Genomic DNA, 72089 nt, shown 5'->3' with positions numbered 1-72089 from the left:
TGTATCCCGCTTCACCCGGCTATGTTTCTTGGCAAAGAACCGTATTTTAACGCTAAAGCAGTCCCCAGTTTCTTCAGTGATGTTTTCCTACATGTTATTAGTCCCATACATTCGTAGCGCTTCCTTTCTTCAGAGAATGCCGCTGTGATAGCAGTATTGTATAACACATGCCTCCAGGACCTTGTGTCTCAAGGGCTCTGGTGAGGCCATAGTGCTGTGGCCAGTCTTTGATTCTGACATGCTTTGTATATCATTATTTTCGTAATGTACTTTAAGGCTCATAGTACACGTCATTAGCCATCGCCATAATCTTACTACACGTAGATTTTACGGACTTTAGAGCGACTATCTTTTAGGCCCCTTTACAGCCACGTCACACCAACTTCATAGAATGTATCACTCCACTGCGAAATCACTAACACTGGCATGACACTCTTTGGCCATACCTGGCCCTTGCACCAATAAAACCACACATTAATTCATTCATTTCCCTCTTGCACCACAGACACGCTGTATACATTATGGTACTAGCAGTGCGCCCAGTAATAGTAAGGCCAGCATTTTATGCTTTAATAATATTATTTATATTTTATTTATACATACTGCAGACCACATAACGTGGTCCAAGCAGGACGGGCATTTTTAACAAATCGCATAGTATAAATCACAGTGTATCACAGTATATGGGTGCACATACATTGTTTTACATCCAGATACAAATAAATAAAAATGAACACAATGGCTGAATGTATACAATGCTATACGATGGCAAGACGATCGCGCTCTGGTAGAGAATTCCATTGAGACACTGTGTGCGGGAAAAAGGAAAATTTATAAGCATCTGTTTTTGCGAAATATGGCGTTAAAGATCTTGGCTGTTGATGTCGTGTAGGTCTTGTGGATAGGGGGGATAAATACAAGGAAGGATCAATAGCGAATTGCTGGTTAAGTAGAGAATTCAGGAAGCCCAAGCGAAATTGCCTTCTTCTGTACTGAAGGGGGGGTATGTTATTGGCTGTCATTAGTTCCGACGGAGAGTCCACACGACGAAATTTAGAAAAGATAAATCGAACAGCCTTTCTTTGGATTCTTTCGAGTTTATCAATGTTATGTTTTGTGTAGGGGTCCCATACTATGCTTGCATATTCTAGCTTTGGTCTGATGTATGATTGATAGCATAGAAGTTTTACATTTGGTGGTGAATTACGAAGCTTGTGTCTTAGGAAACACAACTTTCTGAAAGCAGAGGAACAAATGTTATCAACGTGTGAATTCCAGGAGAGGTTAGCCGTGAACGTTCCACCTAAATATGTGTAGTTATCGACATGATTAACTGTAGATGAACCTATGGAGTAAGCATACTGAAATGGGGATTTTCTTTTAGTTATAGAAATGGAAACTGTTTTTTGTGCATTTATGACCATGCCCCACTGGTTGCACCATTGGTATACGTAATCTAGATTTTTGTTTAGTTCTTTTTGATCATGTATGCTGCAAACTTCACGGAATAATATACAGTCATCTGCGAACAATCGAATTTGAACCGTTGGATCAATTATATCTACGATATCATTTATATAGCACAAAAATAGCAACGGCCCTAGCACACTGCCTTGGGGCACACCCGACGTGACTGGTAGAAGGCGCGAATTTTGATCCTCGACTGTGACAAACTGCACCCGATTTCTCAAATATTCAGCCACCCAAGCGACCAACACCTTCGGAAGACCAATGTTGTTTAGTTTATAGATTAGTTTGTCATGAGGAACTTTATCAAAGGCCTTACAGAAATCTAAAAAAATTGTGTCTATCTGAATATTATTATCAAGACCTTTGGCAAACTCATGCGTAACAGTGACGAGTTGCGTTACTGTCGAATACTTCTTTCTAAAACCGTGCTGAAAACTTGTTAATATGGAGTGTTTGTCAAGAAATTCTGTAATTTGAGTGGCTATAATATGTTCTATAAGTTTACAACATGAGGAAGTTAAAGATATCGGTCTGTAGTTAGATAGTAATAATCTGTCGCCTTTTTTGAAGATAGGGATTACTCGGGCCGTCTTCCAGTCACGCGGCAAGGTTGCTGTTGACAAGGAACTATTAAAAATAATAAAAAGGAACTTGGCAACGCATTCGGCATATCGTCGAAGAAACACATTTGGAAGATCGTCAGGACCGCAACATTTTTTCGTGTTTAAGTTTAAAAGCATAGAAACCAAACCAGGATATGAAATAAAATTGACTTCGTATGGTTGAAAGGACATCGTGGTAAGCGTACATGGTCCGGATACTGAAAACACGCTATGAAAATAGGCATTAAAATGATTTGCTATATCTTCATAATTTGTGACTATGCTACCGTCAACTGATATCTTTGAAACTGCTTTCTTGGTTTCACTAAGATAATTCCAGAATTTTGAAGGATCATTCTTTATAAAATTGGGCATTACAGTTTTAAAGTAGTAATCCTTTGCGTGATGCATCGCTTGTGCAAGGATTCTTTGGTGATCGCCGATAATACTGCAGTGCGCATGCTGCTTTTTTAGCCGTTTAACTTTTCTCTTCAATTTAATGATTTCACGAGTCATCCAGGGTGTACGCCTATGTGTTTGTTTGCGTTTGCTGGGTATAAAGTTGCTCATACAATAATGACACGTCTCAACAAATTTGTCCCAAAGAGCGCCCGTGTCCGGGGCGCCGTCATCAAAGTCAGCAAGTACGGTTTCCATGTATTCAAGCACACGAGCATCGTCAGCTCGGGAATAGTCCTTAAAATACCGAATGGGAGATTTTTGGTAGCTACTGCATTTAAGAAAAGGAATTGACACGCTTACAAGTTCATGATCGGACAGCCCTTGTTCCACTAGAATGGTATGTTCTGAAAAAGCCCTATTTACAAAAACCAAATCTAGAACCGAGCTTGCATGTGCTTGTACGCGTGTGGGTTGTTTGATTATTTGAGTTAGGTCGTGAGCGAGCATGATATCAAACATGATGTTAGCGTTTTTACTGGCCTGGGAACAGGACAGTCCCTCCCAGTCCACACTTGGCAAATTGACTGACTGATGACTGATTGGATGCCGCCAACTGCCTACTTAACACATTCCTAATGCTTTCTGTCAGCACTAGCAGAAATAATAATCATCAAGTGTGGCCACATTGGTAATGATGGTAGTTTTTAAACACACAATTGGTGTATGTCATATAACTGTCCCCTTGCCTATAAAAGTATTGTGACACCTATATGGTCATACTGTTTGTAGTATGTACAATTCAGCAAAGCTGCATTAGTCCAGTGAATACTGCATGTCTGAAATTCAAGTGAAAAGCCAATTTTCAGCACTGCTCTACTGCAGTTAGTGCCAGTACTGCCTGATGTTACAGAATTCCTAAATGCACACTCAGGCAATATTAAATTTTGCATTTTAAGAGCTTCCTGCAAATGCAATGGGCACCTGCCATGGGACCGTGCATGGCAACAGCAGCAGCAACAGACCATTGCCACCTGCTGCCCCAGTACTATCGAGCCCTCGTGTACGAAGGACGCCACTGAGAGGTAAATAAGTTTCTTCACAAAGAACCTGGTGTCACAAGCGCTTGTCTGGCTTACTGACCAAATCTGGCAGTGGGGCGCAGTGGAATGCAGTGGGGGGCTTCATGTTACGCTCATGTATGTTTTGCGCACTGTTGTTACCGCAGTCTTCGGTTCTGGTGGCCTCTGCAAACTCGTCAGTTGGATTGGCGCATAGCGTAGGCTCGTGAATTCCGCAGTTCGGCACTTGTTTGCAGATAGTTGCATATTCCGACCATGGTCGAGCTTGTGGTTCTGCAGTGTTACACCGGGTGCGAACTGCGTGGTGCTTCCTTTACTTTCATTGCAGCAAGTGTGAAGTGTGAAGGAGGAGGGTGGTGGGGGTTTGTACACACAGATCAGGCTGTTCTATTATTTTTTTCGATACGGCCATTTATTTGTTTTTAATTGTACCGTCAACAATGTTGCACGTTGACCCCTTAACGATCTGTACACGAGGCATCAATGCATCTGTTGTGCAGGTGCCAGTATGTCGTGAATATGTGGCACGGGGTACCTGTCGGGCAATGTGACACTGTTCAGCGCTCGATAGCCCCCGCAAGGACGCCAGTCACCGGATGATTGCTTAGGAACCATGTGAAGGGGAGACGCCCAAGGACTGTAAGATGATTGGATGATACCCAACTCCAACATATGGGCGAATTCCTGTCGTGCCAGCACCAGTTTCTCGGGCGACAATCGACGTAGTCGAGCGTGAACCGGTGGTCCAGTAGTGGTGATGTGGTGAAACACGTCGTGTTTTACTGGGGGTGCCACTTGGCGCTTGTGTGTCTGGTCAGAAAATTTGCTCAGTATGGAAGTGAAACGAAGAGGGCCTGCTGGCTTGATCAGTATAGGGCTGAGCAGCGTATGTCTTCGAGGCTTGCTTTTAGATCGCTTTGTGACACAGGGTCCTGTAACTTCCGGTTATGCACGTCGACTAACAGTCCGAAGTGGCGCAGAAAATCCGCCCTGAGAATGGCGAATTTCACGTCGGCTACTATGAAAATCCATTGCAGCCTTCTCTGCAGACCCAGACTGACGGTTAGGGAGCGGTTTCCATATGTGGCGATAGCCGTGTTGTTGACTGCTTGCAGAGGCGATGTGTTCGGGCGCTTGCGGTCTGCGGGCAATGCTGGGAGTACGCTCACTTCAGCGCCTGTGTCGACGAGGAAGCGGAAACCGCTGTTGCGGTCGGTTAGGAAAAAGAATGGTGAGCGATGTTCTTGCATGGCAGAAGCCCTGGTCGCCCTCAGCGCCTGCCCGGGGCATTTCCCGAGAGCTTGCAGGGTGGTACGCATTTGCGTGCAGCATTGCCACTTGCAATGGTACCAACATAGCTTTTGGCGTTTCATAGGCGACTGCAGAGCACTCTGACTGGTTGACCATGACGCAGTATGGAAGGCGGCCACGGAATACACGCGACGCGAGATTTCGTTCTTCATCTCGTGAAGCTGCTCATGTTGAAACTGTTAGCTTGTGACGGCCGCGACAGATGTGGGAGCTACCGCCATGAGCTTGTCGGCTAACTCGGCCAGCTTGGATAGATCGTTCTCATTTGAGGTAGTCTTAAATTATGGGGTTTTACGTGCCAAAACCACTCTCTTATTATGAGGCACGCCGTAGTGGAGGGCTCCGGAAATTTCGACAACCTAGGGTTCTTTAACATGCACCTAAATCTAAGTACACGGGTGTTGTCGCATTTCGCCCCCATCGAAATGCGGCCGCCGTGGCCGGGATTCGATCCCGCGACCTCGTGCTCAGGAGCCTAACACCATAGCCACTGAGCAACCACGGCGGGTGCATTTGAGGTACTCATGACCATTCTGACGTTCGGGGGATTTTCTGGATAAATATTGCTCGGAGCAGCGGGCTGTCAAAACCATCCACTTTGCTGCCCAATAATTGCTGCATATGACGCAGCAGCTAACTTGGTGTTGTGTTGCTGAGGTTGGCTTCATGGAGAAGCTGTTGTAGCCCTTGGCTTTCGGAGGGCGTGATCCTGTGAATGAGTGTTGCCTTCAACGCCTCGTAAGCGTTGTCTGCTGGTGGGGAAAGCAACAGGTCTCAAATTTCGCTAGTGGTTGATGTAGGCAGACTGCTCACCACATAATGGTATTTAGTGGAATCTACTGTGATGCGCCGTGCAGCTAATTGTGATTCTACCTGAGTGCACCACAACGCAGGATCCACAGTTCAAAACGGAGGCAGATTGATGTCGACGCCTGAGAATGTCGGAATTTCGGTGCCTTGAGGTGTGTCCATAGCACTTGCTGCATCACGTCCGGGTCACCAATGTTGTGCGGGACGCGAGCGCGGCTGCAAATCAGCAGATAGAAGTGAGTAGTGCGTCCCTGAAGAACAAGCAAAAACTGACTTTATTTTGTGATCGTCCAGCCTCTACGGCTCGGTTGCGCACCCTCGCACCACTTCTCTTCCCCGCACACCATGCGATAAGATTTTACAGAGTCAAAAAGGGGAAGTCATATTGGCAGCAAGAAGCACAGTTATCCTTTGCTTGAACTTCTTGCCACCTATGTGCGGGTCCCCTTTGAAAGTCACTGTCTTGTCGGGCAGGGCTCTGAAAAATAGAGCAGATTCGTCTGTATAACTCCTCACTCGTGTTCATATGCAGCAATGTTCTCAAGCAGCTTCACATTTTTCCACTAGGTGGTCACGCTTTCGTCAATGCTGGCCTTTTCGCCACACACCCTTCTGAAGCCCTGAACGGTTCAATGTTCATCATTGCAGCGTACTTGTTACCTTTTGCCATGATGAGAAGTCCGCTCAAAGGCAGATGCGCGTTGCAGCAGTCAGTAACCTACTGGAGCAAAGCTTCTTCGAGCTGGGGATGAGCTGCGGTTCGCAACCGCTTCTTGATGCTTGAAACTCTTCGCTTTCGAAGGCTTGAAGAATCTGTTCATTTTCACGTACGTTCCCAACGTGCTCTGCTTCACGTTGTACTTGGTCATTATGTGCTGTCGCAATTCGCCGTTCTTCAAAGCTTGCAAAATTTCCACCTTAGTCGCCAAGTTCTTGGCTTCGTACTTCTCCCGCTTTGCCGGCGTTGCCATCACTGTAGCGCAGGATGGTGGTGGCATGCAAAACATGGTCACAACGAAAAGAGACAACTCCGCAAGAAGAGATGATGCCGACTCGACAACACAAGGAAAAATGGCATCGAAGGCACAGTGGAGCGAAGAAAGAAGACACTGACATTCGGCGACGCTGCGCTGCTTCACCACACTTTCGTGTAGCGGCAACCGTCAGCATTTGTCTGAATTAAGCGGTGCGGGGCCGAATTCTGACAAATTAACGAAGGTTTGGGCCCATAGACTACCATGCACTTTGGCCGAGACCAATAGGGCCATCCGAATTATCCAAATTTCCAAATTAACGGGTGTCGCATTAATGAGCTTTTACTGTAGTGTCCCTGAGTACAAGACACGCATGTGTGTCCTTGCACTTAATGCTGCGTTTGTCGCCTTCAAAAAAGCGCTGCTTGTGCTTCAAAGCATGAAGTTCTGAAATGCTTCAGAACATTTCTCATGTTCCTTGTTTGATTTGTGCAGGCACACGAGGGCATAATGAAGCCACCCTGGCGTATCTGGAGGCCCGGTCAGACCAAGAAATGCAGATGCGCATGCTCGGTCATGAACTTGACCAGGAGAAACTGGCCCTCCAGATACGCTAGCACGACGACAAGATGCAGCTCCACATCCGCCAGCACGACGACAACGTGAGGCTGAGGAAGCAGGAGCTTGAGCTGCGAAAGACTGAGCTGGCCGCACTTCTTGAGGAAAGGCGGAGCAGCCAAGTGTACCAGACTGTCCAGCTGGAGCTGATCAAAGCTTTAACGGAAAAGCTCCAAAAATAGTGTTAATCGTGCCTGATGCTCCAGTTTCTTCTTCAGGTCACATGCATGATGCTCCCATTTCTTGTTCAATGCTCTTTTTCTTTCTTTTCTTAATCTCGGTACATACAGATCATGGTGCACTATTTTAAAACAATTACATTATGGGGTTTTACGTGCCAGAACCAATATTTGATTGTGAGGCACGCCGTAGTGAGGGACTCTGGAAATTATCACCACCTGGGATTTTTTAAAGTGCACTTAAATCTAAGTACACAGTGTTTTCGCATTTGGCGCACTGTTTTAGCATGCTCTGATGGGATAGTGAAGGGTACACTACCTTGCACAAGTTGAGGTGTAGTATCTTTGCTGTGAAGTTTTTAAGCCATGAGAATGAATGCTCGGGTTTTGTGTTTAATTCATGTGTTCCTCATCAGCCACACTAATTCTGCTTATTTAGCGATGATTTATTGAGTTGCCATAAGTGTTCAATGTTTTGCTCACGCATAGAGGATGCCTTGTCTTCAGAATGCACGATGCCCCAATTTTTATTCACTATTTCTTTTCTTTTTCTTTTGTTAGATCATGGTGCACTGCTTTAACTCGTTTAGTTTTAATAGCAGTTGTTGATGCGCCACTTTGTTAGACACTTTTGCATAATCTGAGGAAATGGCATCAGTTTGTATGTTGGTGTCAAAGTTAACATGCAAATCATGAATGAAAATGGACGGTTGTGTCGCGCATAAGAAACCCCTTTTGAAAGCCGCGCTGGGTTGAATGAAAAGTATTTTTATCGAGAAATGCCACGATATGAGAACAAATGACATGCTGAATGATTTTGCACGGGACACTTAATGACAATCAGCCTATTTGATGATGTTCAATGCAGGACAAAGGCTTCTTCCTGTGATCTCGAATGACCCCTATCCTGTACCAATAGATTCCATCTAGCGCCTGCGAATTTCTTGATTTCATCACCCCACCTAGTCTTCTGCCGGCCTCGGCTGCGCTTCCTTTCTCTTGGTGCCCATTCTGTAACCCTAATAGCCACCCGATTACCTAACCAACTCATTATATGGCCTGCCCAGCTCCATTTCTTCTCTTAATGCCAATTAGAGTATTGGCTACCCGTTTGCTCTCTTCCTGTCTGCTAACGTTACACCTAACATTCTTCATTCCATAGCTCTTTGTGTGGTCCTTAACTTGTTTTTGAGCTTTTTTGTCAGTCTCCCAAGTTTCTGCCTCATATGTCAGCACTGGCAAAATGCACTGATTCTACACCTTTCTTTTTAATGATAATGGTAAGCTTCCAGTCAGTATCTGACAATGTGTGCTGAATGCGCTCCAGACCATTTTTATTCTTCTATGAATTTTTTTCTCATGATCAGTGTCCCCTGAGTAATTCACCTTGGTGACCATACTCCTTCACAGACTCGAGAGGCTGACTGGCGATCCTGAACTCTTGTTGCCTTGCCCAACTATTCATGATTATCTTTGTCTTCTGCATATTAATCTTCAGGCCCACTCTTATAGTTTCTCTGTTGAGGTCCTAAATCATTTGTTATAACTCGTCCCCAGTGTTGCTGAACGGGACAATGCCATCTACAATTCGAAGGTTGCCGAGATATCTACCGTTGATCCTTGCTTCTAAGCCTTCCTACTTTAACAGCTTGAGTACTTCTTCCAAGCACGCAGAAACTAGCAATGGAGAGATTGTGTCCGCTTGTGTGACCCCACTCTGTATAGGTATCTACCTACTTGTGTAGAATTAAGGTAGCTGTGGAATCTCGGTAGATATTTTCTAAGATATTTACGTAAGCGGTCTGTACTCCTGGATTACGTAATGCCTCTACGACTGCTGGTATCTCTACGGGATCAAACGCCTTTTCTTAATCTATGAAAGCGATATATAGAAGCTGATTGTGCTCTGCGGATTTAACCTGATTGACGACATGGATACAATCCAATGTAGAGTATCCTTTCATGGAACCTGCCTGTTCCCTTGGTTGACTGAAGTCCAGTGTTGCCCTTATTCAATTGGAGATTATCTTGGCGATTATAAAATACTGTAAGTAAGCTAATGGGCCTATAATTTTTCAATTCTTTAATGTCTTGTTTTGTGGATTAGTATAATATTGGCATTCCTCCAGTTCTCTGGGACCCTTGAAGTCCATAGACAGTTCATATAAAGGGCCACTAGTTTTTCAAGCATTATGTCTCCTTTATCATTGATTAAATCGACTGCTAGTCCATCTTCTGCTGCTTTTCCTCGTTTCATGTCTTGCAAAGGCCTTTTTAACTTCTAATGATATAGGGCAGTACTTTAGTGGGCAATCTTCTTTAGCCAGATTTGAGGATAGGATCGACCTACCACACTTTCCAATCATTTGGCATGTGACCTACAGAGAGTGAATTATAAAAGAAAATACACAGATACGTAGTAATGGTATGTCTGGTGTCCTTTAACAGCTTGGAATTAATATCATTGGCGCCTGTCGGTGAAGAAAGCTTAGTGTTATATAACAAAGATAAAATTCCATCATGAAATATTGTGATAGCAGGCATAGTAGACGCAGTTCTGGCCGGTGGCGTAGGCAAATATGTGGTAAAAACAATGTTAAAGGTGTTATCACATTTGAGATCTCCACTGGTTTCTCCGAATTCGCTAGTGACAACGGGATTCAATAGGGTTGACGACCTTCCAAAATTTCCTCGGTTTATCATTCAACAATTTTGTCAAATCGCAGTCGAAAAATTTGTGCTTAGCATTGCGCAGGGCAATCAGGCAGGAATTCTCAGCAGTATAATACCGCTGCCACGCATTAGACGAGGCTCTCAGCTTAGCAGCACAAAACAAGCGCTGTTTTTCTGCCTTCTAATCTCTTTAGTGCCTTTGCATACCATAGCTTTTGGTGGTTTTCATAGAAAATAAATTTGGGAATGAATTTGTTGGATGCTCACGTGTTCTTAAGGATGCCTAGTCTTCAGAATGCATGATGCCCCAATTTCTTGTTCAATTTTTTTTTCTGAGTCTCAATTCATACAGATCATGATGCACACTTTCAGAATGCACGGACAGAGCAGCAAAGTGTACACTACCTTGCACAGGTTGAGGTACAATATTGTTGCTGTGATGTTTTCAAGCCACGAGAATCAATAGCCACATTTTATGTTTAATTCACGTGTTCCTTGTCCAGCACGCTATTGTAATTCTGCTTATTTAAAGATTATTTATGAGTCATCGTAAGTGTTCAGTTCTTTGCTCACGTGTTGAAGATGCCTAATCGTCAGAATGCACGATGCATCAATTTTTCATTCCCTGCTTATTTTTCCCCCCTCTCTTTTCGTAATCTCAGTTCACGCAGAACATGGTGCACTGCGTTAGAATGTTAGGGCAGTTAAGTGCACAATGGTGTTGCACAGGCTCAAGTACAATATCTCTGCTGTGATTTTTTTCAAGCCATGAGAATGAATAGTCAGATTTTATGTTCAATTTTGTGTTCATCAACTGTTATTCTAGTTCTGTTTATTTAAGAATTGTTTATTGTGCCGTGTGTTCAGTGATTTGTCCATACAAATCATGGAACAATTCTTTAGAAGGCAGTGCAGTGAAGCGTACACTGCATTGCAGTTTGAAGTGCAATATTTTCACTGTTAAGTACATCTCTATTAAAATATTTGTCTGAGTATTCTTGTCTGTTGTCGTGCTGCCATGTTGCCAGAAAGCTTAGTTTTCATGATATGCGAAGTCCATCTCTTGTTCTCTGGTTCTTCCCTTTATTTTGAGTTTGTACAAATAAATGTAAAACACTCTAACTTGTAGTCCTTGCATGTCACAGATTTTACTAACATGTGGGGCACGAACGAAGTTGCTCATTAGCGAAAGTCATGTTGGAATCAGTAGTTATATTTTCCTCTGCAGATTAACATGTTACTATGCAGCCTTCCCTGTGTTAACACGCCTGTGAACCTTCATTCTAATCAATTTCTGTGGACACAGTACAAGCAACATACGGCATTCAGAACTTTCTTGCTACTTTCGTGTTGCAGATTATGAATGTTTCAGTAACTTGCCGACATTCGCTCACATAAATTCGATTTAGCTTTATTTTCATTTGAGACAAATGTTTCTGGACTAAATCTGCTTTTTAGCAGCTTCACTAGGTTCAGAAACACACAGGCAATGCACAACACAAACGTCCAAAGAAAAGCCTCAGAGTAAACAGAGTAACACAAAAAACCATAATACGCAAAGGGTCTCGTGCTATACATGCCGAAGTACATCATACACAAACAACAAAGAAAAAATTCTACATATTGTTACCGGGTTAAAAACAGTCAGACGTATATTTACAAGATATTTACAATCATAGCGGCTGACAAGATGGTAGACAGCGCGCGAAGTCCAGAGCGTCGTCTTCTTCCGACCAGGCTGACATCATCATCTTCGTCAGCGTGTCACAATATATATGGTAAAATAACGTATTCACACTTTTCATGGAGCAGTTTGTTGTAGAGAAATGAGATGGCGCACCGCACGTCTCCTCAGTGACAGTACACGAATATGAAACCATTACCGCTTCCACCTTGCTTCTGTACAATCAGCTGTTGGAGATGGAACTGAGTTTTCGCTAGTTCACTGTGCTCCAATCATGTGGATTGAAGATGTGCAGTAGTTGGCTGTAAAAGTGGTGGCTGGCATACTAAGCAATGGAATGAATCTGTGCAGCGAAATTAGTGGACTGTTGCTGCAATTGTCTGCACATGTTACCGGCACTTAAAGATGTACGGCTTTCTTCGAGGATACAGAAATTTGCTCATCCACCAGCGTTGTATCGCTAACCTTCAAAGAAAGTGCTTCAGCCCCGGGATGTCGGCGAGAGTCAGTATCGCTCGTTAAGCACTGACAAAGAGAGTAGCGCCGCTTCCTGTCATAGTACGTTCGTGCACAGTATCTACAAACATCTACCCCAACTGGCACGCAATCTTACACCCACTCTATTGCCAACGTGTTAATAAGTGAATGGGCACACACTTGAATATGCATGCCATATACGCAAAATAAATGAGGGACTGCAGTTATAACACACGAATGGTCGAAGCCTAATGCTTCGTGACGGTCCACAAGAGTAAGCGTGCTGCTAGCAATAAGACACCTTTGCTACAAGATATTACAATGTACAAAACGGCCACGTTTCAAGCCTCGCGCGCAGCAAGAACAAATGTATTGGAACTGAGCCCACCCACGAGTGTTTAGGCAGAAATATTCATATGGTGACCGCACCAAGGAAATTCGAGTCAGAAATGTGACAAGCCGCTGCTTCGAAAATTCGCCATATAAAGAACGAAGAGCAAAACACTAATCCTGATTCAATTCATGAACGGAAAGTTTGGATAGCTTGGAATATGTGTTTAGCCTTGCTTTTAAAACAAGCACCATATACGCTGTTTGGACATAGCATAATCAACTTCGAAAGCACTTTTGCATGTTCTCTGAAACTAGTCAAAGCTTCGTGTCATCCACCCAGTCACCATCTACGACACCTTCCAAAAAAGAGGTTTGCTAAGCCACACCGGCGTCATACACACCCACTGTAAACGCGGAGGGAGCGGACGAAGTTGGGGCAAGCAATGGATGTGTCGCCACATGATCAAAACATGGCAGCGGCCACGGGACTGCCATGAAAAGGGTCAATAAAGGAAAGTCGCATCATTTAACATGCGAGCAATGCAACAATGGCAGGCACGTTACGTTTTCGAATTTACAAATATACTACAGCAGTCATTCATTTGCGAAAACTATTGTGTGATCATACCCAGTCAGAATAAAGGAATATTATGTTGTAGTGACTAAAATTTGCAACTAATTCGAAAGTGGGGAATGAAACACGTTCCTTGTTTATGCGTGCATAATTTACTGCTGTGGTGTTAAATTCAATATGGAAGCTAGGAATTGCACAAACTTGAGTCGCACAATACGAGAATAGAGAGGTTTAGCTTGGCCGGTATTTGGGTAAATGCAGGTGGGCGTTGGGGCGGAGGCGTAAACGTGAGCGGCCTGGACGGTGCAGAGCTCAGACAAAAACAGCTCATATTGCCTTAACCAAGTGTATTCCACTTCGCTGCTGGTGTAAATTTTGGGCACTGGCATAATCGTGTTGCTGCCAAAACTTTACACCCGCAACAATGTAAAATACACTTGGTTGCTGCAATATTAGCCATTTTTGTCTGTTCGAGCTCTGCGCTACCAGGTGGCTACGCCATGCAGGCCGCTCCCTTTCCCGCCTCCTCGCCAACACCCCGTCCACCTGCGTTTACCCGTATACCAGACAAGCTAAACCTCTCTAATTATATAACTGTTCTGTTTTTGTAGAAAAGGAATGATTGTGCACCGACTAAACATGTGGGTTAAAAAAAGGGCGTTGTAAACGCAAGGGAAAATGGCTGGGTGTCTGACTTCTTGTGTCAGCTCAGTTTCCTTGTCAAACCTAAGAAACTTTCCGCATGTCATGTCGGGAACACAATGTAAGGCCTCCAGAAGTTGTATGATGCCACGTAACTGCATATTCATTGCCTTACTGCATCAAACCTACCAGCCCTTAGTTTTTCGGGAATGCTGGTAGACGTCATGCGGAACGCCTTGTCATGTAACATGTACTTGACCTTGTGCAAGAGAAGTGCAGAGAGAGGCCAAGGGGACTTAGCCTTGCCAACCCTCCGGGAAAGGTTTCAGGACAAATGGTGGCAGCCAAGTTGAAAGAGCTGCTCAACTTTACCAGGGTAGAATTAGAAAGCCAGGTGAAGGGATTCACATCAGCGGCATCAGGTGTACATACATCGAAAAGTCACGAGACCGCAGCGCCACTTTTGCATAATGCGCCTTCAATGAGAAGTGCATTTCTTCTGCTAATCAAATAACCATTCCACACGAACCTGTGATGCTAAGCTCTCTCTGGCTGAGAAAAAGGAACAGCTAGTTTAGGACAATTGTTGCTTCAGATGTATGTCACGAGTTCACCAGTCAAGATCTTGTCATGTAAAGCTCACTTAGTCTCGCAATAAGGTTACGACTGAAGGTTGTTGGTGAGACAAGAATCGCTTTCAACACAGGTCTGTGCGTTTCAGCACTCTATTAGGCACTGAAAGGCATAGAATCGTGAAAGTTGCTTCGCGTAACTAGTACAATGCCCAAGTCTGCACAGTGCAAGCAATCATGGTGCCATGTGCCACTACGTTTCTGCACCATCCATTCGCAACACCTTTGTGGGGCAACTAAGACTTGAAGGAAAATTTCTTGCAGATAAGCGGCGTTTCTTTGAAGCAAATGCCAAACCCGGACTTTGTTTGCTCATTGGGTCAGAACATCTCTGGAACGTATTGACTGGAGAACTTGAATGAAGCACAGATATCCAATGATTAGTCGCAGTAAATTCCACCTTTGGATGGACACTCCAAGGACCAAGTCAAAGCAAAACATTCATCGAACGCAATACGAACTTGATGGTCTATGCACTGTAACTGGCAAGTCTTTGTGATCACGAAACGTTACAGATTTTGCAGTCCTTTTGGTGACTGACTCAAAGCAATGGGTAGCGCTCAGCAAAGCGACCCAATCACTTACAAGTCTCTAGAGCGATTTGATGAGACTCACAGCAAATCTAATGGCAGGTGTATTGTCGCGCTACTGTAGGAAGAGGGCAAGCATTTATTCGGAGATAACTGTGATACAGCTCTCACTTGCCTTAGTAAACTGGTTAAAATGCTATCGCAACGTGACACAACTACAGCTTGAACAAGACCTCACATTGAAGAAAGCAGTACTTTGCGGCAATAAGTTTGAGGAAGTGCTTAAGCAGCAACTGCACATTCATGCTGCCGGCTCATCGGAAACCATCGATCCTGCCATCGATCTCTGCATACAACTAGCCCAACGCGACGTGTCGATAGGAAACGCAAAACAGTTGAGCAACCTCAGAATAGCATTCCTGTCACTGGTGCGGTAGACAAGGAACACGCCCCAAATAAGAGTCCAGCGTCAAAAGTGTGCTGCACGCAGTGCTGCAAAAAGGGTCGCTTCACCACCGTATGCTGATCATCACGCATGCTTCATCATCTGGAATTAAGCACATCTCCGGAAAGTACAAGCTTCCTGGGAGCGATCACAGACGGCGCAACAACTCCGTGGGCATAGAAGCCATCGCTAAAATGACATGAAATGATAGAGCTCAAGCACTTCCAGAGGAGGAAGATTAAAACGAAAGATTGAAAGAGCATGATTATAACTTTTCAAAAGCAGTAGCCGTACACCTTGGGATAGATTGTTGAGATTGCGGATGTCGGCCATTCTTTAAGAAATGCAAGATTGTGAGCAAAGATAGCAGCCAAATGACGCAAGAGATAATGAAAGCCGCTGAGATTGTGCGTTTGGAAAGTATGTGCGTGAGCATGCCATTAGCCTCCCTTAGTGCAAAGGAAATAGATTTCCTCAAGCGCTAATCTGAAATTTTGTGTCCCAGTTCCTTTATTGGGATGAGTGCAGAAAAAATGATCACATGACAAAGCCGGCTTGGCATTGGTAGATGGCCATGTTTGTAAAAATTTTTTTTTATTTCTGTTCTTTCGCTACCCCCCCCCCCCGAGTATCTTGCCTTATTTATTCCATTGACAAGGGAATAAAACGATAGGTGCAAGTAGAGCTCTGTAGTGTGTTTCTCTTCTGTGCGTGCCGTCAAAATGTTGCGCAATCGAACCTGTAATACACTATCTCAGGCAACTTATTGGGAGGGTACCAGATATTCTCTGAAGGAGGGTGGTGCATTGCCAAAGTATGTAGACACTTGACTGCCATACATGCAAGTACGGCAGTTGGAGAGCAGTGTTGCAACTTTATACATTCGCCCCACCCTCTGGTGAGTCATTTTTTTTTTATTTTTGTGGAAATCAATGAATGCAAAGTCCGCTGCCACCTTGCCAAACCCCCATTCTACAGCCTGCCGCACAGTTCTCATGCGCTTGTTGAAATGAGCCTCGTGGGGCTGCAATGATGCACCTCCAAAAGGCTTAAGGAGCAGGGGCCGGAGTGGATAGGCTGGGTCGCCATAGATAACGTATTCGTGGCCTTGGGCGACTTTCTCCAGGTTGCGGTAGAGGGCCGTCTTCTTCAGAATTCCTGAAACAAGGTTGCAGCTCTTGTGAGAGTAGAAGAGTAAGACTCATGCAAATGCACTTGTTTTGCACAAACAGAAGCAGTGCGTGAACTAAAGAAAAGTTAAGGGACCTTATTAGGGTATACATTTTCATCATTAAGCATGCAAGGTGCTGGTAGCTTTGAAATGGGTGAGCAGAAGGCCTCTGTTTGAAAACAATATGTTTGTGAAAAAGGTAACCTTGCAACCTCGTGAACTTCAAGCGTCGTCCATGACTGAAAAATTTAGCTGAAATGTTCAGAGGAGTGTATGATATCCGCTGAATGTTTTTTTTTCACAATGCGCGAGGGGTGGTTCACGACCCCTTTAATTCTCGGTCAGACATACCTAAGTAAGCAAGAAATTCGAACAACACAAACGTGTATAGTTTGATATTTGGTGTAAGTGGTCCTGTAAGTGTAAAGTGGTTCTGAAAATACGGAACACGCCAGGGCAGGACATGCATAGGCAGCTTGGTAGCAATTATAACATTGAATATTACCATACTAGATTAGGTATTTGAGTTATTGAAGCTAATCACCATGGCGCATTCTAGAAGCAATTAGAGGCAACTTCACGCACCAGCATCGTGGCGCCGACCATGAAATGGTCCATCCATTTGACATATCAAGCCATAGGGGCACATCACGGCTTGATATTTTTGTACGTGATGCCGTTTGTGGCCAGAGAAATAATCTTGCTGTCCAACTGATGGCCTGCAAATTCATCGCGCTGTGCCATCAACGAAACCCCAGCAGTTCTTCAATGGCGCACCTTTCATGTGAATGGCCTGATAAAAAAAGAAAAAGAAACAGCGGTAAACAGCTATCTGTAGCAAGAAACTCTAACGTATTGAGAAAAAGATCATAATAGGATTAGACCACGGTGTAAGATATACTCTTTAGGTGTGGACATCGTGCCTTGCAGGAAGAGCTAATTCTGTCCCTGTTTCGAAACCGTGCCACAAGATCTATCTCTGACCATACGTGTGTCACGTCAGAGGTGGCAGTTCTTGTATAGTAGTCCACTGTGGTGGCGTCCTTTCATGCATGCACTTGTGTGCAACAAACAAATTTACTTGACTGTTCTTTTGCCAAATCTTCGTCATCTGCACATGGTTACGTGTGAAGTACAAAAAGAACTATTTTAGAAGGTAATGAAACGACGCACTTCTTCATAGCTATTACACACAGCGTGCACTAAAAAACACGGACGAAGAATAGACAAACACGAGCGCTGACTCACGACTAAAAGTTTATTGCATTTAAACACGTAAATATCTTCTTGGCTCACCATTTTGTTTTCCACAAGTAATGAATACCACCCTGCCACTGACCAGGCAGAAATATTCACCAGTTACCATGGCAACAAGACCATTTCCTTTCATTCTTCTTTTTGCTCGTGCAATGTACCGGTTTCTCACCCGATGAGGCTTTCACCGGTATGCACAAGCGCATCATGAAGGTACATTACCTGGGAGCGCTCGCGACCACATTCCTTGTCATGTGCGCACACCTAAAGAGTGTATATATGCCTTAGAGCATGGATTAGACTTCATTGCTCAGCCAGCACTGCTGCTCAAGATGCAACAAGCATACCTCACTGCCTGCACTTTTGACCCCCCCATGACTTCAATACTCTAGCACCACTACAACAGAGTAAAGCAAAGTTCTCCCTCGCTCTCTTAAACAAAAACCCATACAAGCACACACATAGGTGAAAAAGCGTGCATATCCCACATGCTATGGCAATCAGTTGAAGCAAAGCTTCCTTTAATTCTGGCACTGCCTCACCATTAATTAGTGCCGAGTTTTTATGTTCACAGTTTTGTGAAGTACGGCAGTGTTGAAATAATAACCATTATCTTGGGTGCAAAATGTGTTTGTCTACGCAGCAGAAAGAATACACAGTGAGATATTTTATTGCGGTTTGTCCTGCACAATTTGTATCCAGTAGGAAGTTGTGTACTGTCACCACCTCACAGAGCGCACTGCATCGTGGCACAACTGTTTATGTGCTGGACTGCACCTTGCACATTAGTGTCACCTTGATGACACGGTCTGGGTGTGAGCAAGGGCTGTTTAATGGAAAAGTATGGAACATACTGTGTGAGGTTTAGCATTTAAGTACCCCTTGTGAAAACAATGATCGTTACCACCACTAGCTCTGAATGCAGGTAAAGGTGTGTTCAAGTGTCAGCGCACAATGTTTACACCAATGGCCTCGTCCATAAAATTCGGCAGCCCCGACATTTCGGCTTTCCTTAAATACAAGTTCCTTGCCGTCCATTAAGTTAAGACTGCCCAGTGCGCATCTTAAAATGAATACTCTCACAGCTCTCATTTCCGATGATATGAGAGCTGTGTCGAATTCTGAAATTCCATAAAGCACCTCCAGATGACACCCACATTCACTTGCTTTGAAGCATTCATACATTTGTAGTGTCGCCTTGCAAACTGCCATGAGCAAAGAGCAAAGAGGCTGTTCACTCATTTCATTACTACATAGTTGAAAGTGAGGACCACACTGATCGCGTGGTGTGCCTGTTCGCGCCATAGTACGACACGTGTTAGCAACGGTGACAGGACAAGCGTAAGACACACACTGTTCACCTGCAGCGGTCTCATACGTCTGGTTAAATCTTGTATGGAGGAAAAAGCTGTTGTGCAATGTTCTTTGGGATTACTACAGCGAAATTTAAAACAAGGCTTTCGTTTACATCCATAAGCTATCAGGTTCCTTTGCTGAGAAAGAACATGGTATACCTTATGAAACTGTAATCCTTCTAGTTCTATATGGCATATGGACAAGCCGCATTGTGCATTGGCACGACGACGTCGACTAGCGATGTATACAGGCATACTTCTGCTCGTCGACAGCGCATTCGTCAAACCCTAAAGCCTTCAGCCATATGTCCCCCAGTTGCTTGCTTCGAGAAGCTACCACGTTGCATTTTCCAATGTTGTTGACTAGGTCGTTTTGTTACCCGTTTTCAGAACAGTAAAAAAATGCGTCGCTAGCCTAACTGACCATGCATATTTTCCTTTTTCTGAAGAGACCCCAAACGGGGCATGCTTGCTGGCGTCGCTTTGCCCCTCTAGCCTGCTGCTCATGTGTATTCTGCACGCTCCCGGCTATCCCCGCGGGAACATCGAAGGAAGAGCAAAGGTGGCTTCGCTTAAACGAAAAAAAAAAGTGCGCACAAAGGAAAGTGGGGGTGGGGGAACAGGAAGGATGTGTGTTTTACACTTCTGCTGAAAGCGGGCTCTTACCTGGGAAAACAGCTCCAGGTTTTGTAGGTTGAGCCACCTGTGCTCCGTGAGGTCCGCTAGGAGGTGTCCAAAGTAGTATTCAACGTGAGATAAAACTTTAGACACCACACTCGATATCACCAAACTGTGGCGGCTGAAGAACACCTCAAGATCACACAGGCGGTTCGGATAGGCGAGACGCCGCAGCGTCGTGCACAGCGCCTCGCGGCCTGAAACTCGAACCTGTTGAGCGCTCTCTACCTCTTCTGGAATCAGCAGGCCGGTGAGAAGATCGTCCAGGTCCGATTTCTCGAACCTGAACAACCGGTAGAACACCGTGCTGTCCATGGCATCCAAATTAAGCAGGCCATGCTTCCGAAGATCCCGCCGTGGTTCCAGTGGGAGCAGGTGCACATCTTCTAATTCGTCCCAGTGCAGAGATCGCAGCAACAGTTCGTCGTGAAGCACGCTATACGGCATCGCTGATGAACGCAGACACTATTGTGCGCACAATTCAAAGACAAATTACCGAGAGTGCTTGCTTATAGCCTGGGTAGGTCACAAAGGAGCACTCAGCGTTCAGACGTGCTTCAGGCTTGTCTTGGCAAGGCTTCATGTTGGCTACTTTGGCGCGTAGCAAACGCAATACAAATGTTTGTTTATTGCTTCGTTCAAGTAATAAAGCAAGCAAATTACTTACTTCATAAAGAAAAAAAAAACGACTTAGCATGTTATTGAGTGTCAGTTTTTGGCAGTAAATCTGAGCTAGGAACGTAGCTACGCGGGCGTTGGGGCGTGCGGGCGCACGAAAAGCATGCTAAAACTCGGTTGCTCGCTCTCCTCCGGCAACCCAGTAAAACGGTAACCGGGAATCCGGTAATACGCCCACGGGGCGGCTTTCCGGACAAGCTAAAGCTCTCTACTGTCTATTTACGAACGCAAATAAATAGCGTTGTCGAACATAGCGGCACCCATGGCTTCCGCTTCAGCGTTAATTCTCGTCATGGCTACGCTTTCACTCGCTATTGAAATGAGCTTTCGCTTTCTGTAAACTCACCTTAAACGTTCGTTATATGCGTATATCGCGTCCAATTTCTGAGTTCGTTCGGCTATTCCGGCCTCCGTAGACGCAATTGAGACGCATCCGCATATCAACAACATAATGGTTGCTAATGGATTGTCTTGGCTTGGATACGTTTGGCAAGAGGGGCCAGACGGCGGCCTGTTTTATAACGTCTTCCTTATGTTTGCGTTCCCGTACGGCAAATAAAAGTCTTGAAAAGACGCGCACCGTAACGTCCCGCAAAGGCGCTTACGTTTAACATACGTGAGGCGACAAACGCTATTCTAAAACTGTCTATTATCTCTTTTTGTTTGTGTCCTTTCGTTACACTGTTATATGACGAAAGTAATCGTTTTCTGTTCCTGTGCAGTCAAGTTCTTCCATTGAAAAATGTCACCAGCAAGGTTGAAAACAGCAGCCTAACCAATAAATAACGTTTTTTTTTATTTTTGCTATCTATTGTCAGTTGTACTTCATACTGTAATTCATAGCGCTGTAGATCATAGCGTGTAGAGCTATGAGGTTTTTCGTAAATGCATAAGGAGTGCTGAAACACGTGTTTGTATTTATTCAATATGAGTGCAAAGTGAAACCGAACGCTTTATTCAAGTTGGCGACTTCCGCGCAGCCAGGGTAATCGGCGCAAGCTGTCTCTCTGCATCGCGATGATGGGCATGCCCCGAGTGCTGTTCCTGGATGAGCCTTACGTCAGCGTGGGATCGACAGCGCGCAAGCGAATCGTCAACTATATCAAAGCACTACAGAGAGTTTCCAAGATGTCCATCGTACTGGCGTCGCACAGGTGAGTACCATAGCAGACCCACGCGCTTAGGCGCACAGCGAGGACTCTCGGCAGCCCTTCACGCCCTCAGTGACGCCAAGGTAATAGAACCCGGATGCGCTAAGTGCAGCCGCCCATATCTGTGTTTCGGCCACTACGCATTACTACACATTATTGATAGGACTGGAATGGAGGTTGCTTGATGCTAGGGTGGTCTGGAAATTGCTACGGTAGGAATGAATATTTGGCACGCACAGAAAAGGAGCACATGACTACCGGAGTAGTTCTCTGTAGAATAAGCTCCCCAGTCAAAGAAATTTTTCCTCCTCGGAAAATCGAATCCGACGCCACCTGCCTTAACGAGGCAGTCGCCCTACCGTCTAAGCTTTCTTAGTAGGCAGGCCGCGGTGGCCCCTTCCTGATGGGGCGCGGAGTGCAGAGAAGCTCGTTTACCATGCATATAGGGTGCGCGTGAAAGGATCCCTGATGTTCAAAAAATAATCCGGAGCCCTTGCCACATGGACGTAACCCATCAATGGCTAATCAATTATGCGCCTGAATTGAAGTTAATATTATTTTACAGTGAAGGCGAGCAACTGGAAGTGAATTTTTGTTGTTCCAGCAACTACTCCCAAGAAACGGTCTTGCTGATCTTAAAACTCCTTTTAACTTAAAGTTATTCTCTTCGAGGAATCTGTAACTCTGTCTCTTGATCGGTACCGTGCTACCTTCCGGTAGATTCTAAGTTTCCTTTATATGGGTTTTCCACCATGCCGATGTCAGAATTCATTTGTTTAACACTATGATTAAATTCGTAATGTTTGTAACTTAAAAGAGGTTGCCTCTACTTTGTAACTGCCACTTGAAGTTATAATTTAGATTCATATAGCTAATTGCGTCAATTAGCCTCACTTGCAACTTGGCCGTATTCAGTTTCCATGAATAACGATAATTAAAGGACTCAGATGGTTATACTTGGCAGCGCCACTGTGACTCTCCCTGGTGCTTTTCAATTTAGTAAACTAATGCACAACTTCTTTTCGAACTGTAACAAAAATTTGTGCAAAAAGGCTTGATTCTTCTCGCATTCCGTTGATATTAAAGGCAAGTGCTGTCACAATGGATCGATGGAAACAACTTTATTTTGAATCCGGCAAATTTGACCACCCGGGCTCAGGTCTCCCATGAGGGGACTTCGAGGCCTTGCCTCGTCGCCGCCTCTCGGGCTTGCTGGACAGCCCACTCTTGTGTCTTGAGGTTGGAGCTGCGCAGAGCGGCGGCCCACTTCGACGCAAGAGCCTCTGGAGCTACTGCCATTGTAGCTGATGTAACACGACACTCCCACAACATGTGTGGCAGCGTCGCTCTAGTTTCCTGACATAATTTGCGAAGAGAAGGCGGGTATTGCGAGGGAAAAATGTGCTGCAATCGCACCCGACTGGGGAAGGTTTTTGTTTACAATTGTCGCCAGACGACTGCCTGGCAACGTTTCAGCATGGGGTGAGGTGGGGGCAGCAACCGCCTGCCTAGCTGGTAGTGCTTGGTGATGTCATTGTACCTGACCAAGCGTTCTCGTGTGTTTTGAAGCAGGAGTTCCGAACTCGAAGAGGCGGTCTCCGATTCTGCGCGGCGGGTCAGTTCTCGCGCAGAGCTGTGTGCTGCCTCGTTCAAGTTAGGGGGGCCCTCATCGGTGGGGGTGGCGACGTGCGCTGGAAACCACATGATCGCGGTGTTATCGAAGTGCTGTCGACCAGCTTTCCTTAGAATCTGGAGAGCTTCGGAGGAAATGCGCCCCCGCGCGTAGTTGCGAACTGCGGATTGTGAGTCGCTAAAAACTACCTCGCAGATGGGGTCGGTAAGCGCAAGCGAAATCGCTACCTCTTCCGCTGTTTCGGGGTATTGTCACAATCAGGCATTCCTATAGCCCCGGCGATCTGAAACCTCAATGCAGTGATGCCCGTGTTTCTTAGCACATACATCGGTCATCCCTTTCTCTCGCGTCCACCAGCCCAGTCGCATTAATCACAAATGCATTCGTTTCCATGACTATTTCTGTGACTTTGTTTGGAGGAGCGGACTTCTGAATGGGAAATATGTGTAGAGGTTGGTAGCATAGGAAAGTTCTCGACGGCCCTATTTGCACTGCGGCTGTTACAGCAGTCGTTTTTGCTGATGTGTCACGCAGTCTGTCGGACGTGCAATTTCCGTGCAACCGAATCGCCATTATGGGCGATGGACGGCTACAGTGCCTGGGCTCGTTGGCACGACTCAAGGAGAAGTTCGGCAAGGGCTACACGATCACTGTTAAGACGTACCCGGATCGAAAGGAGGATTACATCTACCAGGAGGGAATCGCCTTTGCCGTCACGGATAGCTTCCCGACCGCTGAGCTTGTGCGCACATACGAGGTAAGATGGACCATCACTGACACCCTTTTCCAATATCTCTGACAGCTTCGTTCAGCGGACAGACAGAATTGTAGTGTCTAGGCTGAGACGGCAATTCCAGACACATTAATCGCCCGCTGAAAGAGAGTGGCATAGTAGGTTGCCAAAATTTTTCAGGTAAATACCTTTCTAAAAATGCGGCACATCCAACGTGCCCTGTTGGAATCTATATACCGCGAAGCTTTTCGTAAATGCATAAGGAGTGCTGAGACCGGCGTTTGTGTTTATTCATTGTGAGTGCAAGCAAAACCGAAAGCTTCATTCATGTTGGCGAAGAAGGCAGTGCACCTTTGAGCGTGACCAGCACTACAGGCGTTGAAAAAGGCAAGCTGGTTTTCTGCACCATTTGGTTGGCGTACCTGACCTCCCCTTGGAGGCGCAGATGCGACCGTCCACGGAGTTGCCAAGCGGCGCAACGCATGCGCAATGTGAGGCATCTCCTCCGGTGCGCTCTCTGCCGTCTCACCGCGTCTATTCGCGTTGGGGCCCCCTTGCCCTCACCACCAGCAGCCAACGACCCGCATGCGCAGGCCGGCTTCGCCGTTCTACGTTCCACTGTTGCAGGCGTAGTAGTGTGAGCCATCAGCTTCTCATTAAAATCTATCATTGAAAAGATTCACTCAGGTACCACGCAGTCACATGCACTCCGCTGTCGAATGCCACTACCGATGGCAAAGCGGGAATTTTTCTGACGTGAATAAAAAGCGTTGAGAAATAGTGAATAAAATGTGTACACATACATATGAAACAAATACATGTTCAGATATTGCCATGACAAACACGCACTTGACGATCTACTTACGAAATGTTAACATTAAATAGTTTAGAGTTGAGCAAAATAACTGTGCTCGCAAGAAGTCCTGCTTCTATTGTTATTCTTTCTGGTGTTGGTACTAATGTTCATGTGTTACTTTCTTAAGTTTTCTATATTGCATAAATAATCTTGTCACTCTTTTAAATACCGCAATTTCTTTCCCTGTTAATGCGAATAGCATTCTTGGCATTGCCAGACCAGTTGTTTTTTTTTGACTATCTAACCGTTTTCGGGGGCCGATACCGAAGATAATGCACTCTAAAAATGAGGGTCCATTCTCTCTTTCTTTTAATGGGAATATCATTCTTGGCATTGTCAAACCAGTTTTTTTTTTTTTTTTTTTAGGCTATATGTCTGATCGTTTTCATGCGTCTATCCCGCAGATAGTCAAGTACAAAATTAAGATCCTATTCTCCCCTTCATTTAATGAGTATATCATTCTTGGAACTGTCGAAGCAGTTTTTTTTTTCTTATTTCCGAATGTATGTCCAACCGTTTTCATGGGCCGATCCAGCAATGTAAAACTGTGGGCCTATTCCCCTCTTCTTTTAATGCGAATGCATTTTTGGCATTGCCATCCCAAAGATAATGCAGTCTAAGAATGAGGGCCTATTTTTTCCTTCTTTTACTGCAAATATCATTCTTGGCATTGTCAAACCAGTTTCTTTTCCAGCTATAAGCCTGATCGTTTTCGTGGGCCGATGCCGAAGATCGTGCAGTCTAAAAATGTGGGCTGATTCCTTAGGTTGTGTATTCTAACAATGTGGGCCTAACCTCGTTTACGACGCTTTTCAATAACAAAACAAATCTTTGAAAATTTCTTCGAAACAATTTTCGTCTCAAAAGAATTGTATTATGATACTTCAACAGTTATCGTAGGTGAGTGCTGGCCGAATCTTTTTATACTTACCTCCTGCTTTCATTTTTCATTATTATTTTTGTGCATCAGTCAATCGCTCTACTGCATTCATGTCTCGCCATTATTTGCGGCTTATTAGCTGCGGCACTGCAGCGGTGTAGGAAATAAACACTTTTTTTAAAGCCTGCCTCGTACACGCTTCCCAGGAGAATAGCTTGAGCTCGCAGAAAAGCTGACGCTGACCCGGCCACTTCGTCTGCAGTATTGAATTTGAACGGAACAGTGCTTCTCCTGAAGAATATCCACTGTGCTCTTTTGTACCTTCGTGAGATACTTTGCGGTGGATGCCCACTTTACTGTCTTTGAGTCTTTCTGCACTTTTTGAATTTTAGGCTAATTGATTTCTTTATTAGCGGAAATAAAGTCGATTTTAAACAGTTTTTAAACTTTCTTAAACAGTTGAACAGTTTAAAACAGTTTAAACGGTTTTAAACAGTTTTAAACTTAAAACCGGAAGCCTTTCTCGTGTTTTTGTTTGCCACTTCACTTGAAGGTATAGTTTACATATTATGCCTTATCATACTAGTTACACGCAACTGCATTTTCGCTCTTTTCAGTTGCCATCCCCTTGCTCTATCTGATATGCGGAAAGGAGGGGGGGGGGAGGAGTGGAGAGATATCACATAAGAATTGACTAGCTATACCTTCTCCTTCAGAATGTGTATAGGCTTGCGCACGTAGAGTGGAGCAGTATAGCAGCATGAGACGAAGTAACAACGAAAAACCATGGTAGTTCCTTTGCACTCCAGAGTCCACGATGGAGCAGCAAGCACTGCCGTTGCGTTGAACGCGAGTCGGCATTGAAAAGGCGTTTCAATGTAACTATCGCACTGTCACCGGCATAACTGCCACGTGCATTCTGATTTGAATAATGGGTGTTTCATTGCAACTCCTGCTGATCTGTAGACAGCACTGGCTAGATAGCAGCCACTGGAACGAATAGCCGGCGTGAAGCTCAAAAAATATTTCTCAGCCTGTATTCACAAACAGTTCATACGCGCAAACTGTTCGTAAGAGCAAATTCTAGCCAGTCCAGTGGTTGACATTTTGTTAGCCAAGGCGGACAGCCAATGGCAAAGAGCGCATACCAACAAAGTGTTTTGTGAATTCGGTGCCTCTTCTTACGCGTCTTTTTTTCTAGGGGTGTGGACTGAGTGGCGTTTTACTGATCAGACCCCAATTTTCGAAATTACAACGAGACTCGCTCGTTGCTTCGTTCCCGAAAAACTAGCGCACCGGGTAAAATAATTTTGCACTAAACTTCACTTTGTGGATCTCTTCCGAATGCTGCAAAAACAGAATAGGAGTCAACAGCCATTGTGTGCGGCGCTAGCAACATGGGGTGTCGGCGGGCTTCCTTCTCGTTTTACTCAACCCAATTCAATGGTCAAGTTGACGATGCAGAGGCGACCTGACGGTGACCTGGTAACACAGATTACTGACGATGACTACGACAGCTGCCGCATCACAGAAAGCGTAACGGAAAGGGCTCATACACAAAGCAAACACGGTTTCAAGCTGTTAGCTGCTGTCGCAGTAGACTGCATGATCATGAGCCATTGCATGACAGAAGCTTAAGCAGAACTTTTGGTCATTGTGTGCTGTCAGAAAACATTCGTAATGTGCCATAGGGAGGAATTCCGCACACACATGTGCGGCTAAATGATTTGCCGAGATGCCGAGAATATCCGAAAAAAATCCTATACTTCAATCGTACAACTGCGGAGAAGTACTTGTACAAATGAACTTCTAGCCAAGTTAGTACGCACATTGAATGATAAGAAAATAGCGTTTGGGGTGGTTCAGAACAGCTTCATATGTTGTATAGTACGGGTCAGTTGGATTGTGACGGTCCACAAGAACTTATCGCGCGCACTGGGAGAATACAACGTTGTAGTGATCATAAAGATCAAGAACAATCCACATTTTGGCGGCAGTGTTCCCTCGCAAAGTGGGGTAACTGTCTTCTGAAAATTTGGCTAGAGTAAACAGCGCCAGGTATTTTTGGAGCAAGTAAGGCGTTATAAACCGAAGTAATGGTCATAAATGCGGCATATTAGGTGCGAATGTTTCTCTAATTAAATAGAGCGTATACAAGAGAAAAGCGTCAGAGAAGCTCCCTGAACACGTTTCTTTTTTTTTCTTCTTTTTTTTCCCCTGACGACGTTTATGTTGACATGCCAGGAAATTCGATGTCTGCTTTTCGCAGCATTAGCCGAGTTTACCGGAGTGCGTCAGTAGCGTATCGCATTCCCTAGAGCACCACGGTAATACTATGCTACAGCGTTTACATGCGGCCCTTCGTTCGAGGCAACCTGAGACCTGTTTCCTGGTAATGAGTTTCTCCGCTGTGTGGAAGAGACCCTATGCCCGGCAACCGGCTCACTTTTCCTCGATCCCTCGATGCGATGCGCCAGTGTTTACATGCATCGCGTGAGTCGAATTGCCCGTCTCGATTTACCCTCTCCTGGCGCACTAATGCGATTCACCTTCATAGCGCCTTACCATCTTATACACGGCAGTGGTACTCTAAAAATGCGATTACTATGCGCCTTGTTGTCGCATTCACGTTTATGCGGCTGTTGACCGCTTGTCTTCGACTTACCTGCTCATCTTGCTTTGTCTGACCACTTTCCTGCTTTCTTGTTCCTTTTTGTAATATAGAAACCATAAACATTGCAAAGGAGTGAATGCTTCTAACATTGTACGAGCTCTCCTTTGAAAGCGCCCATTTCTAATAACGAAGTTGGCGATTTTATTCCCTTGATGTCAAATCTTTTATAGACGATGTGGTCATTTCCATCAGTGTTTTAGCGGTTACTTTGAATAATCTGAATCTTTCAAGAGTACGTCAGCCGGAAAGGTCGGCGTGCTGAAACCGAGGGTGCTCATTATAGGCATTCTCTAATACCGTCACATTGTCATATTCCCTGTTCTGTCATCTCTCACTGGCCCACGCGGTATTCGATCTTGCCGTTGCGTGAGGGAGTTGGCCGACGTTGACGAGAACTTAGAGAAATGAAGGTTTATTTACGTATTGTACAAGACTAGAAATAGGTAAAATAATAGTAAAAAGTCATCGACGGCCGGCAGCCAACGTACGCTGCAGACCGTGGCAAGAAGAACGTCTCTCTCTTCCGATGGTTCTCGGGCTTATAACCCCTTCAGTCCGACGGCGTCACATTATTTTCAGCCAATCGTCGAGCCCGTGCGGTTATCATTTTTATCCATTCGTAGGGCCCGTGTAAGTGGCGTCGTGTTCGGTCAATGGGCTCCATTCTCCTGTGGCTGCTTCTGTCCAGCGTGTCCTCCTCGCCTGGTAGGCGCTCAGCAGGAGGGGACTGGTCGTCCTTGAACGACCTTCCAGTGCTGCAAAGCAGCTTTTCTGGCGACTAGGGTCAACTACCTCGAACCGTGCCGACCTCCAGTTGCACTTTCGGGAAGCGTCACACAGGGTGGAGACAAAACCTCCACGCGCGGCACACAAGGGCGGGATAGCCAACTTGTTGACGGGTCCGGTACCATGGTCGACGAGCACCTGTGCACCACATTTGGAATGTGACGGCGAGTGGTTGCTTTCGTAAAACTTGACCGATGCTAGTTAGTGGTCCTTATCTAAGATCTCCTCATCGCCCCGGAAGTTCGGAATGGCCGGTGAACTCAATTCGGTGGCCACGAAGAACGCCGATGAAGCCCGTAATGCACTGGTGATGACCTTCGTGTGACGAATTCGTGCATCCCGTGTGGTGGAACACGTACGTCAAACAAACGAAACAACATAGCGCTACCCCACGTGCAATCACAGGCTCTTTACCCTTGACTCGCCAGGCTGTTACTATATCAAACTCAAACCTTTGATTTCTTTTTTTTTCACAGTTTTAAAAATGTAGATCCAGCGACTTTTCTAAACAGCTTTCCATATCTCTTCGAATGCCGACATAGCAGAGTGATATTGCCGTTGCAAAATAATCGTGAGAAAACTCAACAAGTAATGAATACGGATTATAACCATACACAAGCAAACTTTAGAAGCTACGAGGACGACTCCCAACGCATAATAAAACTACATACATCGTTATTCAAAGGAAGGAAGGTAATACGTCGGTTTACTGAAACAACCGGCTTAATATAACCAGTGCTTCAAAACACTTTAGGCAGCCTCACTACATGAACACCCTGTTCATAGCATATAACAGTGGGCTACTTATCGCCTCCACTGGTACCACTCAACATCCGTGCGAATTTCGCAGCGCTTACTTGCATTTCACGCCGATGTTTTCTAACTCTTGTCCATACGCGACACACCTTAAATGAACAACAAAGTTAACGTGCGTAACTTACGCCCTCATAAGAACCTGAAAAGAAACGCGTCTACTATTAATTCCACGCACGCTTAATGCAAAACTCAGAACGCTTGCCGTCATCAACACACACGAGCAACCCAGTCACATTTTGCTTCTTTCCACACGCACGGGGCACGCTCTAAAGGAACTAACGCTCTTCTAAGTGCAATTTACGCGATCACTTAAAGGCAACAAGCTTAACCCTCATTAAAAAGGTTACAATTTTAACAAATTTTAACTAATACATGCGCCCGTTACTATACACTTTGAACAAAATGACCTTGACGTTTCAAGACGATGAGCAAGGCGAGCACAAGGTAAAAGTGGGAGCCAACGTTTCGACAAGACGGCTTGTCTTCTTCAAGGCAACATATGCTTTCCTCGGCACAGCATATACGGGTGGGGTTCTCCTAAATGGGAGGCGGGGTAAGGCGGGTGGATGAGGCAACAACCGAAGTTGTGTTAGCGGCGAGAGTGTAGAGTTGTAAATAAAAAGGTACTTAAGGTTTATAGATAAGGTTTCCGTAGAAGAAATCCCAGTTTGGCCTATGGTATCTAATAGCGACACACCTACCTAGTCCCCATCTAAATTATTAAATCACCATTTGTGAAACATCACCACAACCCTCCCATCTTTTGTTCGAGACACGCCGCACTTCCTTCGAATTATCGACGCTATTAACGCACTAGCACTAGCACTATTTAGTTATTTAGTCATTAGCTATTAGCACTATTTTAGTCACTTTGGATGTTTCTGCCCTTTACAACCCGCCGTGGTTGCTCAGTGGCTATGGTGCTAGGCTGCTGAGCACGAGGTCACGGGATCAAATCCCGGCCACGGCGGCCGCATTTCAATGGAGGCGAAATGCGAAAACACCCGTGGTACTTAGATTTAGGTGCGCGTTAAAGATGCCCAGGTAGTCGAAATACCGGAGTCCTCCACTATGACGTGTCTCCTAATCAGCAAGTGCTTTTGGCACGTACAAAACCCATAACTTAATTTCTGCCCTTTACACCTCGAGCTTACCGGAATCTTGGAAGAACGCTAACATAGTCCTAATCCATAATAAAGGGGACGCCAAAGACGTGAAAAATTAGAGACCGATCAGCTTACTGTCCGTTGCCTACAAAGTATTTACTAAGGTAATCGCAAATAGAATCAGGAACACCTTAGACTTCTGTCAACCAATGGACCAGGCAGGATTCCGTAAAGCCTACTCAACAATAGGCTATTTTCACACTATCAATCAGGTGATAGAGAAATGTGCGGAATATAACCAACCCTTACATATAGCTTTCATTGATTACGAGAAAGCGTTTGATTCTGTCGAAACCTCAGCAGTCATGGAGGCATTACGGAATCAGGGTGTAGACGAGCCGTATGTAAAAATACTGAAAGATATCTATAGCGGCTCCACAGCCACCGTATCCTCCATAAAGAAAGCAACACAATCCCAATAAAGAAAGGCGTCAGGCAGGGAGATACGATCTCTCCAATGCTATTCACAGCGTGTTTACAGGAGGTATTCAGAGACCTGGATTGGGAAGAATTGGGGATAAGAGTTAATGGAAAATACCTTAGTAACTTGCGATTCGCTGATGATACTGCCTTGCTTAGTAACTCAGGGGACCAATTGCAATGCATGCTCACTGACCTGGAGAGGCAAAGAAGAAGGGTGGCTGTAAAAATTTATCTGCAGAAAAGTAAAGTAATGTTTAACAGTCTCGGAAGAGAACAGCAGTTTACGATAGGTAGCGAGGCACTGGAAGTGGTAAGGGAATACATCTACTTAGGGCAGCTAGTGACCGCAGATCCGGATCATAAGACTGAAATAATCAGAAGAATAAAAATAGGCTGGGGTGCGTTTGGCAGGCATTCTCAGATCATGAACAGCAGGTTGCCATTATCCCTCAAGAGAAAAGTGTATAACAGCTGTGTCTTACCAGTACTCACGTACGGGGCAGAAACGTGGAGGCTTACGAAGAGGGGCCTACTTAAATTGAGGACAACAGAACGAGCTATGGAAAGAAGAATGACGGGCGTAACGTTAAGGGATAAGAAAAGAGCAGATTCGGTGAGGGAACAAAGGCGCGTTAATGACATCTTAGTTGAAATCAAGAAAAAGAAATAGGCATGGGCAGGACATGTAATGAGGAGGGAAGATAACCGATAGTCATTAAGGGTTACGGACTGGATTCCAAGGGAAGGGAAGCGTAGCAGGGGGCGGCAGAAAGTTAGGTGGGCGGATGAGATTAAGAATTTTGCAGGGACGACATGGCCACAATTTGTACATGACCGGGGTAGTTGGGGAAGTATGGGAGAGGCCTTTGCCCTTCAGTGGGCGTAAGCAGGGTGATGATGATGATGATGATATAACACACACAGGATTGAAGGAATTGAAGCCGTATCGAAACCCCTCGCAGTCAATCGTCAGGCGCACGCTCCTGAAGTTTACCTCTCACTCCTTAGGTTAGTTCTCGTGCTCAACTATTTAGAATTCGATTTCATTCACTGCCTGCAAACTTTCGGCGCCAGCTTGAGGACACCATTCGCTTCCACGTGTGCCAACATTTTCATGGGACAGCTTGAAGCAGACCTGATGTCGTGCGCCTTAACCAGCTTAATTGGCCGTTTCAGGCGGTTTCACCTCAGTATTAAGTTTACTGCTCACCACTCTCTTAGTCAAATCACCTTTCTCGACACGACGGTCTACATAGAAAATGGAAAACTGACAACAACACTTTCCCGGAAGCCTACGGATAGCCAACAATATTTTGTCTACAACAGTCAACACCTGCGACACCGCAAGCAAGGAATTTCTGTAGGACATGCGACACGAATAACAGGAATCTGCAGCATAGACAACGATTAAAATCAACGCCTAAATGACCTTAGAGCAACGCTACCAGAAAGAAACAATCCACAAGTTTGTTTCGACAGAGTTTATGACGTCACTTCAAGATTGGAGAGGCAGTCGGAATTCCCCAAGAAACAACCTGCATGAGAATCTGACAAACTACCAGCCTTTATCACAATATATTCTAATGCCCTCTCAGGCATAAACAATGTCCTAGAAAAAAACACCCAATACTATCAAGTAATGAACGTCTGCGAAAAGCGTTTACGGTGGCACGAAGGTTGACCTGTCACCGAGAGAGAGAGAAAAAACATTTATTTGAACCATCGAGGTGGTTGCTATGAGGTCGAGTGGGTGGTGTCCTCATTCCAGGACTCCACTGGCCATGGCTGCTCGACGTACTTGCTGGACGAGAGCTTCTTGTCCCGCCAGGGTATCGCCGGTCAGCTGTACCTCCCACCGCTCAAATGACGTGCTAGGCGTCTTTAAGTGTTGAGGTTTGCCCCCGCACCCCCACGAGATGTGGAAGAGTGTAGGGCGTGTGTCGCCGCACCAGGGGCAGATGCCGCGATATGTATGTGGGAACATTTTACTGTATTTGTGTAGGTTAGGAAATGTGTTTGTCTGAATAAGTCGGAGAGCTACGGCATCTTCAGTGCTGAGCTTTCTGTGAGGCGGAGGATAAATCCTGCGGTTGAGTCGCTGGATCTCGAGTCGGTCGCAGTAATTGGACGGCAGGGGCATGAAGGTAAATGGTGGGGATTGATGAGACGATTCGTCTTGCCCCGCTCGGTTGATTAGCGCTCGAGCTAGGGCGTTCGCCCTCTCGTTCCCCTCCAGACCCGCGTGGCCCGGCGTCCACGTGATTTGATGGTATTCTTGCAGCCTCGGGCCTAGAATATGAGCCGCCAGCAGCGGTGTTCGGCCGTTGGTAAAGTTACGGCAGGCCTGTTGCGAGTCGGTAACGACATGGGCTTCCCTGCCTACCCTGTCTTCTTGCTTTATTACCAGCGCCGCAGCTATGGTTTCAGCCGCAGCTGGGGTCTCTGCCCTTACGGAGGCCGCGAGAGTCAAGGAGTTGTCTCTCCCGTTCACGGCGGCTACCGCGAAGAGGCCCCCTACAGGGTACGCCGCCACGTCCACGTACGTTACGTACGGGTCACCCTTGAATTGTCGGCGCTGTCTGTCGACGCGAGCCTTGCGTCGTCCTTCATGGAGTTCATGGCTCATGTGCTTCGGTATCGGGTTCGCCTTGATCTTGCCTCTGACCTCAGGCGGGAGTGATCGTTGCCCATCGAGGGCACGGAGCTCCGTTGCCGTTCCGGTCCGGTGGAGGATGGCTCTGCCCGCGGCCGTGTTCTGTAGTCTGGCCTTTTGCGAAGCCATAACCGCGTCCGACAGCTCAGCGAAGGTGTTGTGGATCCCGAGGGCAGCTAACTTCTCGTTTGAGGTGGTGACAGGGAGACCCAGGGCCGTTTTGTACGCGCCTCTGATGATGGCATCGACTTGTTCTTGGTCGCGTTTGTTTAGCGAGTGATAGTGATACGGCATGCTATATGTGATTCTGCTGATCACCAGAGCCTGGACGAGGCGAAGCGTGTCCTCTTCTCGCATGCCCTTGCGGCTTCTTGTAATTCGTTTTATAATCCGCGAGATCTGGTTGGTGGCAGACCTTAGGGTTTGGATGGTGTGGGAGGCTTTCAGGTTGCTCTGGATCCAAAAACCCAGAATCCTAGTCTTATTGCCTTCCGTGATCTTCTGGCCCTCAAGATAGAGGTCGATAGGGCCGGGGGACTTGTAGATTCCTCCTCCGTGCACCCGCATCACCTCAGACTTTTCTGGCGCACAACGCATCCCGCTCGCTGCCGCAAATCTCTCCACGGCCGTCGCGGCCTCTTGAAGGGTCGCCTCTTTTCGCGCTAGGGAGCCCTTGGTGGCCCAGAGCGTGATGTCGTCTGCGTAGAGGGCGTAACCTAGGTCGGGGATCTTCCGCAGCTCTTTGGTCAGCGCTAGCATCCCGACGTTGAATAGAATCGGGGATATCATCGCCCCTTGCGGTGTTCCTTTGTTCGGTACGTCGATCGTATCCGATCGAGTCTGGCCTATTCCGATGGTTGCCGTCCGGCCCGTCAAGAACGATTTAACGTAATTAAAGATGCGCTCCCCGCAGCTGATGTCGTTCAGTCCCTTGAGAATGGCCTCGTGAGAGATGTTATCGAAGGCCCCTTTTAGGTCGAGTGCGAGCAGGAGATGTTCTCCTCCCTTCGGGATGCCCTTAAGAACTTCTTCCCTTAGGATTAGGAACGCATCTTGCGCAGAAAGTCCCGGCCTGAAGCCAAGCATGGTGTGCGGGAAGAGGTCACCGTCCTCTATGTAATGTTGGAGGCGGGTTTCGATGACCCTCTCGTACAGCTTGCCGAGGCACGAAGTCAGCGAGATGGGACGCAGGGCGTCGATCGCGGGCTTCTTGCCGGGTTTGGGAATGGTCACGATTTCCGCGTGTTTCCACTCGTTCGGTACGTGGCCCTTGCTCCAGAGTTCCTCGTTTAGGTATTCGGTGAAGTCCTGGATGTGCATCGGGCTCAGGTTTCTAATCATGGCATTGGTGATTTTGTCAACTCCGGGAGCAGTGTTGCGCTGTGAGGCTCGTGCCGCGGCATACACCTCTTCCTCCGTGATGGGAGCGTCCAGTTCTGGTCATGGGTCTCCTTCATATTTTAGGAGGCAGGGTTGTATGGGGTCGCTACCAAGGTATCTGGTTTTTCGGGTGTCAATCAGATCCTGGTCGTTTCCGGGGAACTTGTGAGCGATTTCTAGGAGCGTCCGACTGGTTGTCGATTTCGCCTTGTCGGGCTCGATAAGGCAACGTAGGATGGCCCACGTCTGCGCCGTACTCAGGGTACCCTTGAGCGAGGTGCAAAACTGTACCCAATTTTGCTGCGTCAGCTCGCTTGCGTAATTTCTGGCTTCGTCTGTTATTTTCTCGATTCGTAGACGTAGCTTCCGGTTTAACCGCTGTCGCTTCCACCGTTTGAGGAGGCCCTCACTGGCTTCCCACAGGTGTAAGAGCCTGCGGTCGACTTCGGGCGTCTCGACCGTGCGCTGGATGGTTTTAGTGGTTTGGATGTGGGCGTCCCGGAGGTGCTGCATCCATTCCCCTATGTCCGTTATACCGTTTTCGGGCGGGGGGTACTGCCTGAATGCCTCCCAGTCCGTAAGCCTAATTTCACCAATTGTTCTCTTGAGTTTCGGCGTGGATACCGAGATGCTGAGGATGTAGTGATCGCTGTCCAATGTTTCGCCCAGGTGCGCCCATGAGTATTCCCTTACGTTTTTGACAAATGACAGGTCCGGAAACGTGTCTCGACTTACACTATTGCCAACTCGGGTTGGTTGGAGGAGGTTGGTTGTCAATTCGAGGCCCATTTGGTCAACCGCATCGAGGAGCGACCTTCCCTTTTGCGTGTCTTGTTGGTAGCCCCAAGTCGTGTGTCTAGCGTTCATGTCTCCCACCACTACCAGCTGGTTGCCGCCAGCGGCTCTCACGCTCTCGTAAATGATGTTGCGGAAGTCGTCTTTCTGAGCCCTCGGGGGACTGTACAAATTCAGGATGAAAGTGCTACGTCTACCCCTCTTCTGCGGGAGGACTTCCACTAGCATATGATTAATGTCATGATGTTGATAATGTTGTCCCACGGCCGTCACCGTTTTGTGAACTAAAACCGCGACCTTCGGTGATCCCGCGTGTTTAATTACGTAGTAACCCCGCAGCCTGATCGGCTGGTTCCCGACCTCCTGAAGGCAGATGACGTCGGGGGGGTATAGGTGATTTTGGATGAAAAGTTGGAGTGAACTTGCCTTCTTGTTGAAAGAGCGACAATTCCACTGCCAGATCACGAGGTGTTCGGGCGCGCTGCGTGTGGTGTTAGCCATTGCTGACGTTCATGGCACCGCCGTCGCAGTTGTCGGCGTCCCTGATGTCACCCGTGTTGTTTATGCGCTTGTACGCCTTGATGCGTGGATTGCTGCTCTCGTCGTCGACCCGCTTGCGCGAGCCAAACTCAACCTTGCGTATTCTTCTTTCAAGGTCTTCATGGCTTAGTGTGTTCTCCTTGACTTTATTGTTTAATTCACCCATCTGGTAAAGCATCTGTTCTATCGTAGCATCTATCGTAGTTCTATCGCATCTGTTCTATCGTGTCACCGAAAAATCAACTTTCTTATATGTCTCTGCACACAAAAGTCAGCCAACCCCATTCCCCCGTAAAGAAGCATGTTGTCGCCCTAGTTGCAAAACCGGCAGGCACCAAAGAGGTGACATTAAAATTAAAAGCACCGCAAATATTTATACACACGAAGTGAAAACTAGCTTTACTTTGTAATAGTTCGTATGTGATTTATATGCTTGAATGTTCCTTCCGTAAGAAGCAATATGTCGGTGAAACGGGATAATCAATGAACATCAGATTAAACAGACTTTGCACGGACACAGGTAAAAAGCTTCCCAAAGCCGTCATCATGCATTTCAACCAACCAGGTCATACATTTGATGAACTCAAACTCTTCATCTTACAGTCCATTTTCCGTTCTGAACGAGAGAAAAAATGCAAAGAATCATACCTCATCCATAGGTTCAAGACATTGCAACCAATCGGCATAAACGTTTGAAAGGAAGCTTTATAATTTGTTCGCTATGCTATATTTAAACCTCTAGGCAACATCACTTAGTTATTTTCTATAGGATGCGTAGTGTATTTTTTCTTTTGTTTTCTTTTTCTCTTTCCTCCCTTTCTTTTTTCTTTTATTTACATATTTGTTTCGTATTAGTAATTTTTTTCGTACGAACACCATTTTCTGCCGCTCCTTTTATAATCTCTCTCAGAGACGCGCTAGCTCACTGACCGCCAGCGAAGCAGATAATAAAGGGGTGCCATGCACCGTGCCACCAGCCATGTGCGTAGCACTCCTTTATTTTCAATTGTACACCCTCGCCGCTAACGCACCTTCGGTCAATCTGTCACCCACCCGCCTTACCCCCTCTCGTCTTTAGAAGAGCGTTACCCATATACAGGGCGTTTCAGTCAACATTTTCAAAAATCTTTGAACGTTGCCTGTAGCAGATATCACAATTCTAGTTCATGAGCTGGTCTATTCGAAGCGGCGGACAATACTTGCACAAAAAATTGAGATCCAAAATCGACTAATGAATAAATGTTCGCTAATTAAGTTCTTAACTAATTACATTACGGCCCATATGCAATTTACAAATTTTAGCCGTGGAGTTCGCAAGGCGGATCCACTTGGAACGAATTTTCAGGGTGGCACCAGCTTCGAGATAGAAATTGCCGAACTTTACGGAGAAGAGCGTTGACATTCCAGTTAATTTGTTAACAAAACGTCGTTTCATGCACTGAAGCACACAAGTAACTGTATCGCCAATGCATTTCTCCGCAAAGTTCGGGAATTTATATCTCAAAACTGGTGTCGCCTTGAGAATTCGTTCCAAGTGCATCCACCTTGCGAAGTCCACTGCTAGAATTTGTAAATTGTAATATGGATCATAATAAAATTAGCTAAAACGTTCATTAGTGAATTTTTGTTAATTAGTTGATTCTGCGTTTCAATTTTATGTGCAAGTAGTGTCCGCCGCTTCTAGTAGATCGGCTCATATACTAGAATTGAGCTATATGCCACAGGCAACCTGTGAAAATTTTTGAAAGTGTTCGCCGGAACACCCTGTATACTTTGCCGAGGAAAGCATATGTCACCTTGAAAAAGGCAAGTCCTCTTCTCGAAACGTTGGCTCCCACTTTTACCTTGTTCTCGTTTTGCTCATCGTCTTGAATTTCCATCTCCCACCTTCACTGTGTTTTCCCTTCACGTTTCAATTCTCTCACAAAAGAGAAAACTATCTGCTCATTAACGATCACTTTCGCAAAATCAAAGCTTAACGCTAAACGCATCTTTCAAACCTCGGGGCTTCTCTAAAGAAAACATAAAGAAAGCTCGTAACTTACTTATTGACAGCAGCTCTAGTCTAGAGTTACGAATATTCTCAAACGTTCCAAAAAGAATCAAACAAAAGTGTTCATTGTTCGGAACCCGTATTTTTGCCGGTCGCTCTGATAGTCTAAAAAATAATTTTTGAGCCTAACTCGAAGGAGTCACGATTTCAAAGCTGTTCTATTGAGCCAGGAACAACAAAAGGCCTGACACTCCATCAGCTCTTTCCATACGTCAGAGTCCGCTGCCAGTTTGCGTCTTGGCGACATGCTTTCATAATGATGTCGCCTGACCGTGTGACGTCTTCCTGCGACGTCGTCTCGTCCTGCCACATTGCGGTGCTTCACACTGCATGCTCCGCCCAGAAAGGATCGACGGGGACTATAATTGTCCTGTGCCTTTTGTCGATGTTCGCATAGAGCATGCTTCTCTCACTCTTTTTATCCGGTGAATTGGACGCGCTAGAGTCGAAAACGTTGTCAACGAAAATCACGCCTTTCTTTTCTTTGTGGCGCGCTGATGCTGTTTGACACTTCTGACTTTCTTAGGCTGCGTCAGACTTTTTGAAGCATTCCGATCTAGGCAATGCTTCTTTGTACGGCGCTTTGTCTTCGTAACCACTTCCGCGCCATCATGTCGCTCCTCGTGCAGGCCGTTACACATCTCGTAGCCCCGGACTAGTGTATCACTCGTACAGTCCGAGTGATTTGTACTTGAATCATCTCTCTCTTTGCCTGGAGTGGTGGACTGATCCCTGAAGAATGCAGCAGTCTTTACTTGAGCTACACAGCTCGCACCCCTGCGAACTGCCTTCTACTACATTCTCCAGCTCACGCTGTGCATCGGCACACGGCTCGTCGGTTTCACTCACTGTCTCACCCGAACAGTCTGAATGACTCGTACCTAAATCACGGATGCCTTAGCTACTTAGACTGGCGCACAGCTTCACCGACATCTCAACAACGCTGTTCTCCAACTTTGAACTACACAGCTCGCACTCCTGCCGACTGCCCTCAACTGCATCGCCTAGCCTGCCCTGCGCTTCGGCACGAAGCCGCGACTCGACATAGGTGCTGGTGCCTGTTCAGTCAGTGGTACTATGGACTTGGTGGGCAACTCCGTTAAAAATACATTCAATGCACACACGCATTGACTGTGCCAATTCATTTACAGCTGGCATAGCTGTCTCTACAGCGCTCGGTTGGCACAGCACCTCGTCGCTCTCAGTACGGCCTTTAACGACCTCTGTTGCCCCTAAGGCATCGTTAGCATCGAACACTTCTCTTTCATCTGTGAATGTGCTGCTAACCTCACAGGTACTACTTCTCTCTTCACTTTTCGACAAAAATGTGCCATCGACTTCTAACTTTTGCTACGTACTACCTACAGATTTTTTAGGCTGCCGTTGTCTTTGTTCGACCAAAGCCTCAATCTCTTTGTTCAATGCTGCCATTACTTCTTCGTGTTTTTGCCGTCTCGCTCGCGTTCCTTATGTTCTCGCCCGCGCTTCTGCGCTTCCTGTACCACCTCCCAAGCAATCCCAATGATGTCGTCGTCATTACCGCTATCTTTAATTGCCTTTTCCGTAGCTGGCCCTGTCACTGTTTCGTCCTCCTCAATTCCCAAATGTCGCAACAACAAGTCTAACCTTGTTGGCACCAGCTGAGGCGTTCCATCTAACACCATCGCTATCATGGGTAACTCACGTTCAAAACATCTGCGCTGCAGCCTCTCGCACACTCGGATACCTGCGCCATAACTTGAAGGCTGCATCCCCCGACATAAAAGAACTAGCATATATAACATTCATTCGCCCAAAACTAGAATATGCCTCATCCATTTGGCACCCATCACAAACGTACCTCGCCGCTGACCTTGAAGCCGTGCAGAATCGCGCCGTCCGATTTATATCATCATGCTATTCAAGAAAAACTAGTACTACCGCGCTGAAACACTCCCTGGCCATCCCATCACTCGAGTCACGCCGCATTATATCTCGCCTCTGTCTTCTTCATCATTTCTACTATCACCCACGCACAAGACACGAAAAGCTGCAACCCTCGCACAGGACGTCTAGCCGCCTAAGCCATGACCATAGCATCGCACGCATCAACTGTCGCACCTAAGCTCTAAAGTCATCATTTTTTCCGGACGCGATAGCACTATGAAATGGCCTGCCCAATAGCATCGCATCATGCACTAACCGCAAATCATTCCGGGATAAACTAAATGACCATTTTCATGAGGGCAAAAGGTTCCTGTCATATTCAATTCGGCACTCTGAACAGCTGATTATATTTTATTTTTACTTGTTTTCCGTGTGATGCCTTTTTCACTATATTTTTCTCGTGTATTAATTGAGTGTTTCATATATATATCTATATTTTTTTTCTCGTGTTTCAATCCCGTGAATTTTACTTTGCGTTGTATACGCGTGACAAGAACATTTAACTGTTACATACTCTTTGTTTTTGTTATTGTTCTCTTTTGTCAATTTATTCTTTCTCTTTGACCTTGACTTTGCTCCCCCCTTATGTAATGCCTTCGGGCCTTTAAGGGAAAAAATAAATGAAATGAAATGAAACCTCGTCAACCTTCCAAGGGCCATGGCAGCTGCGCCGACTTGTGATTACAACTGATTCCTTAAATAATTTGTGCAAACCCAAATTATGCCACAAACTTGAAGGCTCGCGATGCTGCGACTGGGGATATGTGGGGGAAGAGTATATCTTCCACTTACTTGGCTGGAATGCTTAGGCGGTGGTATGCGGCCATCATCGCCTGCCGTAGAGTAGCGAGTGCTGGAAAATGGTACAGGATATGTTCCAGGGTATCAGGGGACCCGCATCTCCTACAGTAAGGTGATGAGGTGCGCTCTATGCTGAATTTCCGGGCGGCAAGCCATGTGTTGCCGCTCCTGAGGCGTAAAAAGAATACCTGTTCTCGCTTGGAAGGAAGTCGTGGTCGAGACTTGTGGCTAGCTGGAGAAGGGTCCCATCGTTGGCAAGGTCGCACGTAGATGGCTACCACTGTTCCGTCGAGCCCTCGGAGCATGGTGGTCACGGCACAGCACTTCATTGGCTCTGCCATCAGGTCAGCCACGTTTACCTCGGCTAGCAGCAGCTCACAGTGTACGTACATGGCGCAGCGTGGGGAGCCCTGGGGATAATTGTTCTGCAGGCAGGGGGCAGCTATGCAAGTAGGCAGGGTACAAGATATACTGCTGGAGTACCATATGTATCCGGGGAAGCGCAGGTCCACAGCAGCCGCATAGAGCTCCTTTAGGCCAACTACGTCGTAGTCACCCTGCAGTAGATGCATCGATAGCTCTCCTTGCGACCACCACAGCGAAAAGGCATTCCACTGGATGACAGCGGGGCGACGGCAGCTGTTCCTGCTAGTGTTAGCTATCATGATTACTTGCGTTTGGAAGCCCACCTGCCTGGAGGCAATTAGGTCGCTGTGGGTTGTGTTCCAGGAGTAGTGCTGCAACCGACCGCAGCAAAAGTTTCATCTGGTTCAGCTGTTGTGTCAGCGTAGCTGCAGTTGAAGCAGAGGGTGCCTAGGATGGGGGAACAGCCGCACCTGGACCTTAGCTGTGGCTTCAAGATGGGGGGAGGGGGTCGCCTTGGGGTGTGTGGGGGGAGTCTCCTTTCTTGCAACAACGAAGGTCTGTTGGCGCTAGATGGGTGTTGTGGTGGCTGCCTTTATGGTGGTAAACTTAGCTGCTCCTACCAACGACGGCATCGGGGATCGTCAGCAGGGTAGGTGGCACTACAGTTGGCTCAGCAGGCCTTCGGAACAGTACATTCACTTTCATATTGTTGTCCGCAGCGCAGGCAGCGGGTTGGCCACTGGCAGGTAGCAGTAACGTGACCCAGCTTTCCGCACTTTGCACACAGTGTAAGACGAGCGCGTCATGGGTGAAATGTGAACAACAGCTTGAATATGTCCATGTGGGTTGGAGGTTTGCTTGCCGCAAAAGCAACAGTTAGTGATTTGCCATTCCTTGCGACGGATAGCACACAAACAATCGCAGTAATTGGAGCAAGCAGCTGCTCGACCGTGTACTACCCATCGATGCCATGGACGGAACCCCTGGACTGGCTTCTGTCCGCTGGAAGGCCCGCTCGAACAGCCATTCCGACGATGGAATACATTGAGAGTAGCTCCTGTAGTCGCTTCTGCATCTCCGTGTCCACCGCAACAATGTTTCGCCGGGTATACATCCTTACTGCAAGGACACCAGATATGACAGATAGGGCCGGCGCAATGGAAAGGCGTGACCTGCGGGGAAACGACACAGAGCGCTCCGCTGTCCGGAAAATCACCGTTCCTGCCGCTGGCTGCCATGTGGGCTTCTGTGGGGGAGGTGGTTTATTCTTTTGTAACTCCGGGCGCTTCCCGCGAGTTCACTTGCACCTATGGACGGGCGTGAAACTATCCTTAAGTGTCTTTACGAGGGCTCCCGGCAGCGAGAGAGCAGGGGCATTGCCTTCAGGGGTGCACTGGTCAGTTGGCTCCACGTCAGCAGGCCTGTGTGAAACTGCATTTGTCTCTGGATCTCCAGATGGTGGGGGAGTCTGAATTGAGACAAAAGCACTGTGGATCTCCTTTCCAGAAGTGTGGGACACACTCGGTTCCAAAGTAGGGTAGGCAGCACGTGAGGAGGTAGCCGAGGGAGTCGCAGGCTCGTCGTTGGCACCTTACTTCTCTGGTGCGGCACACGGCGGCGACATCATCCGCGGCGCTGCGTCACCGCTTTCGTCGTCGCGCGCGCGTTTGCGAACGCTTGTGGCGTGCACGTTACCGTTACAGGAATCACCAGAGCCCTCGGGGAGGGGAATACAGCAACCCTCTGCACTGGGGCCAATTGCACTCCTGGAAGCGTGTGCGGGCGGTTGCACACACTTTGTTCCAGCCGCGCAGCCTCCATTGACTTCAGCGAGGGATGGCGAGCTCGAAACTGCAGCCACAGCGTGTGCGGAAGGCTACGTCAGCCTCTGTGGTGTGTCAGGGGATTGTGGAACGCTGGAGTGGCTGGCGGGGCTAGCCGAGGCGGCTTGCTGCTTCGCCAGCCACTTGTCCACAATATTTGCTACCTTCGCCTGCATATCATCGCGCTGCCGCATCGTCGAGGTGTCGTAGGGCAGTGGAAGAGTGGGAGAGTAAGTGAGACACTAGCCGGGGGGGACCTCCGATGGTCTTTCTTGGCGCTCGGACGAGCTGGTACCACAAACGTATCTGTGGGGAAGGCCGTGTGTATACCTGGTGTGCGGCAAAACGTTCAGGAAAGTTCGGGGAAAACAAGTGTGTGATGTGGCCAGTCGGGGGGTGTCGCAGAGGCCACGGTGATGGGCGCACATGCGCGGCCGCGCTCACGAAAGCGTTCGGCTGTTGTAGCACACAGTACTCGCGGTAAATGAAGACCCCCTTAAGCACGATCACGCATAACACACAAATCACCAAGCACGGGTCACCTCGCACCGCGCACGACCCGCACCCACGGAGTACGCACAACACTCCACGTGTGGCGCGCGTAACACGCACAAGACTCGAGGGCGTGTGGCTAGTGCTGGCTGGCTCGTCCGTCGACAAACACGAAAATGCAAGCTTGGAGATAGGGGAAAGAGCAAGTCTCTGCGCACGCACGATCCATGCACGTCAGCACCGCATGTAGGCGGCGTCGAAGAGCCTGCGGTTCGTGCCGCAGTAGCCGGAACGATGCCTCGGGACTGCTCCAGTGTCTAATCGTTGCCAGAGAAGTTAAAAAGCTTCAGAGCCGCTCCAATATGTGAAGGTGGATGACCAGCGAAGCTCTATACATGGTGATAAATATGTTGATAATTTATATGTTTATTGAAAACAAAAGACACATACCACAGTAAATTTCGTCTTTTCACGATTTTTAGTTGGTTTATTAAATTGCATACTCAGAGTTTTTTTTTTTTTATTTTTAACCTTCGTTCGTGTGCATTTTTGGATTTATTTTCGGTCACCGACGTGACTATTGCTTTATGATCGCTATGATATAAGGCCAGCGGCTCTGTGGCGACACTGGAAAATTTCTTGGCCAATGCGACGTCTATACATGACCGATGACGCGTCGTGGGCACACTGATGTTTGTGTAAATTGAATGCCGAACCTTTCCAGGAGAAACGCCACGAGCCACCTTCGGTCCGGCCGAGACACGTCTATGTTGAAATCGCCCACAATTACGATGGTAGTGGAGTTGGTAGGGGTGATCCAACCAAAGTTGCATACACTTGGCGTTTGCTGCACGATCTTCGTCCTTATTGCGTGTCGCCCGCCGTCGCCGCTCACATTCCCGCTTTTGTTCCCGACGGTGTTCTTCGTAGGCACGCTGTTCTCCTGCATTCCTGCCCATACGCGGCCTGCCCACTGCACGGGTGGACGGGAATTGGGATAAGACTACGTGGCTTGCCCATAGAGCCGTGACGTCAAACCGCAATCCATACTAAACAGTCTCTATCCCGGTTTTACCTTTGTTATAACGACATTTTTTACCACAATACCTTTTGAGACTTCCGGTCATTAAACGCAACTGGGGCATACGCGGCGATACGCTTTTCCTGTATGCTTTAGCTCTTTTATATCAAGGGTGACCGCCAATTTTTTATCCTACGCACACAAACCCCCAGAACCTAGCGTATAACAGCTCCGCTGTGAGAAAATATGTATCATACTTTGTGACCGTGCGCGACGGAAATAGGTTCTAATATGCATTTATGCAACTATTCCATTTTCCATTCTTTTCGACCTCGGTAGTCAGATTGCACATCACCGGGTCGCATTTCTCGGCGGGATCGCTTATTGAGAGCCACGGATGATAAAAAAGAAAGAGAAATGGTACTTTATCAAGTGCTGCAGTAGGTCAGTGAGGTTTCCACGTATCTCCAGAGCGTACTGAGTTGAGCTCTAATTCCTTCGCCGTCTCCCCAACCCACATCTGCAATATCTGTAGCGTCTCGTCAGATTAGCGCCTTGGCGTCGGCAGCGACGTGTATGGACAAACCTAAAAATGGTTGTAAAATACGCTTAGGTGCATTTTACAACCATTTCATTTAGAAGCTTTAGAAAACATCAGTCGCTTATACGTGTCGTGCACAAGAACACAATGACCGCAGCCAGCGATATTAGAAACCAGGGCTGTCTCTGGTTTCGAGCGCCCTAGTATTAGAAACCAGGGCACTCGTGACAAGCGACCCTCAGCGATGTTAGTTACAAAGTGCCGTAACATTTAGCCTTGCAAACAAACGCGGCGCCGCAGGACGCAGGTTGTGTTTATGCTTTCCGCAACTATACCCTTAGCGAGTTTGGTGATTTTATCTTTTTCGATTTCTCTCCGTGTGAACACTGAAAACGGTGAAGAGGTCAAATTTGGTTGTGAAAAACTCCCTAGAAGTGTCTTCCGCAAAAAAGTGGGAGCCACAAGCACCTGCAAGCGTATACTGCCCATATATAAGTGTTGCCGTACGGTTTCGAAAGGATCTACTGGCTCTAACAGTTCTTTCATGCAAAATAACTAAATCAGGGTGTTGCAGTAAATTGTTCTCTACGTTGAAAAAAAAACGATACGTGACAACGGCGGTTCGAGGTTTCAGTGAACTGAAATTCACGAGTGAAGCTGTGAACGCCATGGTAATTAAAGTAAGTGATGACTTGCTCCATTTCTGCCTATTGTCGCGTAGTATAGTGGCGGTGAATATTACAGCGGCAAACCTATGACTCACGAAACTTTAATTGGGCGAACATGTGCCCACAAGAGCATGTTCCAGTCAGAGCATAGCGATAGCGGCGAACATGGTCAGCGATTGTCAAAATCTGATCTGCGGGGCAAGCGCGTCGGCTATTATACATGAGTCATCGAAGGTTCCAGAATAATCACTGGTGTCCGTGTGTCTTCCAAAAAGTTCTACAAAATTTTCGCCACGCATACCAGCTGTCAGATTACACAAGGTTCAGTGACAAGACAGCGGATATAGAACCCTCCATAACATTCGAGAAACTTCCGATACATGCAGGCTGTTTCGCTACCAACGGAAATGGCAATGCTGGAGCGTGGCTGGATGCTGACTTGGTCCTCACGTACACTCAAGGCATGGTTACTACGAGCGCTCTCCGGCGGTATCGATTGATCTGCGGATAGTGCTATCGACTGTGACTTCAGGTCAATGATTGCGCCGTGTCGGTTCAGGAAGTCCATGCCGAGAATGACGTCTCGTGAACGCTGTTCGAAGACAAACAACGTCGCAGGGTCATGAACTGTAATTCTTGCCATGCAGATTCCCGTCGGCGTTACGAGGTGTCCTCCAGCTGTCCGAATTTGAGAGCCGTCCCATGCAGTCCTGACTTTTTTTCAACTTGGCGCCGAACGATTCACTGATGACGGAGTAGTCAACTCCTGTGCCCACTAAGGCGGTGACTGCGTTGCCGTCGACAAGCACGTCGAGGTCGGTGGTTCCTTGTCTTGTGCTGCAGTCAGGTCTTGGCGTCGGATCATGGCTGCATCACGCTGACGTGTGGATGGTACGTCGCGTCGTCAGGTCTTTGGTCGGTGCATTCTTTGCTTCCAGGCTTCGTCGGGATGGCGGCGTGTCGTTATGTCGTCCAGATAGTCTCTTCGGCGTCTTCGTCGTCGGCGGAGGGTTTTCGTCAGTACGACGAACAACAACCGCACCTACATCGGATGCTGCTTTTAGTTTTCCGGATGATAGTTGTCAGACCGGCCTCGGACTGAGCCTGTGTATATTCGGCGCTGCGGTGACAAGTAGCGGCCTGGTGACGGCGAATGCGACGGTTGTCGAGGGCTCAGAGTGGCGGCGCAGTAGTCGGCGATAGTGCAAGGGTGCTCATTTGCTACGGGCGCGGCGCGTTGACCGCCAACCCTCGAAGTCCCATTTCTCAGTATGGGCACCGATGGTAGACGTGGCGCACTTCTCCGCAGTTATATTACAGCGGACGATGGTTAGGGGCGCGCCAAACGTCTAACTTCCTTGCAAGGCTGCGCCGAGCGGCGGGCGGGCGTGCTGGCGGCGGCGGCGGCGGACGACGGAATTGCGGCGATGCGGGGCCCTGTCGCGGGCACGGAGATGGCCCATGGCGGTGAGCGACGACGGCTTATGATTGAGTTTTCTCAATTGTAGATGTCTCTGTCGAAAACTCAGCTACGGTATTCAGCGGATTGCGGCTCAGTCCGGCGAAAAGTTCTTGCTTGACGCCGCGCATCAGAAAGCGAACTTCTTTTCTCCTCCGACATTTCCGGGTCGGCGTGCCGGAAAAGACGGGCCATCTTCTCCGTGAAGATCGCGATGCTCACATTGGGCAGTTGTACTCAGGTATCTAGTAGAGCTTGGGCTCGCTCTTTGCGTGCGACACTTGTAAATGTCTGCAGGAAGCCTTTTCGGAACAGGTCTCAAGTCGTTAAAGTGGCTTCTCGATTGTCGAACCACATTCTGGCGGTGTCTGCCAATGCGAAAAAGAGATGGCGCAGCTTGTCGTCGCTGTTCCAGCTGTTAAATGCAGCGACACTTTCATACGTCTGCAGCCAGCTTTCCCGGTCCTGGAATGTTGAACCGCGGAACGTCGATGACTCCCTGGGCTGGTGCAGCAAGATAGGTGTTGGCTAGAGTTACTCTATATGCTACCAAAGGTAGTTTGGTAGCATATACAGTAACTCTAAGTGTTGGCGACACTGGGGCTGTCATTTTGGCTGCTGTCTTGGCCGTGCACTGCTTGGTCTTCTCAGGCAAAAGCGCGTGCTCCGGGGGCATACCTTGCAGCCTGCGGCTAGTTCGTGGCTCGAGCTTGGCTCAGGGATTTGCGGAGGCGTTCGGAACATGAACGCATTAGCACCTCCACCAGATGTCACGTAATAGAGACAGTAAATAATACAACGGCAAATCTGTTAATGAGGAAGCTAACATTTATTGGGCGAACTTGTGCCCACGAAAGCAAATTGCACTCGAACACTTTGGGGTTTATCTTCTCCCTCAACGATAATCATCATCAGCCTTGTTTGCATTTCCTTTCTTGAAAACTCGGCGCTCGCTACTTTCCTGTCGAGAATGCTGTGTCAAGCTGATAACGCGCAAGCTGTTCGTGACGAGGATGTACCGGGCTCACAGCGTTAACGAAAGGAAACGCGGGCAAGACAAATGACGATTATTGTTGTGGGACAAAATACAACCCAAAGGGCGTAAACTTTTTTAAGAGTGAAGCACAGCGATAGCGGCGAACACTGTCGGCGATCGTCAAAACCTGATCTGCGGGACAAGCTCGACGGCTTTTATACACGAATCATTGAAGGTTCCAGTATAATAGCTGATGTCCGCGTGTCTTACAGAAAGTTCTACACAATTAGCGTCGAGCACACAAGCAATCAGAATACACAAGGTTCAGTGACAACAGACAGAGGATAGAACCCTCGATAACTTTCGAGAAACTTTCGATATATGCAGGCGAGTGCTGCGCTTAGCGATAACATTTCTTACACGGCGAAACGCAGTAACCTAATAAAGATAAACAAGTACACGCGTCAATATTCCTGACGCAAATAGAGATAGTTCCTTCGTATGCAGAGTGACGGGGATTTCTTTGGAGCCACTTATGGTGTCCACGGCACCGGAATTAAAGGCGTGTCCAGCCGCACGCCGTTTGCAGTTCGCGGACCACCGGTCGATTGTGGTTTTGCTGGCAAGTGGCGAGACCTTGGTGTCTCACAGAGGATCTCCCTGCGGCACAGAGACGGAGCCATTGAGCAGCAGAAGAGTGATCGCCGCTAGGCTCTGGTGTCGCCGGCAGCCTCACTTCCGCTGATCGCTCGCCTCTGACAACGAACCGCAGACGTTCTCAAGCCACAAATCATTGAGGCTTGAGAGCGTAGGTGGTTCGTTCTGAAGCGCCGTCAGCTAAAGATACTGAGTGAACCGGAAGAGGCATGTAGCGACGATATCACAGAGAGAGAGAACAATTTTATTTGCCCTATGGCCTGTTCTGCCTTGTGTTTCATATGGAGAAAACATTACTCCGTTTCTGGAAAGTGTTGCAACAGACCTGCTTGTTGGCCTAGTTGGTGCTTGCTGAAAGATCGTGTTTTTTTTTTGTTTTTTTTGCCGCAAGTTAGAACACGCACCAAAGGAAGATACATAGAAGAGAACGCCGGCGCCCGTGTTGACGCCCGTGTTGTCTTCTATGTGTGTTCTTTTTGTGTGTGTTTTAACTTGCGGCAAGAAACATGTCTTTCTAGAAAGTGTTCCTGAGGTGTTACAAGTGGAGTAAATACTATTCCATTTCTTGTGACAGTTTGTCGACATTCTGCTACCTTCTTTATAATTTTTTTCCTGCTATGAAATCAAGGCGCAGGTTTCGTGCAGTGGCTTGAGGACGCTTATTATTGTCCGATGAAGTAATGCAGCAGTAACGGTCTGTGTTAAGGCGTAACCTATTTTATTTCCCACCTTTCTATTTATATGTTCTTATATTTTGAGAATACTTATAATACTACACTGGATATTAATATCGAAGTGAACTATAATAAGAACATTTATGCCAATCTAATTAACCGCACTTTCTCGGCTAGTGATCTTTGTTCAATAATATAAATAAAATGCGATCTCTACACTATATTACGCTCGCATTTGCGCTTTCACGTTCGCGAGAGCATGTGATCTTGATATGATTCCAGTTTGCACAACCTATTTTTTTCTTGACATCATTAGCGAATGGAAAGGTTGGCAGGAGTACACTTTCGCTTATGTATGTCTTGTTAGCATTTCAACTGATGCTATAATGTAATGAAGACAATAAAACCTGACTTAAGCTCCCGAAGCTGTGTGAAATGTAGTGTATTATCTGTAGGGCGGGGCATTACAACGTCACACTGGAAGGAAATCGTAGAGAAAAACCTACCATTCGAGGAAAATTACGCATAAGAGGATCCCACTGAAAATTCTATACATAATTTAGAAAAAATATCAAATGTATACCATACATAAACAAGGACAATAGTGCAAAATATCGCATAATTATTAAACACAGCGCACGAAAACAACGCAATCCATATGTACTGATAAAATGATGCCTGGACTACATTGAACGACAGAACGATGCGTAGCCAACAATAACAACATTTTACATACGCAAGTGAACCATACAAAGCCTCGCTCTTCTTAATTTCGGGGCAACCACATTTACAACAAGAAATGTAATCCGTGGTATGGTAAAAAAAAAACAGCGTAGCATGGCAGCCGACCTACAAATTTTTGCAGATGGCTTTTACTCAATATGGTGCATTATGTAAAGTCCGTAGATCATCCTCTGGAAGCTTTTTAAATGATTCACGACAGAAGTCCCGTAACGGCAGCAAGTGAACGCGCTCAAACGGCACGTACAGAAAATGTGACTGCCTAACCAAAGTTCTGGTCATGCATCGCGGCCGCTGACGATGCCGTTTTTAGGGTGCTTGAACGGTATCCTCATTGCTGGGGGAGGCAGAACATGCATGCCGACACCCTAGCGACAATTGCCACGCAACATTGCGGTGGGTTCAGGGTCCGAAAAACCGGCCAAACGCGTGTCGCCGAGACGTGAGACGATGATTATCCTCGCTTCCGCAATTTGCTTGCAAACCCTTTGCCTCGAATCGCCACGAAAGTCGCCTGTCTGTACCTATACAAGCGCTCGTCCTTGTGTTGCTCCTCTTCTTTGTCCCTGTTTGTTTGCGCACAAGTTCAAAGAAATGTATCTATAACTGCGCGCTAACCGTTGCCAAGACGCGACAAGAAAGTGCATGCCAAGCGCTGCTGCAACTAAAATGCACCCATACAGACGCACACGAAAGCTTCCATGCGTAATCTTCCCTAAGAAAGCACACACGTACGCACAAAGCTATAGAGACCTTCATACACGTGCACATACACTCAAGCAACGTGTGCACGCATACCTTCCACCCACACGCGCACCCTAGCACAGACAGGCTATTATTTCGTCAGATGATCTGCCCGCTTGGTAGTATTCTCGTGGTGTTATCAACTCGAATCGAGTTGCTAAAGAAAGCCGTAGCGCCACATTAAACACACCTCCGCTCCGTGTAACACGTAACGCAGTGACTGAAACGTTCCGACTCACCTGATTCCCATAGCATCGTCAATATTATTCTTGCGTGCTGCGACCGAGCCATCCACAAGAACACCAGGGGAACACCACGTTCCACTAGCTGCAGCCATCGCACCCGAAAGATCGTTGCCCCACGTTTCATGTGAGGTAACTGATGCGAGGTTGGCTCCGCTGGACGAGGCTCCTTGCGCGTTCTTGAATGACATTGCCGCTGCCCGGCCAAGAAGAGGTGTCGATGAATGTTAGGACTAAGATCGCGTGGTGATGCCGTTATCGACGAGTCGGTCGAAATCTGCGCCGTGTGTGGCGTGCTGGGCAAGACATGGAAAAGTCGTCGCTGCCATAGTGACGCCAAAGGCTTGTGCAAACGGCCGCCTATTGTCCTATGTAGTGTCCACGAGTGGAAGCGCACGAAAAAAAGAAGCAATTTCAGAGCCGTAACGAACCCGACTGTGCCTAGCTTGCGCGACCGCCGCACTATAGCCTCTATTTTACTCCACTTAGATATGAGACTTCTCGTGACGAAACCAACTCCGTTTGCGGCCGATTTTAGCACATCTGTACGAGTGTTGCGAATGAATTCAGATTATTACATTAAATACGTTCCCGCGTGTGAAGTAAATATTTTGCACCGAGGAGTATAAAGGGGTTTCGCGTCGTATTTCGTACCTACACCGGCTGTACGTTGTGTTGACAGTGCACAGAGGAAATATATTTTCACTCCGTTTCACTGCACGGGTTTTCGCACTAATAAACTTCCTTTTGCGAATAGAGTGATATCAGGTCATCCCGTTTTTAAGTCCGTCATTTGTTTAGGCAGCTAAAATTATGGGCTTATGCTTTCTTTTTACCCCCCGATGATGGGATAAATATATTGAGCTAAGAATTTTTCCAAGGTGTTCAACCATAAAAGCCCCTATTAAGGTCCTTTTATGTTTATGTACGCGCAGGCAACGAAAATTATGAAAGGAGTTGCACATCATTCTAGCTCGTCAGACAAAAATTTTGATGAACCTACATCTCATGTTCTGCAAACGCATTTTCGTCCGCCTAGGCACAGAAAGTATGGAGAATCAGGTCTCATCCACAAGTTCAATACACTGAAATCAAAGAGGTACAAATTTTTCAAAAGGAGCTGTTGAATTGATTCGTTGCACCGGTGGAGGGAATATAACCACCAGCCCCTAACTTTTTTGCGGTGTTACATCTGCTCAGACTAGGGCTTATCATATCCACCGTTCCAGTCTATTACGCCACTATATATTTTCCCATAAACCATGTTTTACTAATTTGTTATTCTACTGAGTTTAGTTTTGTTGTTCTGGCTTCATTAATTTAAAATTTCGTCAATCTTGTGTGCCTTTTCCTGAGCATTCCAGATATGTTTTTGTATTTCTACTTTTAACCTAACATGCTTTTGCACTTACGCGTTGTTTGTTTATTTATTTAATCTATTTACTTTGTTCATTTACCATTTCTCTCAATTCAAAGATTAGGTACACCTTATTGACAACGCCAGGTTGCATGGCTGGATCAGCTCCCGTTTTTGCTAGCCCTACTTTTTGGTAGATCCAATAACAGTACTATCTTTACCCACTCTACATATAAATAACGCTGGAACAACGCAAAACCACGGATGCCCCCTACCCCCTGTCTTAAACTTCCCTCACAGCTTTCTCTTTTCCTTAAAACACTGATATGTTTTACTCTACTTCGCACAGTAAATTATTCTCCTCCTCCTCTGCCATTCAATGTGGAAGTGAGTGAGCTATGCGTACATGAACAGTGTAAAGCCGTTGCTTCCCTTACGAAGACTAGATACCATGTGGAAATGATAGCTCCAATCACATTTCCCGTTCGACCACTATAGTTCACTTCAATTCCCCGTCTTCCTGTGAACTTCCATTTTGCTTGGAACCGTACCCATAAAAATTCGGAAATGCTCCAGCTCAAAAGAAATTTTGCACAACGCATACAAACACAGATTAGGATGAACACGGATACGTATTAATTTTTTTTTGTCCTCGCTGAGGTATTAAATAGAACGATATTGTGTAAACTGTCGTGAAACAGCTCACACGTACTTCAAATTGAACCTATCATCGCGGGTTTTATCGCGCTACTTTAGTAATAGCGCAAGACTAAGTATTCAAACATTTAGACCTTCTCATACGACATAAATGGAAGTATGACACCCGAAACAGCATTCACCTTCACAGGCACAGCGCTTACCCGCCGCCTTGGTTGGCACAGCGGCCTAGGCGTTCTGCTTCTGAGCACTAGGCGGAGGCTGCCAATCACTGCGGTGGCGCAGGGGCCAAAAAACAGGCCTGTGTCGTTTCCTGCGGGCACGTTAAAAAACTCCGGGTGGCCAAATTTATTCCGCAGCCCTCCAGTAACCTATATGGCGTACCTTTTTAACCAGTTTCAGGTAGCGTGATGTGAAATATAAGTTTATTTATTTATTTATTTATTTATTGCAATTCACTTTCGCAGGATAATATACGCTCTTTCTCAGCATGTCGTTTGGCCACCACTTTACTATTGTTCTCCCAGAAAAGACGATAAAACTACTGATCGCAGTTTGCCCGCCATGATCGACTGCTCAGTTACCCGACGCGATCAAGCGCTTTATATATATATATATATATATATATATAGTCCGGCTTCCTTACTGCCTTCAATCACGATTTGAATGGGAGCAACACGAAATCGCCCTACATGTGTTCTTTCCTAAGCATGAATAAATCAGTTCGTGGATGTATCGCCTCAGCAAATTTGGTAATTGCGACGTCGTTCTGTGGCATGATATAAGATAAAATAATAGGCATCCCTTGCATTCTTGTTTGTTTGATCTGGAAAGTTCATATGATAATTACGGTTTGTGTGGATGAGATAAGCAGCGAAGGCGCGTTTATTCGTATCGGGTGAAATCGGCCGAATATTAAAAAAACTTCCATGCATCCTGGCACTGGCATCCCGGCCACGGCAGTCGCATTTCGATGGGGCCGAAATGCGAAAACACCCGTTTACTTAGATTTAGGTGCACGTCAAAGAACCCCAGGTGGTCCAATATAAATTTGAATAAATTTCCGGAGTCTTCCCCTACGGCGTTCCTCATAATCAGAAAGTGGTTCTGGCACGTAAAACCCCGCGATTTAATATTTAATCCCGAGACTGGCTGCGTTATCGCGGCAAATTAACATGGGCGTTCTGTTATTCTTTATGCTTATGGTTTGTAAGTCCGCAACGCAAAGAAAGAAAACTACGAGGTCATGATTTAGAACCGAGGCACGTCGAAGAGACGGAGGCCCACGGAGAACAATTTAGCAAGTGCCTTGAAAGCAAAACCTGCATCACTGCGTGCAGCAATAAATATAAATACGAGTCATTTCAGTGGTGAATCAGCCTGGGGAGCACGGTCACGTAAGAACAGCGAAAGAAGTCTACAGAAAATTTAGATTAAATTTTATTGGATTATGAAACCCCGAAGCCTTGGTAAAGAGCTGCACGAGGACTATATCGGAAGAATACGGGCATTGAAAAAATAAGAGACGTGTTATGGAAGACTTGGTGAGCAACTCTAAGGTCACTATCCCGCTTATCGGAAACTTTGCTGCGCAGCAAGAACACTTACTCCTGCAGCAGATAACAGGAAGCTTTTAAATTACCATAGGTTGAAATAAAAGAAAACGCTAAGCTCTCATTGCACAGCCGACCTTATCGAAAATTTCGATAGAGTCGTGCAAAGACTTCCTGTCTTCATCTGTGAGAATAGGTACGCAGTGTCAGATTTCCGGCAAGGTCGCAGCTTTAAGTAGAGATAAATTGAAACATGGCGTGAACGTATAGAGTGAGAGCTCCGGTGTCCTTTCGCCCATGACACGTAGAAGGATGCGGTATGTACGAGCAAACACAGCGGTTTCTGAAAAGTACAGCATACCAATGTGCAGTACCGCTGCAGCAAAACTGTTTGGAGCATGTTGCAGTGTGCGTTTGTTGCACCGCACTCGAGGAGTGCGCCGAGTCGACATAACGCCGAGACGACTTCCTCCTGAGCCAGCAGTCTCTTCTTAGCAGGTCACTGCGAGCCGTGCTTCCCTGTGAACGACGAAAAGATCCGCTGCAATGAACGATAGGTCAGGCGAGGCAGCGAGACATACACTTGCTTTGTATCTTGGCAACTGCTAAGACTCACTGGCCAGGCGACGAGCGGTGTATTTGACAAAAGAACCAGCGAAAGCCCATCGCATGGCAAAAAGCACGAGTAACGTACACCAGTCCGTATAGCAGTGCATGCTCGAAACAATTATTCTCCAAGACGTCGTCTATGGAAAATGGTGCAGACGTACTTTTTAGCATACCGCTCCTGACCGAGTGTGATAGAAGCTGGACATGTATTTGCTGTATCGTGTACTTTCAGCCGTTCGTGCACGCCATAGCAACTAAGACAGTTTGCGTTTGACTAGCGGGTGACATTAATCACGTCTTCCCTATAGCGTAGGAAAAATGTTTAATTTGTATCGAATTTATGTAGAATTTAATGTCAGTGAGCGTTTTCCTCTTTGAGGGCTGCGCTTTTTTTTTTCTACGTAAACTTTGTGAGGTTACAATTTTGCATTAATTGTGTCCATAGCCCACCGCATTTGCTGTTATCTTCCGTTTTGAATTTCCCCGTGAGTTCTCAATGTTTTGAGGAAATATGTCCATTTTCTTGCTGCTGCCTCAATATGCTGTCGATTTCGGTCAAAAATTATTATTAAAACATTATTTTTTGCATTTGTCTTCAACTGCACTTCCCAGCACTACCCCAACACAGCGTACGTGTTAGACAGGGCGACAACATTCAATAAATCTTTCTTTCTATTTCTCTTCCATTACAAAGTTCTTTGTGCCTTTATATAGATATACATTTCCAAAGACTACTACACAGTAGACGGCCTACAGTAGTGTCACAGGGGCATCGCAGTTTCGTTGTGCCAGTATCTTCAGACAGAAATCAATTAGGCCCAGCAGGCTACTGTGGTTTCGCCCAGGAATGTGACATTCCATAATTAGTCCTTTCTGACGGAGGTCAGCTGTTCGCAGTCTACCACCTGATGCGTGAACTCAGTCGTGCACCTGTGGTAAGGCAACCAGGGGCGCTTCTAACGGAATGGGTGCGCACGACATGACGTTATACGCCAACGAAATGAGCTTGGATGCATGCTGGGTTCCCCCCGCGAGCCGTAAACTAATTCTCTCTCGGCGGTGAACCCAGAAGTTGGCACGGTCTCTCGCTCAAGCTCTCTTGCCGACCAGGTAATTGTAGAAGTTGTCCATCATTATTTCATTACCGAGCATGATCGCGAAAAGGACGCGTACATGGATCAGTTCCGTGCGCCGCAATACTGAGTGCTCTTCACATCATGTTTCCAGCGTAGCGAGCGGACGCTCTCAGCCATGAAAGAATAAGTTTCTTGGGGAGCTTCTTCCAGAATGAGATCTGGTACAGCTGTGCTCGCTGTCTGTGGCATAGGACAAAGAATGTTCTCTATCGCTTTACCGCCCGTGTTAGGCGCAGTACTTCCCGCTGTACTTGGCGCGCCGTCTCTCCCATTCCAACGATGGAACGTGATGAATGCCGCCCTTCTTTTGTTACGCCGCACGCCAGACTGCCCCGTGTTTATATTTCGCCTCCAACATGTGACGGTCTCGAGCCCGTGAAAGTATAAGCGCTACTTCGCTGTGAAACAGAGACTTTCGGAGGGAGATCCCACCACCGCAACAATTTTTTGTTAGTAAGAATGTACGATTATAAAACTTACAATTATGAGCGAGTTATTCCTGTATATTTCAGGCACTTCCGGGCCGCCGCCTTACATACAATTTATTCCTTAAAGAAAATCCCGTTGTTGTGGCTTTTAATAATGTGCAAAATTATTCATCGCGTTTGCAATACGAGTGCCCCAGTCAAAAGGGTGAAATCTCGAAAAAGGTTTGTAACGTCTAATTAGAATCGTTTCAAATAAACGCTTCATTTAAAAATATGTGAGCTTAAAACACAAATGCTAACACCACCCGAGAGAAATGCAAACGTTCTGAGCCCGATACATGAACGAAACAATTTCATTGCCCCAAATGATGGCGAAAACGCGACGATGCACATCGAATGCAAATTGCTCAAGCTTATTTCTCAGCAAATCCTTCTAACGGCTTTAAATAAATCCTCTTTAAAACCCTCTCATTATGGTTAGGTTTGGTTACTTTAGGTTACGTTACGTAACCAAACCGAACCTCATTCAGAAGGATATAGAGAGTATTCGCGGTGGTATTGTGAGATAACCTTCACGTCACCTTGTCGATTGGCTGAAGGAATATTACGTGAATTAGCATAAGGGGAAGGGCTGTTTGGTCAACGTAAATTTGACGTAGCATGACGTTGCACTGAAGAGTCATTGCAAAGATTCGCCTCCAGAATTGGTGGTGCGATGAGCCGCGTGGAATAAGCAATGGCGTATCCGTAAAGTTGGAGATGCATTGCAGTATATAAGCTTCTGCATGCTACCCTTCATTTTCCTTTTTAAGTGCTCGCACCGCAATATAGCTGCCATAAACTAAAAGAAAAAAACTCGTGAACAAGATTCACGTCACGTTTCGTCATTTTAGTGAAAGCGCAGAAACGTTTTCCGCAATGCTTTCCCATCCCGGCTCCCATTTCAAAAGGGCGTTACCTCTCGACAGCCGCTCAGAGAGCCAACATGGCGGATATAATGGCGGCTGTGCAGCCATCATGTATATTGAGCATAGAGCCTCAGGGCAAATGAAACACGTTATGCATGAGCTACGACTTGGCTTGAACCCAAATGACTTCGGGTATTTTGCGAAGGCTCTGTAAGGCTGCCAGATATGGCACTGAGGAACGCGATGAAGCAAGGCAAAATTTGTTTATAGTTGTCCGCATTGCAATGCACACGGAAAGTGCGAGTAAAAGCGGTCTGACGGAGAATTTACTTGCTTGACACACGGGTCTTGTTTAGTGAGTACGCAGCAGCTGCGGACGTTAAACGGTCTCGTAGAGTACAACGCATGCGTGTTTCGAAGCACCTGAAACAGAACTTCTTTGGACTAAAATTGTCATCATATTCTCGTCAATCTTCTCTGGTGCTGGAGGCTACAGTATTTCGCATCGGAGGAGATCGCTGATGTCTACGCCGGTGACACATATCAATCGTTTATGAAATACTCTACAGGTGCCTAATAACGCTCAAAAAAAGTGTTCGACATGGACTCCATTGTCTCTACAAAGCAGTCAACGAATACGCTTTGCAGGTTGGTGACGCAGCCTTTTTTTACATTAGTTGCTGAAGCAGTGGAACTTACATTATCTAATTTAGCTATTGTCATCTAGCAATAATAAAGCTTATCTTAATCAAGGAACTTATTTTCTATACTTAGGTTCCAGCAGATCTGTGCTCCTCATGGTTGCATTGACTATGGCCCGCTTGATTTTCAGAACTCCGGTGGCCTGGAAATTGTCAACTTTCTGTCTCTAATAGAATTTTATTTTCATTATACCACGAATCTTATCAGCAACATCGCAAGAACATGTTAAAACTTATAGTGACTCTTCATTTTAGTAACATTTCCTGAAATAAGGCTGATCACAACTTGAACAGTGTTTGCGACGGCAGTGTTAGGAAACAATGTTTTAATACTTAATAAAAGGCTCGCATTTTAAAGTTTTACAAAGTATGACACCAGTACACTCTATAGTGTCCATATGGTGGTGTTGCTTTCAACGAAGTCCTTCTACCTATGGTTTCACAAACACACCCATGCTTTTTTGTTTTACGGACGCTTTATAATCTGCCTCGACAGAATAACTTTCCTGTCGCTACCTGCAGCATCTAAAGTGCACCACAGTTGTAAAACATGTCACAGACATTCTGCTTACAGACACTGACTAACCATGTAAGCTTGTATTTCGAAGCACATAGCTTGTGCAAAACTGTGAAGTGCGTTGCTTCTGATGCAATGTTGGGCTGCATCGATCCAACAGGACGCACACAAAGAAAACACGATAACACACACACACTCCTTGTATGTGCAGTTAGAGCTGTGCAGAGCAACTCCGCCTCCATGAAAACGAACCGCCTATCCTCTACGCAACCATTTATTGTTTCGGGTATTTTAATACGTTAGTGTCAAACCCGTCTCTATAAATATATGTCTTCGTAACGGGCAATACCATCATCGCTCAATGGAACAGTCGGCTGCTCTTAGCAGTTGCTTTACAAGTTCTATAAGCAAAAATGAGTCAGTTGATTTCCGGGCTCACACCTCGTGTTTATCATTAAAATACAATACGACGAAATGCTTCGTGTAATCCTAATCAGTAGTCTGTACGACATGGTGGAACGAATTATGTTGCGCAGTCTGCAACACCCTGAGCTTAAAATGGTATATAATGACACGTTTAAATATTCTGTACGTGCTTTTTCACACATAAAAGAAATAACAATGCGAAATCAGAAAAGCCGGATGGCGTGCATTGTCAGAAAGCCCGTGCTTTCTATCGAAACCTTTTTTTTTTTCTCTTGTCAAAACTGCTTGCTTTGGGGTCACTCAGATTGCAGGCACTTTTTTGCCTTATTCCTGGGAGGAAGCATCTGCGTGTAACAAGACACCAAATTGATTTGCCAGGAGTAGAGTAGGACATTTTTATTCAATATATTTTTTTCATAGCATAACGCCATACGGTTGTGTGACGTTCGAGTTTTCGCCAGTACCGCGGAAAACTCGCGATGCTGAGTGGTGTATCGTCGAACCAACTGACAAAAGGCCCACGACTCTGTGGCAGTGGCAAATAGAAAAGAAAAATAAAAGTTCACCTTGTGTTTCACAAACGCGCAGGAGCTGCTCGAGTTCCGCATATGCCGCGTGCGGCTCCACTGTAGCGAGATGTTCTTGCGCATGGCGTTTATCAAAAAGAAGTTCAAGCTGCAGGACTTCTTCATCACGGACACTTCGCTGGAGCAGATTTTCCTGAGTGTCACTCGGAAGGAAGCTAGCGACGCAGCGGCGGCCGCTGCTGCGCAGGCGCAGTCTCCGCCCACTGTTGTACCCACTGTTGCGAATACACTGGGCATCGAGGCCGCACAAACTATACTGGGCAGATATCTTATTTCAATTAGATCGGCTTACTGCCTCTTCATCGCGAGACCATGTTGCGGTTCGAAGATCCGAAGACGATGTAAACGATTTGACCTACTCGCTAAACCTACTGACTCGTTTTTTGGTCCGATATACTTCAAAACTTCATTATATAGGCTACAACGGATAGGAAGAAATCTTGAGTATTAAGTTTCGCAGTATATCTCTTTTTATTTTGCGCTAACGTGATTTTGTCTACCAGTGTATGAAAGCACGAGGATAAAATGCCTGCTATAGCAGCAATGCCTTCTGCGTTGCAGCTGTTAGACAGGCAGCACCCGGAGACGCAAACATTAATATTTATGCCTAACTTTACACGTCTGAAACATCGTACACAGGGCACAAAAGTTTAGTAACAGGCTGTCCTACCGTTTATAGATCCTCAGTGAGCTTGAGAGAAAGACTTGACGAAATTTCGGGAGTGTACGAGGGTGTTCCTTTGTATATTGCTGCGTATGATCTCTCACAAAAGCTTTTAGGCCACCAAAGTGCTATTGTGATTACTAGCCATAAAGCCATGCGTCGAAGCGTCCTAATATGGCAGTGCGTCCGGTCTTTCCTCGAGCGCTATAGCCTGCGAACATTTCCTATAGGTATTATACAATCGTGCTCAGATGTTTCATGCTCTATTGCTAATAATATGATATATTTTGCGGAAATAGTGAAACGCACAGCATGCTCCAGTGCCTTGACGCTCATTTAACGTAGCTTCGTCACTGAACGTCACCCTGGCTATGCTGCGGTGCGCACTTCCAACTGTTCTAGAAATAATGCAACTGCAATGAACTACAGCACCTACCTGCGAGAGGCATCAAGATCAATATAGGCTCCATAGCACCTAGTCATTGAAGGCGCTAAGCATCTGCAGTTCCACACACGCCTTTGCATGACCTCAACTGCAATCCGAGTCGTATGACGAACACTTACATACGCAAAATCAAGAGAGGACTTTGCTTGAAGGCTACTGTGCACCATTCAGCAAGTGTTGTCGCTTTTTTATTCTGCAGTTATTCAAATTCAACCGTCTAAATGATCGTTCGGTTTACTGATGACATTGTGAAATTTGTAGTTCTGTGGCGCTTGAGATGCAGGAGTTTAGAGCAATCCTTCCAACGAGGTGCACTTTATTATTCTAACGCACAGCATAAATTGCGGTTCGAGATATCCAGCTGAGTCCGAGGACTTGAGCTTGCAACGTGGCATACCGTGTGCGTGCACTTTAGGCACTTCAGAGGACGGAATAACGAACATCGAATCGCCCTAGAGCGGGACGTCGCGAATCTCGGAGGCCATGAAATTAGCTAATGCCTTTTGTACAATCCAACCAAATCCTGTTCAGAATTCTTAGAACAAAGCTTTCTTTGCCTCTTCCTCCCACTTTGCCGGTGGTTGTCTTGCCCAGTAGGCAACTTGGGCCACAGTGTGTGTGCCACTGAATACGTACCCTATTAGACCAATTAGGTTAGTGGATATTTGTTGATCGTCATAAACGTTTCTAGGTTAAACATCTATTCTGCCAACTAGCCATAAAGCCGTGCGTTGAAGCCCTCGGATATGGTTGTGCGACTTTTGTTGTGTGACCATTTTTGGCCAGTGCCCCAGAACTTCCACTGGGGATGTGGCCAAATACACAAGCGGCGCACAGTGTTAAATGTCAAGAAATCGGCTACGCAGCAGTCAAAAAGAAGTTGCCAGCAGAAGCAGCCGAGTGTTGAGAAAGAAATGAAAAAAAAATTTCACCGGAGTGTGCACTCAGCGAGCAGCGCTGAGCAGAGAAGTGAAAAAGAAAATTGAAGAAGTCACCAACAGAGATGTACGTCACATAAAATTCCATTTGCGTCATTTTCCACAAACATTTGGCAGTAGCATCACGGATGCATAAAATTTGGCTCAACATTCGCGCAAAGAAAGTTTCGGCAAACACCAATTTGCACATAAGCGTGTGATCCATCAATTTTTTTAATAACGAAAGAATGAGGTAATGATTTGATACTGCTTTTATATTAACCATTAAAAAGTATTTTTCGAGGTAACAGGTTATACGTTTATGACTCCACATGTGTAATAACTGCACTCCACCGTACTCTCCGCTATTAAGAGCATAATGTGAAGTCTGTTATCATGGTACTCTAACCTACCATGAAGTACCACAATTACACGCCCGCTGTACACAGGCCTATCATAAACGACTGTCTTGCGCTACTCTCGTACATAACGACTAACCGGAAGACTGTTCGCTCTTTTTCTAATTCATGGTTACGCTTCATCGAACGCTGTGTGCCGATAAGTTTTGCGAAAAAGGAAAAGTGTGTAGCTATTGCATATTTCGGTCCCGATCTGCACCAGAAGGCTTGTTTAGGCAAGAGAGTACACTTTCTCGAATAAACGAGACTTAAAATATTTTCTTTATAAAAAAAAATTATCAGGCACTAAAGCGAGTTTCAGTGAGGAAAGCTTCAGAGTGCAAGGGAAAAATGAACGCACCGCCTTTTCGTTATTGAAGTGCGACAAGCAAGCTATTGCGGTTTAAATGCCTGTCGTGTAAGCGTGCAACGGCTTAACAAAGAGAAATTTAGTTCATAACGGGGCACGGATAGGCTGTACTGCTATCTCCTAAGCTCGTTGAGGACCGATATTTTCCGAAAATGAGTCGTCAAGGCCGAATTTTTAGTTTTAAAACCTTTTTTTTTTGTCTCAACAGAGCTACAAAATGTTTCCGCGCAGTATACAATAATTATGGGTAAAAATATGATCAAACTCCACTGCGTGCTTTGTGATAATCATCATCCATCATTAACTTATTTATGTCCACTGCAGGACGAAGGCCTCTTGCAGAGATCTCCAATAAACACTGTCTTGCACAATCTGACCCCATCTTCTGCCGGCGAATTTCCCAATTTAATCCCTCTTCCGCTTTCGACTGCGCATCCCTTCCCTTGACACCCCTTCAGTAACTAATAGATCTCCAGTTATCAGCCAGATGCATTCAATGTCCGGCCCAGCTCTAATTCTGCCTCCTAATGTTAACTAAAATATTGGCTAACGCTGTTATCTCTCTGATCCACACCTGGCTGTTCATGTCTCTTAACCTTACGCTTGACGTTTTTTCGTTCCATCGCTCTTACCGCGTTGCTTACCTTGCTCTAGTGCTTCTTTGTTAACCTTCAAGTGTAAGCTCTCGGTGATGATTTGGTAATGCCTGCCGTATGCGCTCCGACCAATTTTGTATTAGTCTATGAGTTTCCTTCTCGTGATCGAAGTCGTCTCTGAGCAGTAAGACAAGCGTACCCTTGCTCCGATTCTAGAGACTGACTACAAGTCATGAGTATTCGTGGACTTCCCAGTATATTCAACATTTCTGTTGCCTTCTGCATATAATTCTTCACACATACTCTCGTACTCCGCCAGCCATACTCGGTCAAGGTCCTCAATCATTTGTTTCAAGTTAGCATCAGCGTTGCTCATCAGAACATTCTGATCTGCAAGCTGTGCAAACAACCTTTCATCCTCACGCCTAATTTTTCCCTGTCTAATAGCTTGCGTAGTACATTTAAGAATGCGGTGAATAGCGATATTCACGAAAGTCTCCTGTATTCCTTGCTTATGCTACGCCTCCATGACTACTGGTATATCTAGCGAATCAAGTGGATTTTCGTAATCTATGAAGGCCATATATAGAGGTTGATTGCCTTCGGCAAATGCTCTATTACTTGAGTGATTAGATGGATCGTATACATTGTAGAATGCCCGTTCCTGAGTTGACTGCCATGATTCTACTGAAAATAGCCTTGGTCAATATTTTGCGCAGTACCGAAAGCAAGCTAATAGGCTTATAATTCCCAAATCTTTTTGCGTGTCCCTTCTTATGGATTAGGATGATTTTGGCGTTTTCTTGAACTCTGCAGTTACTGTGACTAGAGGTTCACTTGCTTTTTGTGATAATTTCTTCTCAGTCTTTAATGAAATTCCATCTTCTGCAGACGCTTTTCCACGAGGCAAACGCCTTCTAACTTCGTGGCAGTTACACATGGAACTCCTGTTTCCTCTTCTTCACTATGTACTTCCAGTCGTATTATTCATAAAGATATTAAAATTCGCAGAATTTATTTCTGTGTTCAAAATAGCCTTGATCTGCATCGATCTACATGTTTAATATAGTTCTGTAATGTCTTGTGCTTTATTCGGAGTCCTCGCGCAGCACCGGCTCCCGATAACTCGTTCCTCAGTCAAATTCTCGGGGCAACGCTGGCCAGACCACGGCCGGAACGTTAGAAAATAGGGAGATTTAGATTTTAATGCAACAGCGTTAAGGAGCTCGTGTCGCAGAAAATCCGGTGTCGTCGGTGTCGGCGGCGTTGGCCGTGAGCGATAAATCCCGCGAGGCACTTCATGATTAAAAAACAACTTGCAAGATGGGCTGGGTGGGAATCGAACTACGGTCTCCGGAGTGTGAGACGGAGACTCTACCACTCAGCCACGAGTTCGATGCTTCAACGCGGTACAAAAGCGCCTCTAGTGAATGCGGTGTTACCTTAGAAACGAGCCGTAGAAAGTTATACTGTGGTGCATATAGGTAATTATGAACATGTAACTTACAGAAGTCCCAGTTACACGAGTAGCGAAGTACATTTCTTCTGCGCTTTCCGCACACGCAGAGCCATCTTGCGGCAAACACAGAAGACCCCCTCCCCTCAATGTACGGCGCTGCCCCGACAGGTGGCGCGCCACGCGCGCATTGGGGCTGTGCGGCGACCGGTGCGAGGCGCGTCGCGGCGCGGACTTCCTCTCCCCTGACAACGCTTCGCCGTTCTCCCTCACGGGTTGCAGAATCAAGCGTCCTTCCTTTCTTTAGATCACTATCTGTCTATCTCTCTGCCCGTGCCGATCACGTTTGGCTGGCGTACATCGTTTCCCCCTCCGAGACACCGAGTTCTTTGGTTTGTTACGCTTGCTCAGGCGCACGTTTCGTTGCCGCGCCGAACGCTGCGCTGCTCGACGCTCACCGCTTGATTGGTGGGTGCAAAGTCCGATGCGGGGCGCCTCGTAAGTGATCGGTGCGCCGTAGCGCATTGTCTTGCACCCCTTGGCGGCTCAACGGGAACGCTGTCGCGTTCCACTCTTGAAGGCGAAGCTTAAGCGTCCCCTAATTTTTGCACACCCTTTTCCCAAGTGTAGAGTAGCAGGCCAGGGCAAATTATAGCTCAGGCTGACCTCTCTACATTTCTGTAAATAAATTTCTCTCTCCCTCTCTGGAAAAAATTATATGCAGAAACGCAAAATGGCTACAAGCAATGGAAGCAGCTGGAGTTACGCAAAGTCGCTTGGGTGCATTATTTCCAAAACTCTTTAATAACAACGGAGAGTTGGTTAGGAGAGTTGGTTGGAAAAGCTTGTCGCTCGGCTCGCATCTAGGCGATGTCATCTTTTTCCTTGTTTCATGCACCTTCCCTTAGCGCTCGAGCATGTGTTGCTAAGATATCTTGATTGCTTCCTTATAATTTGCTGCGAACATAAAGATGATGATAGATCATTTTATAAGATTTCATATGTTATTCTTTGCGAACAGCGAATCTTTAAGCTGAATAAAGATGCAGCTGGCAAGTCTTTCTGGCCTGTAGAAGTGAGATAGACATACGTAATGCCCTAATACAGCCGCAAAACGACGTTGATAGTTAGGAATAAGGCCAATGTGCGGATTTTATATTCCAATTAGAGAAGTGACGCGAGTGTGATGAAGTGAAACGTAACCGCTGCCTTGCTAGTACCGTAATGATAAACATATCTTCTGGTGGCTGGATTCTAAAAAGATGACATAGCGCAGTGTTTCTTTCTGGGTCTGCTGTTGAGCGCTTTCACATTATATTGTTGTGATAGCAATTATATGGACACTCCAGGCAAATTTCTGCCGTCGCCATGAGGTTCCGTAGAAAGTCCAAGGCGAGAAAATTGTCGCTACGCGCCGCATGTTGTATCTGCGAGTGAAAGCGTGCGAGGGTCAGGTGGCGATGCGGCTCAATCTCATGCAAGCAAGGGAAGAAAGCGGGCAGGAAGCACGCCGTCTTGCGTCGCGCGCAACGCTCCAAGGAAAGGCTAGGAGGGGGGGCGCGTTCTAAACCGGGCGGCCGCCTGCGCCCGCCCAGGCCACTGTATGTGGAAAGCCATCTGCGACTGGGACCGAGTCAGCCTCGCGTTGTCATTTCCATGCTTAGTTCGCATTGGTGCCAGAGGCAGCACGAAAGTCAATTCACTCACGGCTGCTACCGCGCTTCCCCACTCTTGCGTTTCGATAGCGAGTTTCCGCGGTCATCGAGTGAGATGTGTTCACATTTTGTTGTGCGTGCGTGCAACCATGCTTGTTAATTTAGTTGTATGTTGTGTTTGCAAGTTTACACGGCCGATAAAACTACTATCGTATAGCTGTCCATTAATTTGGTATAGCAATCGATGCTTCGCCTTTCGGGCGAAACTACGGCTTTTTTCTGTTACAAAACAACTGGTGGTAATATTTTATATTTTTATCTTTAATGCGATCCGTTAAATTTATCGCGCGAGCTAGGCCCGCGGTGGAGCGTAGGTTCGTCAAAACGACATTACGAATATTCTCTCCATTGAACGCTGCGGGAGAATTGTCGTTGTGGTTGTTGGCTGCTCCTCAAACGTGTCGCATATACCCACTACGGTGTATTGGCCAAGAATTGGTGGAATATTTGAAGTTATGATCAAAATAAACATTTTCAGGACTTCTAATCCATATATTCTGGTGAACGGTTAAATTACATGTTAAAATGGAAGGAATAATATCCTAAGTAATCAATATACAATAATTGAAAAGCACACAGTAAAAAAGGCAAAGATACAAATTCAACGTGGCATTTGGTTCGACACCATAAGCGATCCTGGAGAGTGGAGCAAGCATACCTGCGGATGAATTCTAGAGTAGATGCACTAGATGAAAGAATAACAGGTTTCTTACGCACAGGATAAGCCTTGGGAGAGGCATTTGCTGTATTCTTTTTTCTTACCGCAATAAATTGGCGAGAAGATAGATGGAAGGGATCGAATGTTTCTGCCTTCGTGCAAAAAGCAAGCATAGTGGGGAGGGCGCAAGGCCTGACCTGCAATGCGTATAGTAAAATTCAGGGCGGAAACGCGCCAACGGTATTTTGCGAGGGAGACCTCAAGCATCATTGGGATGCAGAATTCGCTGCTTATAAGGTGCTTATAATCTTGAGAAGCAATGAGTACAGGGTACGATACTGCTTTCATACTTCAAGGCTCCCGAAATCTAGCCGTCGTGATGTGTGCTATCAGTGGTAGAACAGGAATGACTGGGCCACAAAGACATGTCTTTGCCAGTGAATCGGCAGTTTTGTTTAAGGACAGACCTTTATGAGCAGGTGCCCAAATTGCGTTGCAGTTGGGCAGGAGCTAGCAATTGAAAGAGTTTCAGCATAGGTGAATCACTAGACGCGTAAAGAGAAGAGCGTACGGATAGTGAGTCGGTAACAATATCACCCATTGTAGTTGAATGGTGTAATCTACGCAGAGCTATAATTACTGCCATAAGCTGGGCTATAAATATGAGCTCAAGACAGTAAAAAATATGAAAAAGATGAGTCGAGTGGAGGAAAAAATGTTCTACTGCCAGACCTTTCCTCACATAGCGATGCCCCTGTTGCATTGACAACGTTTGTTGCTAGGGTGCCTTTAAATGAGTTCGTCAATCGATTTAAGATGCAGTGAGGTAGTAGTATGGCGTGGTTTAGAAAGTGTTATCAAAGAACATTTCCGGGGAATTAGAATAGTCATTCATAGTAAGTGCATCGCAAATTTGTACGCTTAGTGGGCAAAGTAATATTTGAACAAATATAATTCATGGTCTGTGAAACCAGCGTCAATGAATCGGAAAAAATAATTCCGGATCGGAGATGAAAATTATGCTAGAACAGCCTAATGGTGATTCGTATTACCTAAAAAAGAAACTATGGATGGTCACAAAGCGAAATAAGCATAATATGAGCGGGGGGGGGGGGAGGGGGTGGTGTCACGCTTCGAGGTGTAATATGGTACTGGCAACGTATTTCGTAAATCCTAAGGACAAACATAATGTATCTCAACCTCTTAGAACTAGCGGCCGCAGCTTGCACGCTGTCGCCCGGGAAAATATCACACAACCAAGTTCTAACAGGTAAGTGACGTACGTTTTAGAACCAACCAAAAGTGATATTCTTGTCGTATCTGGTCTGCAGTGGCTGAACTTGCGCAATATGGCTGTCACACGGGCTTCTTTTTAGATTTCGATTGGAAAAACTTTAATAAAAGTCCTGCAGGACGCACATCAGCGCGCTGTGGGCGTCTCTCACGCAGGGGCCGACAGGGAGTACCTGGTGGCCGCTGCGCGAGCCTGCTGGACGGCGCATTGCTGGTCTTGTAGGAGCGGGCTTCGTATGGTCTTCTCCCGCTTGGCGGAGGTAGAAACGGGCGGAGCGTTTCTGGTCTTGTTCAGTTCTACTATGGTCTTGTTCAGTTCTGCAATGCGTTTGCAGAACCTGCGGTTGAGGCGATGGCTCTGGGATCGTGTCAGTAGAGACTGTTTGGCTTCGAGCAAGTGGACGAGGCGGCTGTCCATCTTCTCAGTTGGCATATGCGTACTGAATGTTTCCGCGGCGTTACCGACGTCGGTCTTGAGCTGAGCCGTCCACGTCTTGAGGCTCGGGGCAGTGTCAGGAGGGAGTCATGAGGCGCGAGTCTTGCGAAAGAGGTCCCAGTCGACCCACGTGTACGTCTTCGGCTTCCTGACGATGCTTGGTAAGTGCACGGCCAGTATAAGATGGTCGCTGCCAAGATCTTCCCCACGATTGGACCAGCGGGCATCGGCTGTGTTCTTCACCAAGCAGATATCCGGAGTGGTGTCTCTGTGTGTGGACGTGCCGATGCAGGTAGGGAACGTCTTGTCTGTCACTAGGCTGAGAACCAGCTCGTTCGCATGCTGCCACAGCGCGGTGCCCTTCGGGGTGCCATATACGTAACCACAGGTGCGATGCGCGGCGTTAAAGTCGCCAGCTATCACGAGTGGCTTTGAGCCTGCAAGACGGATGACTATCTGGAATAGGCGTCGGAAACGTTGACTCTTGTCTGGGGCTGCTGTACACTTTGAGGATGTACACACTTTGTCGGGACGCGTCGCTTGGGAGAATCTCCGTCATGACGTTGTCCACCTCGGACGTGCCGAGGTCATGCACGAGGCAGGTGAGCTTTTTAGAGACCAGCGTGACGGTACCACGTCCTCCCGCGAGGCCTGCTAACCACTGGTAACCAGTGAACGTCGTGGTGTGTGTTAGAGTTTCTTGCAGTAGGATTACGTTGGGCTTGGCGTCGTGGCTTCGGAGGTATTGCTGCAGGGATGCTTTCCGCGCAGTGAAACACCTGCAGTTCCACTGCCAGATGCGGAACGCTTCATATTGCCTGGCCATCTTGACGCTACTGGCGGTGGGCCCGGGCGCCTGACGGTTGGAAGGGGGCCGCGTGTTTGGGTGGAATGGGCGTGGGCTGTTGTGGCGAGACCGGCTCACCAGCGGCAATGCCAGGGGCTACGACGTTTTCGAGATAATGTTCGAGTGTCCCCAACCGATTACTGTGGGCCGTGAGGGTGGACTGTACGCGGGCCATATTCTCTCCGAGAAAGCGGAGGCTCTCTTTAATTGCCGACAGCATACTTTTCATCCCCTCTTACTCGGGTTTCAGTTCTGGTAGGGCGCGAGTGACGGCGCGTTTCTTGGGCGCTCTCTCGCCGTCGGCGCTACCAGAGCTAACAGGTGGCGGCGGTGGTGACGGGGCTACTGCCTTGGCGGCGTTCTCGGCGGCGGGCATAATGGCTGCGCGCGCGCTCCTGTCGTTTTGTGGTTCAGCAATCGCGGCCGTAAGTTTAAGGATTCTCTCTTTCATAGCGGCGTTTTCGCGTTTGAGTAACGCTATCTCGGATGTGTTAGGGTGTTTAACGTGCTCTGGGAATGAGCCCGACCCTACCTGTGATGTGGTGTCGTTTCTTCTTCCCCGGACGACATCCGTCCAGGTGTGGGTGCCTTGTTTCTTGTTGCTCGTTGGTGGTGCCGGCGAGCTTGACAATCGTTGACAGGAGGGCACGGAGCGGGATCCAGAACGGGATCCGGAACGGCACCCGGGCCCGGACTTGGAGCGAGAAACGGAGTGGTCCCGAGATTCGCCGGGCGGCGCACCACGGGAGCGGGCCTGGGGTCGGCTCCAGGATGTCGATGCCCGCTGTTAAGAACGGCCCGCTCACGTGCAAATTTTGCCAACCAGTTGCGACCCTTGGCGTCATCTTTTCCTGGAGCGTCGCCGCAAACCTCTAGCCACGGCGTGACTAAGTCGACTGTGTGTCGAGAACAATACGCGCGTCCTCCACTCTCCGTCGTTGGAGCCGAGTTCGACGAAGCAGGCTGTGTGCCTGCACTCGCCACCGCCGCCCTGGTCTGCCGCGAGCGGCGAACCGCCGCGGGAACGTCGACGGGGACCCCTTCCCACGCACCGTTTTTGCAGTAAGCCCCGAGTTCTACGAAGTCCGTGTAACGTCGCTTCCAGACCATGAACCTTTGTGAGTGTGGGTGTGTGCGTGTGTAAGTCGTCCCGCGCAGAGGCGGCGTGTTTACG

At 46.7% G+C, this 72089-nt stretch overlaps 1 protein-coding gene and 1 pseudogene across 1 annotated transcript; one reads left to right on the top strand and one right to left on the bottom strand.

Moving 5' to 3' along the window:
• Positions 1-16104: 16104 nt before the first annotated feature.
• On the bottom strand, positions 16105-20340 carry LOC140219788 (uncharacterized; annotated as a pseudogene).
• Positions 20341-21519: 1179 nt separating this feature from the next.
• On the top strand, positions 21520-70114 carry LOC126516657 (ABC transporter A family member 7-like; the record flags this gene model as incomplete). The annotated part of the gene is made up of 4 exons (XM_055063842.2): positions 21520-21725; positions 23890-24112; positions 61122-61328; positions 69968-70114. Coding segments are annotated over 4 exons (783 nt in total), but the record flags the coding sequence as incomplete, so codon positions are not given.
• Positions 70115-72089: the final 1975 nt, after the last annotated feature.

Source organism: Dermacentor andersoni, chromosome 1 (assembly GCF_023375885.2).
Source record: "Dermacentor andersoni chromosome 1, qqDerAnde1_hic_scaffold, whole genome shotgun sequence".
Classification (NCBI taxonomy): Eukaryota; Metazoa; Arthropoda; class Arachnida; order Ixodida; family Ixodidae; genus Dermacentor; species Dermacentor andersoni.
Note: the sequence above shows the minus strand (reverse complement) of the source record. Positions and strands in the feature narration are given on the sequence as shown.